The following is a 72,089-nucleotide window of genomic DNA, read 5'->3' on the forward strand; positions in this document are numbered from 1 at the left end:
TTTTAATAGGCATTGTTTTAATCATTCTTGAATCAATTTACAGTTTTTTTTCGTTTTTTTATCATTCTTGTCAAAGGTAAACACATTTCTTGTGGTCGTCTTCGACACCAGTAAATGCTTTTCGCCCCGCTTCCCAAACCCCCGGAACGTAAACCAACATTACAGAAGAGCACGTTCTCTCATACACACTTGCATATTCAGATCCTACAAACGACTCCTTAACGGGTACGGAATTTCTAAATGCAACATACTCGAGAAGCGCGGACGAACACATTCTACATCCACACGCGCACACACAGATGTGCACACGTTTGTTTTTTTTCCTCTTGCCCACTCCCACACACACACACACACACACACTCATACATACACGCTTGTGCACACGCACGCACATTCAATAACCGGCATGTATTATAAATATACATTACAATGCAGACAAGTGAGGAATGCTGCCCTTCATCAACTCCGTCTGTGCATTCACAGTTGGTTTATGACGAGCGCTTCAGCAACATAATCTGGTTATCAGTGTCTGTTACATTGGAGTAGGGTTACTGAGTGTGTGTCCCTACTGATCAGTCACAACCAATAACCCCCTCCTCTTGTCAGGCTGAATTACATCTGCCTATCTATCTATACAAGCAAAATGCTGCAGTAAAAATCCCACTGTTTTAAAAAAAAGAATAAAAAAATGGCACAATAGCTTATTGAGCAAAGGCCTACAAATGCACATTAATAAATTAGATAAATAATATACTTTAATGTTAAAATAAATACATTTGAAAAGTAAATCAATTCAAAAAGCACAACATTGTAATCTGATTAATGCCATCCTACGTTGTCCTGTATTACAATATAAAAAAAGTCAACTTCTCTTTATTTGCACATTCACACGTGTGTTTTTTTGTTTTTTTTCTCCTTTTAAACAAAATGGCGGCAGCGTTACTTTGCGACTCAAAGCACAATTTCTCCTCAGGCACCTGCCGCACTCTGGCGGCTGTTTAGGGTCGTTTCCATGGTGACCGTGTCTGCTGTAATGGCCATCAGCACTGATTGGCTGGGAACCTCTGGAGTGGAAAAGGAACTGATGGCGTTCTCTGGGATTAAATGGGAACTTGGTGCGAGGAGAGCTTTTTAAGAATTGTAAATTAGTGGCGTTCTGAATGACTGCTGATTGCTGCGAGGAGAAAGGTTTGACATCCGGAAAATCTACGCAGAGTGCTGAAGGTAAACGCATCGGAACAAAACACACATCTAGCACGCCTAAGTGCCGTCAAATTACTAGTCCGGGGTCTGTATTTTTCTCGGGTTGTTACAGTGTGAAGGCAGGAAGCAGACAAAGGACTAGTTCTAAGAGGGCACTCGCTGTCCACTAAGAAACGCAGGCTTTGCATCTGTATCTCACAAAAGCCGGGGGGATTTTTGATGTCTGCTGAAAATGGATTCGTGAAAAGGCCCGCGGATATCCTCACAAAGTCTTTCCCTTTTCTTGAGAAACACATTGGGGCTCTTATAAGCAGCAGCTCCAACGCACCAGTGTGAAAACATTCTTCAATGTCCAGGATGACGGCAGCAGTTCTCCTCGCTGACTGATTACATAAATATCCTGTACAGCCCAGGTGAGATCCGTACAGTTCCAGAGTCCAGCTTGCTCTTTACTACATCTAAATTGAGTTCTATCCATCGGCATACTTGATCCGTGGTCCAAGGCCTAAAAAAAAAAAAAAAATCCACCGCAAAGTCCACATTTCTTCAAAGCGTATAGTCAAAAGACAGTGCGGCTTAAATTCCTCAGGTGTTTTTCTTTTTTTTTTACATCCATGCTACAATATCCAACTCATTAGAAGTCCACTTTCTCACTCGCCTGTTGGCTGACAGGCATGACAGCGGCACGGAAGTCTGACTCTGAATATTGGTTGCGGTCTCCATGTTGCGGCAAACGCACCTGCATGAAATGACGACGACGATCCGACAACACATGGAGTGTCAAAATGCACTGGTGTAAATATGACAGCAAAAAGGCCTCTCCTTTTTTTTAAAAGTCTAGCTAAGTGAAGTTCAAGTTTTTTTTTTTAATTTCCGTCTCCTTTTGATTGTGGTTCTGTTGCACCCCTATTTTACCTCCGTCTGTGTTTCTGCCAACTCTCACAACAACAACAACAACTTGGTGGACACAAAGCCCTTCGGACAAGGCGGTCCCAGCTTTGCATGAAGTGTCACCTGCGGTGACAAGTCGCTAGGAGAAAAGGACGGCGGACACGCGCAGCATCGCCACGGTGAGGAGAAGGCGGTCCCGTGAGGGGCTGCTGCCGCTGACGCTTTTCTCCAGCTTGGGAACTTCGGGGTTAAATTCATCTGGAGAAAAAAAAGTCACAGAAAGAGAAAATGAGAAAGTGAGAAGAAGAGAGGAACGCGAGTGTGAAAGAGCGAGAGAGATGGTGTGCGGCAGACAGGGGGAAACGAACCATTACTACATTATTAATTCATCAATCTAAAGGCAACGTGTGATGCATGCTAATTGTGCTTTAACATATGCAGAGAAAAAGACATGATGCAATTATCAAACCACCAATTATCATCAGCACGGCTACATATGGCCATTTCTCCCGCGGGATGAAACATTAAAAACACTTTTATTTCTGATCTGGCTTCTTTTTTTTTTTTGTCACATACTCTTCTTTTCACACTAATGATGTTTTTATCCGAGCGGGATTTCAATCAAACCAAATTACTATGGCCATGCCATTGATTAGACACAACAGAACATTAGCCGGAGGGGAAAAACGGAGAACACATTTTCTAATAATGTAAAAAGTGGATTAAACTGAGCCATTATGCCCTGTCTCGAATGTGTTTCCCATTATATCTAGAGGGTTATTACATGATAAAATAAAGCAAAAGGAACCGAACAGAGCTCTGTTGCTTACACAACTATAGGAACAACCAGCGCTGGCTGCATTGAGATGCGTTTTCCAATAAAGTAATCCAACTAAGTGCAGAAGAAAGCTGCACTTTGACAAATTGTGCCCAAACACCGACAACAATCTTGTGTTTGTCTATCAAAACCCCATTACTTTCACTTTATTATGTTGTCATCATAATGTCCCGGTGTGTTTTCCAACCAATCAAAGTGGCTTTCAACAGGAAATACATCAAATTGAGGAGGCAAGGTGTCTTCAAAAAGCTGTTTCACCGTGATGTTGAAGCCTTGCCCGGGGTTTGCTAAATATAATGGAGACAGTAATTGGCTACAAGTGAGAAACACGGGGTGTGATGAGAGATAACAGATAGAGACAACAATCACATGACAGCTTGATGTTTGATGAATGTACGGAATTTAGTTTTGAACCATCCGACTGCTCCGGTTTGTCCTGGTCGTGTGCGACTCTTGCAAACACGAGGCATCCGTCTGTGCCGATGACACACAACACTGACATTCACACCGCGGCGCACCGGGGTGAACTCAAACGGAACACAGTCGGTTAAGAGGGAGAGTAGAAAGCAGCGTTGCCTCAGGTGGAGCCAGAGGTCACTTACCACTCGGTCTGTCTCTCCGAAAAAAAAGATTTCACCAGAGATAATGAAATGTAAACTCAGTGACCAGAAGAGGAGGCGCCCCGTCCCGGCAGGAGAGGTGAGCTCTCCTATTATTTTTTCACGTAAGCGAGTACATGCAGCCACGACTCCCTTTCCACGGTGGCTTCTTGTTCGTTGCGAGCCGATTCATTTCGTGTGATGGTGCAGACTATATTTGTGGGCGCCAAGAGCTTCGACAATCAGAAAGCTGCCCAGGATGCACCTCTTCAGAAACCCCTCGCTATTCAAGGAGGCCGCCCTTGGAAGATGAATGTGGGGGACGTCGGGCGCCTCGGGCCATAACAAGTTATCCACAGTATGACACCGAACATCACAGCACAATTGTGGGATACAGCAATCAATTTTTTCGAGCGCGCAATCTTGTGCAGTCTCGTCTGTATGGGGTATAACAACACGCGGGGCCAGCTCTCCTGTCCACGGTGAACCGCCCACGGCTTTTACAGTGAGATAAGAAGCGTCGGCTCTCAGACGGTCGATGAGTGGAGGGAGGCTGTCTGGTCTGATAAGTCCTCGCGCCAGCTACGGCGCGACGATGGCAGACTCGCAGCGACGCGTGAAACTGCACGAGGCGACGGACCCATCGAGCACGGTTACAGCTCTCGGGGTCGGTGGGGGAGGTGTGATAGTGCGGAGGCCATTCCACTGGCTAACACGTGCCTTAATGCCATCTTGCCTCACAGCTGCCTGGAGCTACTCCCAGAAAAATACAGGAAGAATAACGCTTTACTATGAAAATGTATTTGAGGAAAACACTAAACTTAATCGCACCTGCCAACCGCTAAGGTGGCTTTCTTGTCAATTTAAAATACCATTAAGGATACATCGCTCCTTACTGACACAAACACAACAAAATAACCCCCCCCCACCCCAATACTGAAAACGGCTAAGAGGCTGCTGCACCAAAAGGTGGTCAAACATGTTTTTGAAGCAGTGATTTTGAGCGGCCTTTATAGCTGCTAACTTTGCACAAATGAGACCAAAAAGAAACCGCTTCTAGAGCACCAATAAGCGCGCTAATAAGCCAATAGCGTCTCGGTGCTCCTGTGCTATTTGCGCGTATCTAAATTAGGTCATATGCATACATTTGGCTTCCTGTTTGAAAAAAAAACAGTCCAATTAGCAAAAGATCAGCTCTAACGCACACGCCGTTAAAGCGAAATTATTAGCCTCTTCAGAGAGTTGGTGGTAACAAAGTGAAGCACATTTATAAACTGTGTTCTATTAATAAGTCATTTACTTCGTGCAATTGTCCCTACTTATGGTTTTGAATTCCCTCACCTTGGAAAGCACATTGAAATTACGGCCTGAAAGGAGCTCATTACAATTAGTATTATTCTGAAGTTATGCATTTGAAAACAGCACTGACTAATTGAAAAATAATTTCTCTCAGTCACGTTTAAATTGTTTGCCTGAAGGTTTGAGGGACGCCTCATCAGTCAGCTCCTTTGTCTTTTTGTCTCATTCTTCTGCCAACTGTGTTCTTGGCTCAAAGGCAGTTGCTATAAAATGCAGAAAAAGGGCAAATTGCACTCTGGCTTTGCACTTGCAAAACTTGGTTTGCTCTGTAATATTGTATGTACTGTATGTACCCATTATTTACCCATATTGTATGTAATAGATCTTAAGACAGCGGCGGAAAGCGATCGCAAATGACGTGCAATTTACGGCGCTACCAGCGGCTGCAATCCATTCTTTGTGGATTCACCGAAGTGTACCGACTGCATATGTTGGATGAAGTGTTTTGGTTTGCACAGTGCATCACAAGTATATCTTACGACTGATTTTGAGAAAATCTGCACATCACAAGCCACTCGGAACAGATGAGTCTCGGGTGCCGGTGCCTATTGGTGCATCTTAAAATGATCTATTTATTGTTGCATTTTCCGGTCCACTACCTTCTTTATGTGGCAGGCTTTAGCCGCGCTACTGCTGCAGACACTCTATATAGGAGGACAGTGTTTAAGGGCAAGTCACAGTTGGAAGAATGCACAGAGTGTACTACGCTTTGCTGCAGGAAACTATAAGTTTATGATTAATTCAAGCAGCAAGGCTGACGCTGAACTCTTGTGGCAACAAGCCGTTCGTTGTGAGATACCTTCGCAAATCTCTGCTATTCTGCTCTGTAGAACAGATGTGTGTTTCAAAGGGTTTAGAGAACTAAAATCACAACAAAGGTAAATCAACTCAATCCACATTTAAAGGATGATTCTGGTTTATTACAACCTGGGTCTTGCTTTTGTAGCTTATGTTACATAGCGGGCTCACCAACGTAATTGCTGAGATATGGAAACACTTTCTAATGGGACAACAAAGACGAGCGATCCGGCAGGTTGTAAACAAGCCAACAGCGTCTCATTTCACAAAAAGTGATTCACAAGCACTGCTGGCACACAGATTGCCAATGGTGGCAGCGTCTCGTTTCACAAATGATAAACTGTGATGATTACAGCAGACAGCTTGAGAAATATTTTTGGCCTCTACTTCCAAGTAAGTTTGGCTGATCCGAGGATTTGTTTAAATCATCTTACCGCTCATGTTTCTTGTCGGACTTTAGCAACGTCACCATGTTTCCAGATCTCAGAAACTAACTGAAAGCTATTGAGAGGAACTTATTGTGTTGATTGTGGCGGCCCCTGTGGACAATAGCCCTCCAGAGGGCCCAGCTGGGTCTTTAGCAGTGTGGGTTGGCTCCCAGCGGGGACCGGAGGGGCAGCGAGGCAAAGCTCTGCTCCTGGTCGGAGGAGAAGGGACGCTGATGCCAGGCAGGTAAGCTATCCACCTCCCGCCGGAGCTCCGACTTCTGGGAAGCCGGGTCTGGGTCTGGGTCTGGGTCTGGGTCTGGGTCTGGGTCTGGGTCTGCCGGAGGCCCCGCTGGAGTCAAGAGCTGAGGGAGTTTCTGGTGAACCTGCATGATTTCATTTGCGTTTGCGCGGCATCAGGCCCGGTGGCATCAATTACAAGCATTTAGAATAACTATATAGAAATAGCAAATCCTCTCTCTGGCGGTCTTGTTTACTTATGTAGGTCAAATAGAGGCATTTGTATTAAACGGAGACTGTTTCATTACCAGTTGCAAGTTACCCACAGTAGCTTTAACAGCCTTGCTAGAACCCATTGGTACAATGGCCGTACCTACAAAAAACAAGACCTCAGGGATTATCCTCCAAACACCCTGTTAAATAAGGAACGTGTGACGTAGAAGCAAAGCTAATAATAATGTAAAGAGGCTGACTGCAAGTCCAAACATATGTGGAGCGAGAGGGAGAGATTTGTTGATGCTAAGCCAGTCTGTGGGCTGGTCTGGTCCTGAGGGTGAGTCAGAGAGTGGGTGTCCAGCGGTCAGCAGGGCCATCAGGGCTACGAGTTCTCCCTGAGTGTGTGTGTGTGTGTGCATAAATCTGTGTGTCCTGATTTTTGTTATTCCTCCAAATGTATTCAGCAAAATGCATCATCAACGCTAGAGGCGATGGTTTCCTGCCAGTGTGTGTGTGTGTGTGTGTTTCTTCTATATTAAATTCTAACGTAAGCTCGAGCCTGAGTTACTGCTGAGCAATTCGCCCACCACTGAGCTTTTCTTTCTTCCTCTGCCCCTTCTCTCTGCACCCCCCCGTTCTCTGCCCCCACTCTGGTTTTATCTCTTTTTCTGCCTGTTTCTCTCTCTCTCTGGCTTATCTGTCCCTCTTTCTGTCAGGCTTTCTCCTGCCGCATTTCTCTCTCACTGCCTCCTTCCTGTCTTTCATCCCACTGACTTTCTCTGGCTCACCGTGTCTCTCCCTCACCCCCCCCCCTGTCTGTCTCTCTCTCTCTCTCTCTCTCTCCCTGAAGGTACTCGTTGCCGATGAGCTCGAGAGCTCTCTACGCTCCGTCTCTGCTGGTCTCAGTTTCCATCTCAGGCAGGTCACACTCTCTCAGCCCTCGTCACAGACTGCCCACAGCTCCCAGAAACAAGCACACTAAATGATTCCCGGCAAGAGGCTTTTGTGAGAAAGAAAAATAGAGGGTTTATGTAACCACTCAGCTGCACAATCGACTTGCTCGCTGACATGCTTTCTCTTTAGGTAAACATGGACCTTTCGTTCCTTACAAGACATCTTCTGACCTTCTGGAGGTTTTCCTGTGTGTGTGCGTGTGTGTGTGTGCGTGTGTGTGTGTGTGTGTGTGTGTGTGAGATGCATTGTAAGGGATAAAGCTTTTGTTTTTTGTTGGTATTTCTGGTTCAATTAAAACTTATCTTTGTGTATCTGCTATGCTGAGTATCGAATCAATCCGATACTCATTCTAGTCTTTTCTAGTTCTCCCCAAATGAGTGATCTGTTTACCTCACTCAGTGCAACTCATGAGAATATGTTTCATGTAAGGCAACACGAGGCCATTGATTGTTTTGGGACTAAAAACTAAGCGTCCCATCATGTCTGAATTTATGGAAATGCTGAATTTTGAATGAACGACACTGACAAATTAACTGTATAATGAGGTCAGTACCATTTCAACATACGGGCCGTGTTACTTTGGTGATTATTATCTTATTATAACCAATAGACTACGAAAATAAGACCCAAATTGTAACAAACCAGAGTTACCCTTTAATGTTGCGTAATAGTTCATGGGTCTGCTGTTGGGTTAAGTGTCGTCATTTGTTCACATATTTGTGTTCTTACACAGGAAACAAAGGGTTTACTCATCAACCAGCTATGGCCTGTGGATATTATTTTGGTAAACATGAAATAAGAGACGAACAAATGGTCGGTGCCTTTCCACAAGGATTGGGACACAAATCAAGCTGTGCAGCCACAGCCAAATATTGACCAGCATCTGGCAATTTGGCTGCTCTCGCATTTGTCAGCGACTCAGAGTCACTCACCGATGTTGTGTATTTTGATGTTTGGCCTGACTGTGTAGTCGGGAGAGGTCTGACTGGAGTCATCATCTGCCTGGGAAACTGAGAAACACACCACATGGAGACAGAAGAGACAGAAGAGGGAGGAATACAAAGCAGAGGATGGAGAGAGGGAGGACAGACGGGGAGAGAAAACACGTCATTAAAATGACAAGACTGGGTGAAATGTGCATTTTTAGGCACCACTTAATTGTACACGGATGTAGCAGAACATGGAGCAGTTGTGCCCCTGCCACGGAGAAAGCACGAAGTAAATCCTGGACTGAGGATCCAGACCTCTAAAGATGAAAAGCATTCTGAACCGGTGGACAGAAATCATTTTCACATTTGCCGTTCGTCTAGACACAGAATTACATTCAGACCGCATTGCCAAATTACCCATGAATGAAAGATGTGTGGGTTTGTCGATGTGTATGTTTATGTGAAGCTGTGATTCTGATGCACAGTTAGGAGGATGAAATAGCATTTACGGAGAATTTACATAGAAAGCTGGTAGCAATCAAGTTGCAGCTCTTTGCAGATGTAAAGCATATGTCATGAATATTCACACATCTCTTTCTTATCTTAAAGTCTGGTACGGTTTAAGGTGGGAGACACGCAGAGACAAATGAAAAACGGTCTGGAGGCGGCTGAAATCAACAGCTTCTTGATAGCAAGCTGTTAAAATGACCTTGCTGAGTAAAGGTTGTGGATTGTAAACTAGACTAAATGCACCAATGCACACATAGCCATTCATGCACACACACACAATAATACGATTTACGGCCGGCAAACTACCATGTGCAGACACACACACACACACACACGCGATCGAACTCATACACCTCGAACACAAGCGGCGATGCACACACAAACGCGCACAGAAGCAAACGGAGGCGTGGCGGACACATCAATAGATTAGCCGTGACACGGGGATGGGGAGGGTGGGTGTTAAGGTGATGTGTACACAGGGGCTGACACAGGCCTGAGTGTGGGATGTATTAGTGCTGACAAGGTTAGAGGAGAGGGGGAGGCTTTGGGCACCGGGCTCCCTGATCAAAGGCCTGCAGGGGAGAGCGCAGGCTACCAGGGTAAAAATAACACTCACACTATACAGGGCAGCAGGCATCAGAGTCAGAAAGAGAACAGAAGAGATAGACAGTGGGGGAGAGGAAGGAGGAGGGGGGGGGTCAAGAGAGCTAGAGGAGAGAGGGGGGGGAGTGAGAGAGAGAGAGAGAGCAGGAGAGTAGAGAGCTGAATCTCGCAGCTGAATCAGTTTCCCTCCTTCACATCTTTTGTACGGTTTTATGATAGCATGTCGTTCAGAGGGAGAGATAGAGCATTATTGTAATAGCACTGAGACGGAGAATAACATTAAGCCGTCACTCTCGAAGCGCCGCTCCGAGGGAAAAGACGCCATCATCAAAACCGCGCGGCAGTAAAAGCCTCTCTCTGAGACCAGACTGTCAGATCTTACTTCTTCTGTGTCTCTGTCTGTGTCTCGGTGTGTTCGGGGCGATACAAAGACATACGAGGGGAGAAGAGAGTGGAGATTGAAGTGAGGAAATGGTTTGAAACGAGGTAAGGCGGCGCTGTTTCGTCTCACCGGTGGAGCAGCAGACGTAGACCCTCAGTCTCAGGCAGCTGTGGCCGTGGTGGTGGGTGGGCGTGGCTAAAACAGAGAGCAAACACACACACACACACGTCAACCTTGTGCCCTCTGCAGGCCACACCGCCCTCGACAATCAGCTGTGCAAACTGCAGCTCTGCAGCTGAGCAGCCGCCTGTCCTCGGCCGAACTTCCAGAATCTATTAACAACACCCACATGCCATCAATACAGGTGGGTGACAGCGGCTGAGGAGCCGATATTAAAATACTGGCAGCTCAGCACTCTCAGGTTTTTTTCCCCCCCATCCATCACAATGAACCAGCATCTGCTGGCCTGACTCACAGATGTAGTAGTACTCCTGGCCCACGGTGAACTCGTAGCCCAGCGAGAAGGCGCTGTAGCGCTGGAACTTCTCAGAGAACTTGATGGGGGCGTGGGGCGCGTGGGGCCGGTTGCACTCCCAGCGCTTGAAGCCCAGCTGGGGGTCGCAGGTGCGGTAGCCGCGGTAGCTGACCATGTAGAGGATGTACTGCTCGGCCACGGTGCGCTCCAACGTCCCCCGCTGGCTGGTGTTGTAGTGCGGGCAGTAGATGTCCAGGTAGTCATTGACGCTGACCTGCACCGTGTAGCCTTCCCTCCGTAGCCTGAATGAAGGAAAAGAAGGAAGAAATGTGGATAAGTAACTAGGGCCACAAATAATACATTGCTTTTTATTATCTGGTAAAAGGCTGCCAGGCAAGCAGACACCGGAAAATCACTTACATAGTCCCGCACATAACACCCCATAAAACTGCCACTTGTTGTGGACCCTCTGAGACCCGCGGGAGTGCAGGCTGTCGGTGCCTCAGAGGTGGAGTGAAGATACTGTTATTATATGAATCTAGACGAACTGATGAATCCATTGATACCAAATATGTCACGCTAGCTTGTCGAGAAGGGACTCAAAGCCTGGGCAAAATGTAGGTGATTTTCTGAGGGGTCCCCTTGGACCCACGAGTCTCCCCCTTTGCAGACTTCATGATAATACCATGCTGTTGTTTGCATGCGGTATAAATGTGTTTTTTGAATGCGTATTTGAATATTTCTGCATACTGGGGTCCCTAAACAGTCTTGGAATTGCATAAATGGGGTTTGACTGGAAAGCTGAGACTCGTGTGGATCCAATGGAGCCCATTTGTATTCATGTGTGATGATGTTAGTCACCATAGTAGCCGTTTCACACAGTGAGAGCATTCTTTTTAAACTTCACGTCACTGTATAAAGTGACCTGTTGTGACCTCTTAGGATAGTGACAGCCTCATGAAACTTTACCACCACAAACTAGAGACCTTGGCCATTCAGAGGCTTTCCTTGGTAACAGAAGTGCTCACCATGCAATCGCAGAAGAATCTCCAGAAGGTATTTTGGAGGGTTTTTTGATCATTTTGATCAATTTGAGAATATAAAATCCAAATCGCAGTAACAAACGGTATTATCCCCAAAAATTGCTGCAACGTTTACAATATAATAGCACATGGTCACCATAAACTATCATCATCACAATGAACAACTTGACACACACTGCTGAGCTGAGATGAATAATAAATTCAATTTCGCCCAATAAATCGCCCTAAATCCCCACACACGTCTTCAGTCCATAAAGTATCATAAAATAGTGAAAACCACAAGTCTCCAAAGCCCACGATGATGTCACTCCCTAACCCCAAAGATATTTCATTTACAAAAAAGAGAAAAGCAGCAAATTCTCGACGTAAAATCAAAACAAAGAGGCCAGAGAGGAACAGACTTTTCCCTCAGCGCACATTAACGCCCTCTTCCCACCCGCCCCTGCATACAACAACCCACATTTCCGCACTTAACGCCTTGTGGCGAGTGCTGAGAACGCTGCTGAGAATGATAATCTGCACTCCTGTCTCTCCCCCCCCCCCCCCCAGCCACAAGCCGGGTCACTGAGGCGGAAGGAGATCCTGTCAGGGGCAATGTATGCTCTGGCCGCGAGGGAACCGGCCTGCACGCGGTACGTATATGGCCCAAGCTCCTCTGGCAATCGTCGCTGATGGACGACTAGGCTGGTGAGGCAGGCCACTCTGAGGTTGTGTATGTGTGTTTGTATGTGTGTGTGTGATGTACACGACAGTACAGTAACCCTGAATCAAGGCTCCTCACGGAACAACTGAGATGATGATGTGATGTGATTTCGCACTCTGCTGCCACGCTGCGATCTTCACTGTTTGTAATACTAAGTATATACTTATTATGTAAATTACACAATCTGTAATTAGACAAAGTAGAAATCATTAGAAGGGCTCCTGCAGGTGAGCTGATGAGATGGGAATTGTCCTTGGCTGCAGTGATGTGTAACGCGCGTCAACAGCCGCTGTAATGACTCATTCGCACCACTAGGTGGAGGTATGGCGCCGTCTTGTGTTGGGAAAGCGAACCTCTGCACTTTCTTCCTCTCCTGGTTGTCTCCTTTCTTACACATTTTCTGTTACACAGAGGAGCACACAGAGGAGCACACACATACACACAACAATCCCGCCCTGTCTATACGTTGTTCCTACACACACGCACACACACACAAAGCGGCTCACACTTTAATGCGCACACGTGCATACCTTACTAGGTCAGGCCTCCAGAGAGATTTTTATTCAATTACAAAATGTGGATCAGAAATGTCACAGCCTCTCTCTCTCTCTCTCTCTCTCTCTTCTCCTCTCTCTCTCTCTCTCCATCTCCTTTCTTCTCTCTCTCTCTCTCTCTCTCTCTCTCTCATTCTCTCTCTCTCACTCTCTCCTCTCTCTCTCTCTCTCTCTCTCTCTCTCCTCTCATCTTCCCATCGCCCCTTCCCTTCATTTACACAGGCAGATGAAGATCAGTTCTCTTAACCACTGCTCTTTTTGAGGCCATCAATCTTATCTGTGCTTTCTATCCCCGCTGCTCAGATGTCAGATGACAGACTTTTGTCTTGCAGTGTTGCGGGAAGAGACAACACAGCTATGCTTCAAAGGGACTATATTTAGAGAGGGGGGGTTGGTGGTGGAGGAGGGGAGGAAGTTTGAGATTCGGGGTGGGGGGCAGAGATAGATAAAGCGGTACAATGGGTGTGGGATAGAGAGAATGGTAAGCAGATAGACCGAAGATGAAAGTGGGAGAAAGAGGCTGTGTTGAATATGAAAAGCACGCCGTGAGGAGAATCCCGGATGCGGGTGGCGTGTAAAAAGTCAGAGAGTGATGCAGTCATTGAGAAATAGGTGAGAGGACGTCGGCGAGCGAGAGGAGCTGAATGCAAGGAAGCAAGAGCAGGAGGAAGACTGTGTTTGAGCACTCAATATAGTATCTATGGATGAAGAGGACACTTTATTTGGCGCATCTCATGTGGCCTTGAGTGTCCTAGGTGGGGGTGAATCTAGGGCTGCCATGATCAGTCTCTTTATCAATAAATACATTTTTTTGATGAATCTATTTAACGTTTCGTCTTTAAAATGTCAGTGAAGTCAAAATGACAGTTACAATCTCACAGATCCAAAAGTGACCTCTTCAATTAGTTTGTGTTTAATCACAGTCCAAAACCCAAAGGTATTCAATTCATAGTGTAAAGACTGAAAAAAAAGAAGAAGATCCTCACATTTGAGCATCACACTTGGGATTTGTTTAATAATTGCTTGTTAAATAACTTCGGTAATAACTAGTAATCATTGAAATTGTTGTAACCAATGGTTTCAACCCTGGACAGACGACCCTGTTCCTTTTGTTCGTTATCACTGAGCCTCAGCAGACACAGCTACACGGCACGAGGATCATTCGTTCCAATTGTAAAGTCAGCCGTAAGAAGAAGCAGGGGAAGAAAGGAAGAGGAGGAGGAAAAAAACAACTCTGGAGGAAGAAGAGAAGCTACGGTGGTGCAGAAGAAAGAAAAAAAAAGCAGGAGACTAAAAGGTGGAGTGAGAAGAACAGGCTGGCTGGGTGAGAGGAGTCCCTCTAGTGTGACGCCGTTATATAAGCAGTCCACTTAGGCGGCACAAGACAGAAAGGTTGGCAGGGCAGAGAGGGACGGAGGGAGGAGGAGCAGAAACAGTGGAAAGGCGGGTGAGGGGAGACTTAATAACGTACAATGGTGGGGGGGGGAGTAGAGGAATAGGTGAGGAAGGAAAATGCGTTGAATGATGACAACAAAGAGAGAGGCGCAGAAAGGAAGGCGGAGGCCCAGACAGAGACATAGTGCTCCCCGGGGATGAACATATATGTGGTAAAAGTGCATAAAAAAAAAAAGAAAAGAAAAGAGCGATGGCTCTCATTCTCTCGGTTTTCCAACTCTCTCTCTCTCTCTCCGCTGTGCATTGTCTCTGCGCCGCTTTTGCTGTCTCATCATCATTTTCCTATGAGTGGGAGTGCACAGCTAGTTAGTAAAGGCTGCACAAGCTGGTGAAGACTGCCAGGGGAGGCAGATAGCTGTGAGAGAGGGAGGGAGGGAGGGAGGGAGGGGGGGAGAAGACAAAGATAGCAACACTGCACCTTTCACATCATGCGCTAAAAAGAGTCCTTTGGAGAATACCGGCGGTATCAATAAATAACAATGGTGAGGTAGAGCCACAGCTAAAGACACTTGTCCTACAGCTACAGGAAATCTATAATTCCTGTAGTAGAAAACACAACCATAAATAATCTTTTGTGAGCAAGAAAAGTGAGGAATTAAGAGGAAATATTTCCCTCACTTTCCCCGATATGAGTGGTGTCGATCATTCTTTTTTTGTTGTGCTTCACTGAGCTAAAAACAAATCCATGTCCTCTGTCATTTTCCTGAATAGTAATTTAGCTCGATAGCATCAAGGCAGAAGACTAAGCCCCACTGACTTTCAAGGAATATAATAGCAGTGGAATTGTACTTTTTTTGCTTTTTGTTCAGTGACGTGAATGGATATGAAAAGTGTAAACCCACCAAGGTATTCTTCACAGTCTGAAGGTAGTGCTGTTTGTTCTGCTGCAGCTTCGCCCTACATTACTGCCAGAGGCTCCAACTGTTTTCAAAAATCCATTAAAAACAGCTGGAAGAGACAAGTTGTTGCTTTTGACAAACATAGTCCAACCGTAGAGTAGAAAAGACAGTAATGGCTTCTGACTGGAGGAAAACAAAAGGAAACACTCGTGGGTTTCAACTCTTCAGGTATTAAAAGGAATACTTCGCCCCTAAAAAGGTGATTTGTATGTCTTTAACTCACCTCGAGTTACATTGAATCCTTGAAGAAAATGTTGTTTTTCTCCCATAACTCCACCGTGGACGGAGAATACAAGAACGGGGAAAAGGTTTTGATGAATGGAAGTAACTGGGGGACGCGTTTAACGACAGCAAACCTATGTCAAAACATCCGTTTACAATCTCTCACACAACTCGTGCGGTTCAATTGAGTCTTGTTGATCCAGTCGTCGGCTCACTCCTTCCCAAACGCATGCATTTAGTCAGGCGTGCTGACTCGTCCATGTGCGTTTGTGCCAAAGTGTTTTAAATATTAAGCTTTTAGCGATAGGCAGTGTACCTACTGTAAATAATAAAATGACTCCGGTAGTTTGCTTGCTTTTATGGAATAACATCATATGTGCCTTCTGGGAAATGAAAGCCAGATAACTGTTGAACAGCGTTTTTTATTACCTCCCACACTTTTATTGGGCCAGATTTTCCTTCCAGAGATACAAAAGATTTGTCCTCCAACTTCCTTTATGTGCTTTTCTGTGTCAAAGACAGCACCCGTGGAGCCACGATTCAATTTAAAGAATCGACTTTGGCATAAACGCTCTCCTCGCCTTCGCAGACAGTAAGTAATGTTTTTGGACGTCTGCATTGTCTCTCATTACTGCTTTTCAAGATGGCTGCCACGAAAAGTTAGTTCATTAAAACTTGTTATTAATGCAATTATGTTCAGATCTTGTACTTGCCGAGTACCTCCACAGCGTCACTGTCACAAAGCTGCTCTCAGTACAGATGAGGTCAGCGCGGCATCCTCATTGACGACCTTAAAGACACACTCTCTGGGGTAATCAACTCCGGCCTCGTCAGGGGGATAAACTACCGATGCGCTAAATGGCGTGACTTAAAAGCCGCCCACCAATCATCTGTTTACTACCGGCAGGACTCGTCCAATCGAGTCCCCTGGCAGGGACGAGCTGGGCTCTGCTGTTTTTTCTCTGTACCTCAGCACCAAAACTCATTAGTTGTGCACGCACACGTGCGCACAAAAGGGACACAGACAAACAATCAGACATGCATGCGGGCGTACACACACACACACACACACACACAATCACAACATCTCCTGTGAGTCGTCACTGATTGAGTTAACGCCGCAATTAACGGCCCGGTTTACAACGTTTCGATCCAAAATGGAGGGTTGAAGGGGAAACAAGTGCTGAGCCAGTCAGTGGGAAGAGGCAAACGCTGCAACTCTCCTCCATTACTATTAGACCACTGGGAGTCATCCACCATTCCCTCCGCAAACCTCTGTCCACTCTAACCTCAGAGAGATTGAGGAACATTACCTTTTTTTATATTTACCCGTTGCTGTATAAACCTCCCCGCGGCTCACCCCCCCCCCCCCCCCGGCCCTCGCACCTTTGCCTCCCTCGTTCCAGAAGCTCCGCCACATTCCTTTCCTGGCCTTTATCTAATTCAGGGTAGCTCTGCAATAACGCTTTTTGGAACATTTACAGACATCCGCACCTTGGGAGCTATCCCGCACATCTTACCTCAACCTGCAGCATATAGTTCTGCTATAAGAAATTACAAGTCTTGCCCAAGGACACCGTGACAGCAATTACCTTTTCAAGGCGGTCACCTTTGCAGCAGGCCGCGGCTCGCAAAAAAAACGCACAGTGTAAAAGTACGATTGTTAAAAAAATGAATCTCATTTGTCACCACAGCCACAGTGTGCCGTTTAAATGAAGGAATCACTTCAGTAACTCATACATCTGGGCTGATGCCGTGACATTCACACTGCGTGCCAACAACAGCGAGGTGAAAGAGCTTCGTGTGAGCAGCGTTTTAAGGCTCAACTGCTGCTGTAGTTTGAACATGCAGAAAGTTATGGATTTCAGCTTTAAAAGTGATATTTTATTGATCTCCTATAAGCGAATTCTCTTTGCTTTCCGCTCTCGGTGGGAGGTCACAGTGCAGCCTCAGCTAAAGAACAGCATCCAGCAGCGCGCCGACACAGAGGCTGAGAAATGGATCTTTCGGTTAAAGGACGGACTACCTGCTCACTATTCCGCGCTGCAGTTCAGTTGCGTGGTGTCTCCGTCTCCCCCAGCCTCGCTCCGGGCGTGCCTTTAGTGAAGTGGGTGGGAAGGAGCTGGAGGGGCCCGTTCAGAAATGTAAAGTATTAGCCAACCTATCTGAGGCGAACGCATGAGAGGGGCATGCTGTGTCACATATTAAGGAACACAGCATTTCTGGCAGGCAGCACCCCAGGATTTATAGTCCAAGCTGGTGGTGGGAGGGGGGGGGGGGGGGGGGTGATGCAGAGATGAGTCAGGACTCCAGCATTGACCGGAAAAACACACAACGATCCCAATCTGGGGGTTTACGGCCCTCCATAGGGGTCACAAGAGAGCAATTCAGAGAGAGAAAGCCTGACACAAGGGCTTCATCGTTCCGTTATTATATTTTTTTCTGTTAATCAATGCATATTTTTGTCTGTAAAATATCCCGAATCTCCTTCAAATTGCTTTGTCTGACCAGCAGTCAAAACCTTAAATACGTCAAAAAAAAACAAACAATGATACAAAACACAGCAGATACCAACAAACAGCAGATCCTCACAGTTGTTCCTCTACTATGTGATACATCTGTATGCTGAAATGCATTTTTCATTGTTTTTCTTGTGGAAATAGTGGAAAGTTTTACCTCCACAGGCCCTTGAAACAGAACAACACGAGAGGCGTTTGTTGGTCGCGGGTCGACGTAGTCTGGAGACATCGGCCCGACACACAGAGCACTTTGTGTTTGCTCATTGGCTCAATGGGCTCCCTTATTTGAATTGTTGCAGTGACGGAAACAGAACTGATCATGATCACCATAATCACACCGTCGCCACGGCGCCAACCTCTGATTAAATCACTTGCAAAGCATTATGGGTCGCTGCCAGCTCGTTCAGGGGAAATATGATCCGGCATAAATTCCATTGATTAATCTTTGTGGCTTAAACTGCTCTTTACTTTCTAGACATCCACAGAGGAAGTTTAAATATCAAACAGAAATATGGATGACAATGTGAATATTAAACCGTGGCTGTCCTCCAACTAGACTATATAATAAATGTAACAGTGGCCTTTTTTTTCTCCTTTTATTACACTGAATCGTATCCAAGGAGCACTTGGGAATGCTTTACTGGTGGTAGTTGGCGCCTGTTCTTTGGGCGGCAACTCGGACTGGCAGCGATGCGGCCTACACTTTACTGAGCACTCGTATCCGGCAATTAAACCCCATATTTTCATAGCTATGGCTCACTTTGATGCTACTGGGATTTTGAGTGGCCGAAACATATCTGCGCCATGGTCTCTGCAATGTCCAAAACTCTATGTAGAAATTGGATGGATGACACACACACACACGATAGAGGGAAAAGACGATGGGAACCCCTCTTCTCCGATTGACAGGAAGTCTTCAGAGGTGTGATGAGGCGATGTCAGACCGCGGTCACGACCAGTCTTGAGAAGCCAGCCGTCCCCGCTGAGCTCGTGGTGTGATTAGGCTGGATGCTGCGACGAGCCGCGGTAACAAGGGTCCACCTCTCTTCAAGGTGAGGCTCTAATTGTACCTCGCCATTAAAGGCTCCATCGCCCACATCTGCTCCATCTGCGAGCTCACTGCTCATTTGCTGCCTCACACACACAGTCCCCCTTCTGCCTCTTGTTCACTATTTATCCAGCTTCCTAAGATCGTGAAGCACAGCTCATTCTCCTCTCTCCTTCATCCGACACAGCCTAATAATGGACCGTACCGACCCGGTTTACTTCCAAACGAGATTGAGTTTGACGTGTTCCGATGACGGGGTTCCGGACATTAAAACAGGATAGAGAGGTTGCTCGTTTTTACGCAAAACATTTCAATGTTTTTCATCCCTTTTTGTCTTTTTTTGAAAAAGTATTTATGATTAAAATAAAACTGAAAATCAGTATCATTTCTGTCAAAGCAAAAGTAATTTAAAAACCATATATAACCATATTCAACGATTCAACACTTTCTTGGTTCTCTGTCACGATTCAATATACAGGGGTCAAGAGTGTATATGATTAATGAGTTATTACATTTGAAAAAAATTGTATCAACAACACATTTCTAAACCAGCCCGAGTATAAACTTTTTACTGAAATTAAACGAGGAATTTCTTAATTCTCAGTGGCTCCAAGAACAGCACGTTATATCAATAATAGACATGTTGCCTGTCACATAAATAAAATGGCTAGGCTTTGGCTAGCTGCCTTTTCTCTCACAAATGAGCCAATTTCACACAAAATAACACTGTGAAAGAGGGATTTTGTGGGATTTTTCACCAAATAGACCAATAACGCTTGACACAACTTTGACTTACTCTTTAGGATGGATTCAGAATCTTAAAAGATAAGAATCTTAATCCTTAGTTGAATTGATCTTTCCCCCTCCTACCCTAATTCTTTCTGTATATTTCTGTTTGCTATTCTGCTAAACATCTGATGAGTCCCTTCACCTAATGGACCTCTTGCCCATATGGTGCCTGCTGCAGTATGGAATTCATAAAGTGATGACTCATGTGCAAATCAGACAATAAAATAGTGTAAAATGGGCAAAAAGTGAATAATAAAATAAATCTTCACAACCTTAATCAAGGACGCAGCCTGCTCTGTCTCACACCTTATCTAATACATCCGCTATTAGACAATACATTCTTGGAGGAGCTGAAATGAGACTGAAGCTGGACAATCGACATAAGCAATCAATATCCTTTCCCTTGGAATGGATTCTGAGCGGAGGTGTGGACACATTGTGGCAATCAACGCCAAATGCAGCCCCTTTTTTGTCACAGACCGGACACATCACCTTTGAGAACACACCCGTTTGTATTTTGTCTGGGTGCTGGCCTCAGAGAGCGAGAGAGAGAGAGAGAGACGGCGTCAGACACACAGAGACAGAGAGCGAGATAGCAGAGGGGCTGTGACACACAAAAGAAGCTCTCGTCAAGATGAATTCTCCACAGCACACGTCCTCGGCGAGGGTGCCAGGCTCTCCCGCTGGCCCGCTGTGGCCATGTCCAAAAACAAAGTGCTCATCTCGCCCACCTCCAACTGTCTGGCCACTGACAGAGGAAAAAGGAGGGCTCACAGGTTCTCAAACAGCTCATGGACCTAAAGAAGAAATGGACAAATTCGGCCAATTCTAAACCAGCGCAACACTGAACAGGAAATAACCACAATAATAATAACCACCAATAAAATATGACACAAGCGTAAATCCGCAGAGATGCCTGTGCGCCATGAGAAAACTCAACCACTTCTATTATCTCTGCAGAGTATGTAAGCTTTGAAGTTCAGCGTGCGAGGGGTTCGGCTGCTCTCACAGGAAGTCAACCACAGTAGGGTGTTCACTTTAAAAAAAAACCTCAGTGTTTAAGCCCCTGGTCTGGGCTGGCACACATATCCCTCTCTCAGTCAGAACGAAGGGAGAGAGGAAAGAGAACAAAGACAGAAGGGAGGGAGGGAGAGGTGGAAAGCAAGAGAGAAAGATGAAGGAAAGTAGTTCTAGGTCAGATTTAGACTGGACGATATTCAGCCAGCGCCAACCCTAATGTGGAGCGCCAAGTAGAATAATCTGCTCTTTTATCTCCGAGCCATGGCAACTGCAGGGCTTCATGTAGGTACGCAGCCCCCCCTAAAGACCACCACACACACTCGCTCACGCACTTTGAGAAACGTCAAAGCAAAAAAAAAAAAGGGAACACACTCCCCTATGACCGAGGCCAAATACAATCAACGTGCGCACGGCGTTTAGCAAATAAACACTCTCGCGCTACGTCGTGTCCCAGCTCGCGATCTCCCCGAACACGGCGAACATACAGAAGCACAAATGCGCGAAACACTTCGACGCGGGCCCCCATGAATAATTCACCCACTTTCTTTAAATAACCCGTCGCCCCTTTTAAAACATATCCTCATTTCTTTGTGCAAACAACCCTCCAGCTCGCACAGCAGAGTGGTCATGGAGTAATTATTTACACGTTCCACCAGAGAGCACTGATAAGAGCCCGTACACGAGGAGAGAAAGAGCTGCTGCTGGGGGGGGGGGGGGGGTGTCTGCTCAGGTAGCATGTCAATCTGTGGACCATTAGCAGGTGATGCCGGGCAGGCATGTTCAAAGCAGCTCCTTGGGTACGACGAACCTTTCTATCTGAATAATTGACTGACCGCAGCCCACGTTTGCTCGCTCCTCTTGATAGCCTCCGCATCAACCGACGTAGTCCCCCCCCCCCCCCCCCCCCCCCCCCTCTCCTCTTAACTTCCATTCTCTCTCTCTCTGCCTTTTGTGTTTTCTTTTTTACTTCCTTTCCTCAACCTTCCATCACTCTCCGTCTCCCGAGGCCCTGAATTGTGAAGGTTGCCGGTGCATATAGGCACTCATGTAAGCGAGGAGATAAAGAGGGGAGCGTTGTGAAAGAGCTTCGACGTGAGATATCCCTGCAGAGGCGAGGCATCTTTGCAGCTTGTTTACTTCTTCAGGACAATTTTCCTAACACCAAAGCTGGGAGGTGCTTCGCGTTTGCACCGTTTTCTGTTCAAGCTCTTACGATAGATTGAGAGGAGATTTGAGTGGACAGTAGAGAGCATTGAGCACTGAGCAGGCTCCGATGAGAAAGGCCTGGAACAGAGAGAGAGAGAGAGAGAGAGGGATGTTTCACCACACGATGACACACGAGAAAGAGCCTCTCTCTGTAGCCACAATGCCTCCTCCTGAATATGGAAACCCCCTTTCTGGAACAACTTTTTGATGAGGCACAATACATTATCCCGAGGAGTCGAATCAAATTCACCCCCAACCCACCCAACCCCACCTGCCTCCGTTCGATATGCGGCGCAGCATCTGGCCGTGGGCCGTTAATGAATGCCGCCTCATGCCATCTCCTAATGGAATTGCCTTGTCTTGGAGTTCACTGCTGTGACACCGGCTCAGCAGTGGCGGAAAGATTACTAGAAAGATTAAAAGACAGAATAAACCAGATGCTGCGCATGACGGGCAGCGAGGCCCACAGATCACACATTAGATAATTGGTGTAAAAAAAAAAAAAAAGAAATCCCCCCGGCTCCGTCTCTCCTCTGCTTTCTGCCGCGGTTTGGAAATGGTGGGCAGCAGATCCCCGCCTGGCGTGCTGTCACACCTCTGCAGTGGAAACGGTTTGAAGGGGGCTGGAACAAAGCCTGTGTGGTGTATGTTATGTCTGTGTGAAGACGGTGCCTTTGTGGACCCAGTGATGAGCCTAAATCCAATGGCGTAGTTACGCAGCTGGTTGGATTTAGGAACAATGCCGCGTCAATCTTACTGACATACACAGACAAGGCAACGACTCACACAAAGACGAGCGCACGCACACACTTCTTTGCCTCACTCCAAAACAAACACCCTCTCACTCCACTACACATGCACACTTTATCTCCCTCTCTCGTGTGCCAGTGCGTCTTTCTCTCCCTCGTTTTTTTTTTTCCACTTTGCTTCACTCCACACTATCTTTTTCTTTCCATCTACAATGTGTAGTTATCTCTCCCTCCATCTCTTCCCCTCTCAGAGCGGCCCAGCGATGGGCTTGTGCCCTTTCATAATTCATGGAGTTGTTCTTATGGCTCAGGCAGCCGTGTCGGATGTGAATCTGTGTGCCTCAAAGGCTCACCTGGCCTACTCCACCTCAGCCGGGAGGGTTACAGCTCGAGCCGCTGTGCTCAGGTACCATACAGCACTAAATCAACTCGCCCAATCCTGCCTCGGTCGTATAGCACTAACAGCACATGCAAAATCTCTGCTTTGGTTTAACTCTCCACTAGCTAGGCCACCGTTTTTCAATTTGTTAAGCTTAAATGCAGCTGACAGTAGGGCTGGGCAAAAATGTAAATCCCTTCATGTATCATCTTATTGTTTCGTTGTGCAGGTTGTAATCAAAAATCACTAAAAATAGAAGTGCAGTTTGTATTTAACACATAAGAGCTTAATGCTTGAACCTCGCCATGAATACTTTATTTGTGATTTTATATGCATTCACCATATTGTGATACATAATTGATTTGATAAATATGTATTTAAAGGGTTTTTGGCCACTTGGGGCAGCATTACTATCTTTAAACACAATAATAACTTATTGTCACCTAATACATTTTTGTGGCGAACGTGTGAAAGTGGCTTTTATAGCAGATACAGAGCAACTTTGGCAATCTGGCTGATTCAATATTCACTCTTGTTTTATCTCTGTTTTGGTCTCCACCATCTCCTGAAAGAAGTATCCGTCTCTTTCTTCACTTGTTGCTAAATACTCAATGCTACCAACATATCACAAACTTTGTCTTTCATGTGGTGCGGGGATTGTAGTGTACAGTGTTTGTTTGTTTTTTTGCAGAAAACAGCTGCCACTGGAAATAATGCTAATTAGACTGAACGAGACATGAAAGTTGCGAGGCAAAAAAACAAAAAGAAAGATGCTAGAAATGCTCTGTAGCGCTGAGGGTAACTGCAGAGTCAGCTGAATTCTCTGTGGGTTCATAGGAGCCCTGTGACATTATATGTCTCCATTGTAATGTAAAATATTGATAAAAGCAGCTTTCAATCAATATCCCAATATTGATTCCAAAAATAACTTATCTAACAATGCCCGTCTTTATTTTGTACCGAATCGATGCCGTCTAAACCAAACGGTACCATAAAGTAAGCGAATAGATCCATGCAGATAAAAAAAACAACACACACATTTTCAAATAATGAAACACCATGACACACTCAATGTGCTCTCGGAGTAAAATGACAGATTTGATCGGTCACTTGATTGGAAGCTGAATCAAGCTGCAGGGCGTTTGCTTCCCGCTGTGCGGTTCTGTGGGTAAAATGGTCCATGTGGCAGGAAAACAAAGGATGAGAGTCTCTGCTAAACAGGCAGCTGAGTCGGTGAGTGTGTTTCATGTGCGCTGTATACCATACACACACACACACACACACGCACACATACACAAACACACACACACGTATTTGCTTGTGTACTATCCCATTAAACACACAGACACCTCCTCAACTGGTAAGCAGTCACAGCTGGGCTTCTCTTTCCTCACACACCCGGCCCAGATGAGTGACAGCTTTATGGACACGTTCTGAACACAAAAACACACACACACACACACAGAAACACAAACATTAAAGGCACACTCTCACACTCACACACACCCACACACACACATACAGCATCACACCGACAGAATGAGAAGGAGACTCGTTAGCCACTTTAATCAATGTTAATCACTGCAGACTCGCCTCACTGTCAAGACTGCGACAATGTCTGTCTGAGAAGGAAGGGACGGGAGAGAGAGAGAGAGAGACGGAGCGAGGCAGACGGAGCAAGAGAAACACAGACAGACTGGGTGGAGCAGGGCGGGGAGTTGAGTGCAAAAATGTGAAAACGGTATCCAAAAATATACACTGCCCATGGAGCGCTGAACCCATTGCAGTTTTGATGTGCTTTATCTTGTTTTTCAAGGTCTGTTTCTTGGGACCGTGTGGCTGGGCCTCGGTGGGAGACGTGGTCGAGCCAGGCTCGCGCCAACGGGGTTTAATTTCAGCTGGAGGGGGGGGGGGGCGGGAGGACGGAGAGGGAGGGGGGTAGAGGGCACAGGGAAGTGAGGATGCGAGCGGTAGCTGGGCAGAAAGATAGAGAAGAAGGATAGGAAAAGAAGAGATGAAGGAACATAGAGGTGAAGATAAGAATTGAGTCGAACGGGGTGGGTGGGGGGGGGGGAGTGTGCCCAGGCATAAAGATAGCGGAGAGGTGAAACGCTTTAAGCGAGGCAGAAGAAAGGGATGCAGAGACGGAGGGCGGCAAAGGAGGGAAAATTGAAAGATGAGAGGAGAGATTATTAAGAAAAGATGTGAAATGCATAAATAGCTCGTGACAAAGGGAACGGATCCGCTGAATGAGCCGTGAATGTTGGGGGGGGACGACAAAGACTTTGTTTGGAAGTTGGACCGGTGGAGGCCAAGGTGATGGGAGTCCGGCTGGGAGGGAGACGGCAGATTGGGGGCAGAAAGTAACACACAGATTGTGTTTATCAATATGTAATACAAATTTGGGTGTTATGAAATGGGCTTTGGCCTTCACGGTTTAACCAAAAACGTCTGTGCAAAGCTTAACCGCTGTGCAGGCATCCGGCGGGAGCACAGGCTGAATAGTAATGTCTGCGAGCGGTGATTAGAATTTCAGATAGCGACCGGCAGGCCGCTTTGCCATGATTCCTGCGCGTAACGCGGCCGGCCTGTGAAGCGAGGCATACAGGAGCTCTGAATGCGACCATATGTGTGGAAAGATAGAATACTCGCAACCGCCTAATGTACTGAGCTGTGTGTGTGTGTGTGTGTGTGTGTGTGTGTGTCAAATCAACCCCGTAAAAACCCGCTGCTCACCGAGAGTTGACCTGGTGCAAGGGTCCCACTAACTAGGCTTCACATCATATTAAGTGCAAACAGACAACTGGCACACACTTCCACATGGCGTTTCCCTGAAGTGTGTCCGTCTGTCGGAAATTGACGGCTGTCAGTAGGCGGGAGGAGGGGAGGGAGAGGTGAGCGTTGTCGGGGTAGAGATGACAGGACGAAGCAGATGGAGGGGGCAGAGATCAGGAGAGGTGGTGCAGAGAGGGGGAGAGGAAAACACAGATAAAAGAGAGACAGAGGGAAAGGGAGAGATAAGAGGATAACCCCTCCCTCCCTTCCTCCCTGTCAGTCTTTATGATCGTCTATTTGGCGTCTTCTCTCCATCAGCGACTCGGTAACCTTCAGCACAAAACCCAAGTAGAGATGATGAATTGAGACGGAGAGCAGAGAAAGGACGGAGATTAGCAAACACGGACAGATGATGAAAAATGACAAACAGAGAGAGAGAGAGAGAGAGAGAGAGAGAGAGAGAGAGAGAAAGAGAGGGAGGGAGAGGAGGAGGAGGAGGCGTTTGAGGAGGAGAAAGTAAAAATTGGAGGGAGGAAAGGTGACATTGGGGGAGGAGTGTGGAGGGGAGCAAGCCGCTGGCTTTTAGCTGGAGGACGGCCACGGGATGACATTAGAAGAACGCACTTTGGCTGCTCCTGCTGCGAGGTTCTGCGTGCACACACACACACACACACACACACTATAATACATGAGCACACACAAAAGAGGCAGGCGGATAAACAGACACATGGACAGACAGCTCTGTAAACACACACACACACACACACACACACACACACACACACACACACACACACACAGGTAAAAATAAGCAGCTAACTGGTGCTGCATACTTATGCCTCCTAACCTGTGGGGAGCCCGCCTCCCCTCTTCTCCCTTCCCTCCCTTCCCTCCCCTCTCCTCCACCTCTAGTCTAGTTTGTGCGCTGGTCTGATAACCTTCATGGCAACTGGGCTAAACACACACTCAGGGTGACGGGTCTGCCTACCTGCAAAAACAATGATAACTGTGTCTGGGGGGGCTTCAGAGGCTGCTGCCAGCTAGTTACAACACGGATACAATTATTAGCACCAGAAATGGAGCGTTTGACACGTTGTAATTTAAGCCAAATGAGCGTTATCACGTTGAAACAGAGCCATATTTTAGTGTTAATTTTACGACAGGGAGGATATTACTTATATCTTGCGTTAGACGGATAAATCGGCTGGCTAATATATTTCGACTGATACTGGCCTTTAATTAAAAATCAGATGTCAGCCAGTCTGTGTTGTAAAATTAAATAATGGGGTCTCGTCCCTCCATGGACACTAAAAAACAGACCGTAAAACCAGGAATGACATTTATTTTATTTTCACTTTATATTCATTCTTGTGGTTGTTAAATATATTTCTTTATTTAAAAGCAGTACGTATGCAGAGACCTGCCAGTTCTAAATCACCTTCATTAGCTGATTATTAAGTTTTAGGCAGCAGGGGGGGAAGTGACTAATTGCAATTACCATCATCACTGCTGCAAATTCCCTTTGTAAAAACCAAACAATGATTTTACTTTCACTTGAGTCAAATCTTTTTGTACTCCTCTTTCCACCTTTCATGGGGAGTTGAAGGGCAAATGGTTCAAGTCACTGAAATGGCACGGCATTGGAATAAAGGAATGAATGAATAAAACTCTCAGCAGCAAATATCAACAGATTCAATACTTTTAAATTGAACATGATAAAGGTGCAATGGCATTGACATCAGTAAGTGAGTTATCTGAGCCGTTTAGTTTTCTGTGCAGAATCCTCACACAGCAACCAAAGTGGTGCTGAGACAAATGTTGATTAATTGATTAGTTTACAGACAAATTAATTGAAAACAATTGTGATAATCAAAGTCATTTATCAAGCAAAAGGCTTGAAGCAGAAAGCTGGAAACAGTGAATGTTTTACTGGTTTCTAGCTTCTCAAATGTGGGGATTTGATACTTTCCTCTGTTTCATAGAACAGTCAATTGAATATTTTGTTTTAGATTGTTGTTTGGCCAAAACAGTTAATTCAAAGACTCTGGCTAACAGTTATGGGCATTTATAGAGATTAATTGAAATCAACAGATGAATAGATTATTAAAATAATGCAAAACAGTGGTCATCCAAACCTCAAAGCCTGTTTCCAGCAGAATATGAAAGTGTACTTTATGTTTAAGACAGTAAGCAACCACAGAAGCAGGAAGAACAGCACATTCTGTATTTGTAAGGGAAGAACAAGACAGGACAGAAGAGACGGCGAGGAGAGAAAACAGGGAAGAAAAACAACCTCATGAAAGGAGGGAGGACTCATTCAGTGATGAAAAGAGCATTACAGTCCCTTTTTTCCAAATTGCCCCCATTCTCACATGAGGCACCGACTAAGCGCCCTTTACCTCTCCCTCGGAGCGAGGCATAAACGAGTGGAGCGACAGACGTAGAGAGACGAAGGTCCTCCCCTCCCCAGAGAGAGGGGTGGCGCACTCATCCGTACTGATCTTAAAACAACAACCTCCCCCCCCTCTTGCTTGCTCTCCTTTTCACTCTCCCGCTCCATCCTTCCTTCCTTCCATCTCAACCTCCCTCGCGGCCTCTCGCCTAGTCTCCTCACACCTCACGACCCCCTCCTCCCGCTTCACTTCCTCATTTCACCATTCATTTGCAGCTCCTTATTCGTCGCCTTTCTCTGTTTGTCTGTTTGATTGCTCGGTGTTGGTTTGTTGTTTGCTCTTGTTCTCGCTGCAGTTCTCAGCCCCTCATCAGTAATCGTTGCTCTATCAAACCCTCATCTCTCACTCTGTCTCATCCGTTTGATCACATTTCCATGTCACTCTTTATGTCTTATAAATACCAAAGGAGGAACTCTGACCCTGCTCTAGTTTCTAGCACAGTCGGAATCTCTCTTCTTCTTCCTCGCTCCTCACTGGAGCCGAAGAAGGAATATCTAACTGCAATGCAAACAGGAGCAATATTACACCAAGCCTGTACTCACGTAGAACGTAGAATAAAGAAGATGCATCAGTATCATGCATAACCACTGAACATACTGCATCTTGTATGTAGTATCAAACATGAATCAAGTGTAATACTGAGGAAAAAAGTCACATGTGGTTGAAAACAACCTTTGACCTGTATTCTTTTGTCACACACGTTGGTCAAGCATTAACCATAAACAAGTTTTCTATTAAAAAAAAGAGCAATTTAGCCCACATTTATAAAGATATAGCATATGCATCATTTATATAAGTCTGCCAGTAATGTTTAGATACTGTCTCTGACTGACAGCCCATAATAGTAGGTTTGACAGCTCTGCTGTCGCTGCTTGACTTAATGTGAGCTTCAGATGTGACAGCATCAGCTGCTTCACAGTCCTGAATCCTGGAGGTCAGCTTAAAAAGTTGGTATGATATGCTTTTAATGAACCACTGACAATAACTGCTTTGATTATGAAAAAACCCTCTTATAATAAAACATAAATGATCTGGAGAGTTGCTACAGTACAATGGTACAGATTTAAATAACCTTTTGGATGAAGCACAAACCCTCTTATAGTTCACATCTCATAGACTAATTGAATTCAATATATTGCATGGAAGCCTCCTAAATTCCAGATATTAATAAAAACCGCCTCAGTGTGCCAAAAATGTAGAATCTCATTACGAATGCGAGACATATTTTCTTATTATCCTTGAACTGACTGTACGAGAAACATTTTGTCTTCCATTGTTACAGCACTGATATTGACTCGTCATAGCAGGAACAGCACAGGTGTTACTAATGACATTAACGAGGGCTCTGTTGCATTCAATGTCCAATTAAGCCACAACGGTAAACCAGCATGCACAAAACTGTGAAGCCGAAGCAGCTAAATGGAATCATTCATTTATTATTTACACCGGTGCTTTTTCTACAGCGACATGTCAACATGTCTTCAGTAAAAAAAAAGAAAAGAAAAAGAGGACCTATAAATAGATTTACAGCAAAACACAGTTTGAGTTCCCACAACTCTGTTCGCCAGCTGCCCGTCGTTTACACCCGATGACTAACGAGCTCACTGCTAGCTTCCTGTCTGAAACGGACACAGGGTGATCAGTGAAATTGTTTATCTCGAGGAAGTTGCCAACTCTATATACCCCCCCCCCCCCGATATCAAAATGAAACTGAGTGCCGTTACTTCCTTTGGACACGGGTGTGTACGGAGCATAATAACGAGACGACGGCCAAGAATAGTGCGTTTGGTTGGCCCATTGGCGTCAATTAGCTGCAGCTGAATAACTTCGCCATCAACAGTTGTCGTTATTGTTTGGGGAGTTAATGGCTGCCAAGTGAAACTTTGACCACCTACAGCTTGTTAAGGCGCTGTTATTTATGTGAGGTTTTATTTTGAATCCAAAAACGCTCCCTCAACTTGCACTTGAAGAACTATTAGTGGCTCGGCTGTGCTCCCTAACTACAGTATCTTGCAATCTTTTTCTCTCTTTACCTGCCTCCCACCTCTTCGCTCACGCTGCCCTATTCCACTTAAGAATCAATGTGGGACAGAGGCGCTCCGCCGGTGCCCTTAGTTTTCGCTGTTTTTCCAGTCCACATTTAAAAATGGTACACAGGCAATCTCCTCAAGCCTGATTCCCATCTACTGAGTGAGAGCACTTTTCTCCGCTCCATGACACCGCTGAGATGCCACTGACTCAGTCCAGCGTTTGACAAATGAGCCAACAAATTGACTTCTCCGAGCATTCCACCCAACAAAGGCAAAAACAAAACAAATCTCGCTTAACTAAATGCTGGATGAAATGGCGCAATAGAGCGCGCAGGCTATTACAAATGATTCCACTCGTGCGCTCCATCTCATCGCTCCCGCCCCCTCTGTTTTTCTCTTAATCTCCTCTCTTCTCTCCTCCATCCCTCGCTTTTTTCCCCTGTTTCTTGCCGTTTGTGCCCCAGACACACATTGACCCACACGCTCCTGCACCCAGTAGGGGGCCTTGTTCCTGTGCGTCGCACCACTGCACATGACTGACGTTCTCCTTACGGGAGGAGGGGGTGTACAGGAGGAAGGGTGGAAGGAGAGAGAGAGAGAGAAGGAGAGAGGAGTCAGTCAGTGGAAAACGGAGCAGCTCTTATAGTTCAGGGAGGAGGGAGACAGCGCTGAAAGTGATTCATGGTCAATGGTGCTTCTCCAATTACATTCCAATTAAAGAGCGCGGCTGTAGAGCAACGCGCCGCAGAATGGCTTTTGACAGGCTTTGCGCTGGGTGTGCTATCCCCATAGAAATAGCCAGTTATGCAGCTTTCTCCCTCACACACTTCAGATATCTACCCACAAATATGTATGTGTGTGGGAAAAAACTAACTTTGCCACTGAAATAAATGTGGCTTTATTACAGTCAAATTAAGGGCAGTTCAAAGGGGGTAATGCGCACTATCACGTCGATGCTGGTCTAACACCGCCTTACGCTCAACAGTCAATAACGAGCAAAGGAGATGGAGGGAGAGCAGTGGACCGGAACCACTGGGCAAGAGAGAGCGAGAGAGAGCTAGAGGGAAGGGAAAGAGAGAGAAGAAGAAGCACTGTTAAAGGGGAATGAAGCGTGGCTAACATGGATTGGAGCATAAAGCTTCAAATGATTCCAATTACACTTAAGTGATCAACTAGATTGTTACATTGGCTGGATTAGAGATGGCAGAATGCAAATCACAGTCAGACTCAGTCCATTTGTAATGTGCAGCCAATGTACCAGCAGATAGTGAAAGAGACAGGGTTTCACACTCGGCACAAGGAAACAACACTACCGAGCTGTGAAGTACAGAAGCATAAACAGCTGAGTCATTCTGTGTGCTGGGGAAAAGGCCTGCTGTGTGTAAAGGAGGTGGTGCTGTGCATCAAACCCAAATCTTTCCAAGAATCGACCGGAATGTGTCTGTAGAATCAAAACCTGTCAGGTAATGAAAGGTAGCGTCTAATGGTTGGCATTGTTAGTGTTATCTATTTATAGATTTAACAGACATCTCTGTATTTCATTCAGCTTAAGTTCCTGGACGGCTTTTTTTATTTAAACGTGTGTGTGTGTGTGTGTGTGTGTGTGTGTGTGTGTGTGTGTGTGTGTGTGTGTGTGTGTGTGTGTCTCACACTCTTCAGGTTTAGGAAAGACAGTAAGTCATTTGTTTTCTTATCAAACTAATATTTTCAAGGTCTGGAATAAACTTTCACACAGGACTGCAACTAATGCGCATTTGTATCATCTAATAATCTTTTGATCTTTGTTTCGATTCGTTAAAATAGTGACAAATTCAGCAATTCATATTATGCCACAAACCCACGGTAACATCTACACACTGCTTGTTTTGTCTAACCAACAGTTTCAAACCCAAACATATTCTGTTCACCATCACATGCAACCCGCAGTGGAGGAGCTGGGACCAGAGAATATCTCGATTTCTTGCGAAGAAAATTATTAATTAATAAATATAGAACAAATATTTGCCGATTACTTTTCTGACTAATGAACCAAATGTTTCAACAATTCTTTCATGTTCAAAAAAGAGCTGTAACAGCACACACACACACACACACATTGTAATTCTGCACTGAGACTGAACATTGTTTGATTAAAAAAATGTTTTAAAAGTTGTGTCTGGCTCAGAACTGAGCTGCTGATTAATATCCATCTAATTGTAGCACTTCTCATTGACATAGTGATGAAACAAAATGCAAACCCTCCCGAAAAAAAAAAAAAAAAGAATTGTAAAGCCTATAATCATTCACAACAAAGATGGACGGCTTAGTCATCATCACCCTGCGCTCTCTCTCTCTGGGCACACTGCATCCTGGAAGAATGGCACTTTGGACTGAGCTCGTAATTAGCAGCAGAGTTAATTATCCTGTGCTACATGCTATAATGCATTATTAATGTGTGCGAACAACATGAGTCAGTGTCTTTTGGCCCGCAGGGGGGGGGGGGGGGGGGGGGGGCCTCGATTCAAACTGCTCAGTCATTACTGATGAGAGACGTGGACAGATCTCGAAGTCGGGAAGAAACGGCAGCCAGTTTCAGCCGGTCGGCTGTAGTTTAAGACCCGTATCGATTTGTGAGGAAGTTAGGAGACCTCTGACAACCCCCGGTGTAAAAACCAATTCGATCAGTCTCCTCTCCTGCTGTCCCTGGGCACAACTACGTGCTGGGCAAAGGGCTTTGAACCACCCAAGTGCACAGCTGAGAGCGCGCTGGACATGTTCCAGTCGGTAGAGCGTCACACTTCAGAAAACACCTACCGAGCTCAGCTAAACCGGTCAAACAGCGGGGCCGTGAGCTCAACTGTGAAGACTGGATTGTTACTGGAAATTAAACTGGACTGTTTTATCGTGCGGCATCACGCACAGTAATAGCTCTAGTAGCAGTGGTGTCTTATCTATCATCACAAAGTCAGAGGCATTATATATTTTAGAAATACTGCCGTTGCAAATGCTATTTTGTTTCCCCCACTGTATAAGAAGTAATTAAATGATTTGGGCTGAAAAAAGAATGTATCTTCTTTTTTTTTTTCCAACTGGAAAATACTGCAACATGATCTTCGGCGTAGTAGCTGTAATGAAGTGGAGATCCTATCGAGGACGACTGGATCCTGGAGCTTGATCTCAATGGATAAGAGCGAAGCATCGACCTGAGATTATCAAACATTCTCTTGATGCGGAATCCTGGGCAGCCAGAAGTGATAGGGCCGCTTTGTTCTTACAGTATTGCATCTCCAGACGAATGGGCACCACATGTAGCAGCCCGACTCATGAGTTAAAAACCGACCCACCACTTAATGCCGCAATTGTGTCCTTTTAAAAACGAACAATCCCTCATTTGCTGCCAGGCATGGCGGTTAAAACAGTGTCCATGTATCCTGAAATAATTACAAAAAAACAATTTTTTTCACGTCCCATAATTTGCTTACATCTGCAGGTGCCTCTTCATTCCCCCATCCCATTCTCCTCTTCCTCTACTCTACTCTCCTCTTAAATTAAATCAAATTCAATTGCACGCGAACCGCTTGGTTGGCACGACAAAAGAACATTTGTGTTGCCAAAGTGTGAACACAAACAAACAAATTGAGCAAGGGAACAATAAGCGGGAACAATGAGCAGTGATTATAAAAAAAATAAAATAAAAAAAAAGCAGAATTAAACCAGCAATCCTGTGACAATTAGATAGGAGAGAGTTCTGACAGGCAGGTGGTTTTCTTCTGGCCTACCTGCTGTTTTGAGGGTTATGACAGGTGTGCGGCAAGCCTGTCGCACACCTCGGCGTTGCTCTCGAGAGGGGTTCAACATTATTGCTAAACTCATGTTCCCATTTACCGGCTGTTTGTGCACAGCTAGTGTTCTCCGGCGAGGGGCAAATCATCCTCTCTGACAGAGACAAACAAACACACCCACCCACGCTCCAAGAGGTACATGTGAATACAGTGCCCCCCCCCCCCCTCCCCCTCGCTACTCCATGCCGAGAACAATGAATGAGGTGTGCATAAAAATGGCGGCCCTCTACAATTGACATCTTTCGGTCCCGCAGAGCCGTCCCACAACGCAATTTGCCCCCCACGCACTTGCTCCATTCTTTGCAAATAATTACCTGTTGTACCGAGGTCGTCTGCGAGCGTGTACCTCCCCCTGCATGTTCAAAATAAATAAAAATAAACTGAACTCCCAGAGGCAGAGAAATGTGTGAGCACACTTACAGCATAATGCTGAAAGCAGCAAAAAAAAAAACAGAAAAGACACTGCACACATAATGGGGGCAGATGGGACATTTTGAGTCAAATGCAATACTGCAATCTGTTCCATTTGGTAGCAGTCTGCCCAGCGATCACTCTCTACAGGCAAAGCTGCCAAGTACATTATTGCATTGTAGTGACTTCCTACTAACAAGGAGCAGATCTTTTCTTGGTCTTAAGGAGGGTGAAGCTTCACAAACTGCAGTGAGCTGGGCAGAGTTAGGGATTTTATTCGAGTGACTGTTTCAGACTATCGATTCATTTTCTTTGTCCATGTGGTGTTTCCCTGTGTGTCTCCAACATGGCCGTGTGTAGATTAAGTGGAGGCACTGTTTTTGCGCTGGTCTGCAGCAGGAGAGTACCCAACCATCCGCACACATCCTACAGTTCCATCCACAGTCCTACACACACACACACACACACACACACACACACACACACACACACACACACACACACACACACACACACACACACACACACACACACACACACACACACACACACACACACACACACACACACACACACACACACACACACACACACCGCAATCCCTTTGATCACTCAAAAGACACTCGGTGAGGATATGTATGTCAAGGCTGGGGCCTCTCTCTCTCTCCGTTGTTGTTAATTCAAGTGTATTGCCTGACAGAACATTAATAATAAGACGACTCTGCAAAATGCTAGATTGCATTCACTGTCAAATAATTAAATTATTGATTTTTTTACACTCCATTTGGATGCTTTTATCAAAAGAGGGTTTTTTTTCGTTCTCCATACACACATTAGAGGCAATTTTGGAGTTCAGTGTCCTGCTCAACGACACTCCAACATAGAGACAGGAGGAGCATGGGGATCAAAATGGTAACAGGACTTGTACTTGTATCGCGCTTTTCTAGTCCTACGACCAGTCAAAGCGCATTCATACTCATTCACACACTGATGGCAGGGGCTACCATGCAACGTGCCACCTGCCCATTAGGACTAACTAACATTCATACACCACAGGCACAGCCTACGGGAGCAATTTGTGGTTAAGTGTTTTGTGCCCAACACATCGACATGGACTAGCGGAGCCGGGAATCGAACCGCCAAAACCTCTGGTTAAAGAATAATCCGCTCTAACACTGAGCCAAGGTCGCCCGAGCCGTCAACCCTTATGATTAATGGCCAGCCCCGTCCTCCACCTACATGTAATGAGGCGTGTGCTCAGCAACCGCACACGTACAATTTTACATGTGCAGCTCAGTTTAACCCACATGGTTGGAATCATGTTTTGTACAAGCGGCAGCCTCCAAGTCTGAAAAGTGGAAGTGCCTTAAACTTTCTAAGGGCCATCAGGAGGCGACTCCTCTGGTTGCAATAACACGTCTGATTGTACAGAAGTCTGTGAGGAAATGACTTCTCACTTGATTTATTACCTCAGTAATAAACATTGTGAACATGAGTTTATGTTTTTCAATCTCTAGTTTCAAGTCTTCTTCAATACAGCATGACGTTCATTCAGTAAATGATGGTCCAATAGACGATAAAGCATCTAGAACTTTAACTTTCAGTTCATGAAAAATAATTGTAACATATAGATTGCCTAAAAATGTCTTATTCAGCGTTCGGTTGTACTTAGCTCCACCCTCACGTGTCACTTCTGGTTCCAAAAGGAAAAACAAGGTGGCAACAGACAAAAAACAATATGGCGCCTTTGATTGGACAAAAGACACCGGAAACAAAATGTGGACGTTTATCAGGTTGGTCTAATGAAACACGTTACAAAGTGGCATTATGGGAAATGTACGCTCCAGTGTTTTTTTAAGACAGTAGTACATCAATACACTCATTGTAGTACTAAAATGTAACTCTAATGACTACATAGCTACAACTATGTAGTCATGGAGTAATGTGGCAGCACTTCTAAAGAAGTGCAGGAATAAAAAACTAGCAAGAACTACTTTGCTATATGAGAGCACCTTGTTCAATTTAAACTCTGTAGATTTATATAATTATTGTCGCATAGCTTAAAAGACAAGGGTGGGCCCCAGTGATTTTACCTCTGCAACTTTTATTTTGTATTCCCCACACATGCCCCTCCACCATTATATCACTGGAATACCCTTTCAAGGTCAGAGAACGAGTGTGGTCATCAATTGTTGGTCTGTGACAGGATGTAAAGTATGAAAGTTAGATGCACTACACACCCATCCACGCGTCCCACCCTCATGTCCGTCTCTTATCCATCCGCCCTGCGCTGGCACTGAACGTTGGCATCGGATATACGTTGCATGCGCCAGAGCCGTCCAATTTAAGCGCAACTCCCTGGGACGCTGGGCTGCTTCACTCTATTCCCCTCACTGTTTGCCTCGATGCCAACAGGCAGACTTGAACTCCTTCCACCATGAAAAAACTAACCAAATACCCAGACCGTTAATCATAAGTTTACACCAACGGACAGCTGCGGTGAATACAGATGTTGTGTTTGAACGTCTTCGTTTTGCTGGGATGAAGTCATGCTGATGGAGAGTAAATGAATCAATTAAGTCATTGTATGGTGACTAGACCACGCGCACGCGCTGCGGTTTAATGTATTCGGGTTTCGGTTGAGCGGTTCTTTCGGGAAATGCAGATCACGCAACCTGTCCGTCTGACAGGTTATGTACCGCACACAGCTTGTATTCATGTATGGTGCAGATTGGCCTATAAGCTGTCAACTTGTGGCAAGGCGCCGTGTGAGGCCGACAACATGTTCCGTTGCCTTATTTTCCCCCCCGACACCTTCAACTTCCTGAGGCACGGAACAGTTTTGAAGGCAGGGCTGAAAGAGGGCAGAGAAATGCAATTACTGGTAAATAGAGACTCCCTGCTACTGCAAATTTATCCAGGGTCCAAAAATCATTCCTCACAAGCCTGCTAGAGGTGTGAGCGTGAGCGCGTGTGTGTGTGTGTGTGTGTGTGTCTCCCATGGTGTGAATCATTGTGGCGGTGCCATTAAAGCTTATCAGACTCCAGTGGAGCTGCCAAGCTGCGGTCGGCTCTCTCCTCTCCCCCCCTCCAGGGCATCTCTGAGTGGCTGTGACTGGCGGTCGTAGCCCACTCAGGCGCCCCCGCTGACCCGCGCTGGCTCTCGGGTAAAAAGGCAGAAAGGCTTTGGCAGCTAGATTCTAGGAGCTTTTAAAGACAAGTCAGTCTAATTCAATTCTCCCAATTCCGCGCTAATAACAGGTGGACGGGGTGCCCAAGTTGGTGAGGCCACCATAATGGCGCAGGTGCATTTCGTGCCACGTTCGTCTGCCGCCTCTCCTTTAACCTCGACTCCTCTTTTACCAACTATTTTCCTTCGGGCTCCTGCAGGTCTCCTCCAGTCCAAGTCACCACTTTTCTTTCCAACTCTCACGAGAGAATGACTCGTAATGGCGTGTGGCAATTGTGACAACCTTCTCCGTCTGAAATGAACACTGTCGACTGTATTGTTCTCGGTGACAGTTCATTTGAGAACAGAACAATAGCGAGGGTAATGAAACAGCAGGGAGGCACAGAAGCATTTAACGGATTTAATAGTTACCAATGAAGTTTGCTGTTGCTGCATTGGGTTTTGAGGCATAGTTGAGGATTTCTTTTCTTCTGATGAATATGAATCAGCTGTGATTTGCTTTGTCTTGCGATTGATTATAGCGGCTTTTAATTCTATGTTAGAAATAGATCGGCTTCCCATAAAAATGAAAAGAATCACGTCTTCTACGTCGATGTCTTTCACTGCGAAGCTCCAGTGTTTGGTACGTAGCCTGTTAACTCATCCTGACACACTATTTTCTCTACTTTTCCCTCTCACACTCTCTCGGATTCACCTTGTCCACTAAGTACAATAAACACTCTAATTCGTCTCAGTGGCATTGGTGCAGAAACGTATCAACAGCTCTCATTACAAAGCAATACGTTCTGTCACACACGATACAAAGGCAGCCGGGCCCTCTGGAAAAAAAGTCCAAAAAGGGTGGAGCAGCGCGAAACACGACTAAGCAATCACATCTACGTTCAATATTTGCTCCAATTACCTGAATGCAAATCCGCTGCATATCTATTCCAGACCAGCAGCTGTTACAAAAAATGAACGGCCACCAGGACAAGGACTCGTATTTCCATCCACGAACGTTTCAGGAGCTTTTGTTCTGCAACTTTTGTTGGGTGTAAAAGCAAAACCCAATCTGCGTTTTCAGTCACACATAAAATAATCAAAAGGGTTTTCGTACATATAGAAAAAGCAGCGACTCAATGCAGTTTGTATTTAAATGGACATGTTTTTACACATACAGCTTGAAGGAGGGTGTCTGACATGACAACAAGCGACGACGAGGGATTTTACATCCTTTTTGCAATCAGAGTGATGTGAGGCGAGCTGAGCAGTGGGAGAGTGCGGTTGCCAGTTCTGCTAATGAAAAGCGAAACCTGCCCTGGCATTTTTCTCCGAGCGTTGAAAAATGATTTTCGTTCAGGTGCAAAAACAACCGCGATTCCATCTGTTGATAAATCTCACATTGATTTTCTTAGTAACAAAACAAAACAACTGCATGAATGTGCAAACCAATTTCTTTCAATAGATGTTCTGAATATTGTTTCATGATTGAGATAAAGTATTGCCACTATAATTACATTTTGTATTAGCAGCACTGGAGATAACAGATTGTCATACACAGAATGAAAGCTGTGCTTCATTCAATATACAATTTATTTCTGCGTCTGTTTTTGAAAAGGTAGCTTCTTCTTTTTCTCTTTACTTTTGACTTAAATGTGTTTATTCTAACCTTCAAGACAGAAGCAATAAACCGCATTCAAGCAATACATTAAGTCTGATAAAAAACCCTGATAAAATGTTTTCCAATCTAGTAATGTTTCTTAAGACCACTAGTCTAAGCCATAATAAGTTGATTTGTTGGAGTTTACTTCCCCTTTGAGCTGACATTACTGATTGTAAGTCTGGCTCTTTGTCACACTCATTCTTTTTAGCGCCGGCTCCTTCCAGGTCGGGTTCTGTACCACCTCCAAAGAACATAAGCCATTTTAAAGTCATTGAAACAACACCGCCAAATTCCCCCTTTCATTAGCAAACCTGGCACCCACACACTCTGCCACCATCACACTCTGACTGGAGAGTCAGAAATGATGTGTCCCCCTTGGCTCATCTCACAGAGACATCAGATGTCTGCCAAAACTCTGCATGTGTACACGATGTGCTCAATGCATTATTAATGGGTGAACATTGCTGTGTGAGTGTGAGTGTGTGTGCGTGTGTGTGTGTGCGTGTGTGTGTGCCTGCCTTTCTCTGTGTGCAAAATCTAATCATTTTTACACATTCATAGATGGTGATTTTCATCTGGCAGCTGCAACAATTTAGTAAAAAAAAAATCTGGTTTGCTTTTTATTTTTCTAAATTTGCACTGATGAAGAAGCGCACGCATAAACGTACTAATCTTGAGCTATGTGGACAAATCATAATAAATAATTAACAAGCGTTGCAGTAAAACTAAAGAGCACGAGGAGAAAAGAACACTAGCAATTTATACTGTAAGAACAGCCCAATAAAATGCCTTTATCACTTCATGGTTACATCATTAAGTCCAGACTGAAACAACCTGATTAAAAAGCTGGATGTTACAATGCGAGCCCTTTTGGCACTGGATAGATGGATGGATCAGAACATCCATTGATCCATCACATTCACTCATCTTTTCTTTTCACACTTTCTCATTCATTATTCTGAGCGTCCCTGGCTGCTTCGGCTACCCTTGCTTCAATTTAAATTGCAAAAAAAAACATACGGGGTGAACTGCAACCTTTCTTTATTGTATTGTTTTTGTAAACAAACACACTTAAAAAGGCAGAATTCTATCCATCTTATGCATCGTGTGACAGCCAGGATTTCCGGCTGTATTTAAAACAATGTTAGTGCTTGATCTGCAACACTATGACAAGGCCCTTTATGCAAAGTCCCTTTCCCAGCAGCCCGTGTGAAGCTGCTGATTTTTCATATTACCTTGACTGTCAGCATCAGGCCATACATGCCCCACGTCATTGATGGGGTCATGCATTTTTCATAAGGTTGTACATGTATTTTAATGAGCAGGGCTGATGAGGTGTGCTGCATCGGCACAGTGGACGGCCTTCACCATTCTCTCCCCCCCCCCCCCCATTCACCGTGCAAGCCGTCAGTCAGCCACTCCAAGGCCTCCTCGCGTCTGTCTCTCGTAGTATCCCCGGATATCAATCACATCCAAATCTCTGCATATTTTCCGTGAGATAATTAAGAGGAGATTGCAACGTGGCGCAAACGATCAGTCTGCAAATCAGCGGACCAGATTCAATCCAAAATTCAGACTCCTTATCGCAGATGGCAAACTAAACAGCCCAAACTGACAGAGATGCGTCTGGATGGCAAGTCGGATGCCCTCCTGCCGGGCGGAGGAGCCCGTGTCAGTGCCTGTGTGTAATTTGGAATTAATGGGACGGTAAAACTTTTAATTCAAAATCCCAGCCTTGGGGACAAACACATTTGCATACAAATGAACACAATTTCCTGTTTGTTCGGTATGCAAATAAAAAAAGGAAGGGAACTTACAGAGGGGCTGGCGGAGTTGAACAAGCAGCGCGACTCTCGCCGGTGCGGAAAGCGGAGGCACCCAACCAAGCACTTCAAACACGGCTCTGTTTGAGATATCAGACTACGCCAGAGGTGAGGAAGGACCACCCCGAAGGACTGCACGGTCCCGTGGGGGCCGAGAGTAACCTTTTCTCTGCTTAAATCATTTACACCTGCAAATGACAAGCGAGGCGGCTTCTCCTCCGAACACAAGAGGCAATTAAAGACTACTGATCTGAGGTGGCAGAGGAGAGCAAGAGATGCCCATCCCAGGGGCCGATTGTGGCTTAATGCTTACACTAAGAATTGCAATCATTTCACGGTGTAATTAACAAATACACCTCTTTAGACCTTTCATTGGGAAGCACTATGAGATCTCCTCAAGTCATTGCTGTATTAATTGCAGGGGGTTATTTCCCCCCCTCCACACAATAGACTGAGATAAGCCTTTCTGAATAATGCAAAAAAAAAAAAAAAAAGGTTGCAGGAGTGCTTTGAATGCCAATGGCAATCGGGTTGCGAGGCTGCGATCTGATAGCACATAATTCATCGCTGTAAACATTAAAGAGACGGAGGACGAGGGGAGCTTGTTTTCATTAACATAAATGACTGGCATGCTTGTTAGATTCGCCAGTCGCAGTGATCTACTTGCCAGGTTGGATTCGGTTCAGACGCTAAACAGTGCATTTAATGCCACGGTGTGTTATGCGTGCATTGAGTGGGACCAGCTTCACCGATTACTTATTTACAGCTGCACATTTGAGTGACAGCCAGAATCCCTCTTTTTCACAACAGTATCTAGTCACAGACTTTACACGTGCTACCACACACCAAACAGCAGGGTTTGTAATTACGTCTCGGGTCGTAACTGAAGCGACCCCGGACACCGGGCTATGTTAAAAAAGCAACCCCTTTCCCAATGACTTCTCATTAGTAGGCGCTGCAGCAGCTCCGCATGTACGATCCTCCCTTGGAACTCTGAAGGTGACACAGCAGTTACAGTGGACTTTGATGGGGCACTGGGGAGCTGTACTTCATATCACAGGACTGCTTCCTCTGCAGAGTAAAAGGTTTCAACAATCAGCAGCTGCAGCCATTTGGGAGGAAGGAGGGGAGAATCTTCCTTCTCTGGCGAGGCGGGCGGGGGAGGTGTTTTCTCCCCCGCAGCCCGGGCACCGCTTCTCTGCCAGCAAGCCAAAGATTAACCTCCTCCAGGTCGCTCCCACCTGCCACAGATACAATCCAGTCCCTAAATCATTAATTAATTGTGTGTTTACATCAACGGTAAATCTTGCAGATCTCACGACTCTAAATCAGCGGGTTGAGGGGTCGGGGAAGCAAAGGTTTGTGGACACTGCGGAGAAGTCAGGACCAGCCTTCCAACATGCCTTGTGTGCAGACATGCGGACGTGCTTAATTGACAGGGCGGATAGGATCGAGGCCTCTCCTCACCCGCTAAGCCAGTCCTCCAGCCCCGCGGATGGAAACCAGCTCCCGCGCCGCTGGGCCCCCAGTTACCACCGGCCTGATCACATTGCGTATGCACTCGCCGACTGCGGGGCTGATTAAATCTGTATTTAATTGGATCAGATCTCGTCGTGATGGAGCGCTCCCCCCGGCGTTTAACCCACGGTCCTCTGTCAAGTGAGGGGGGGGGGGGAGAAATACTGTGGGGGAATTAGGAGCGGGAAATGAATACCAATGATAGGCTGTGCTAATAGCCAGCGCAGGAGGAGTGGACCACACCTGCAGGGCTTTGCTGCGAGGAATCAGAGTTACCGGCTTTCGCTGGCTGCGCATGTGTGCGTGCGTGTGCGTAAGCCCCTTCTCCCTTGATTAGTGAGACGTTATGTTATTCAGCTCGTACAATTACTTTTTTCAGTTGATTAGCTGTTTTATAAAAGCACATCCCTAATAACTCAAGAGCAGTCACAAACTCTTCCCCAATCAAAACTTGAATCAGTTAGTCATGATTGCTCTACGTGCATCTTGAGGAAAGAATGGAACAAGCACATTTGCATAATTTCTCAATACTCAATAACATTTTTACAATTACTCCTCGATTAAGAGTCTTTTGCAGAGTCGCACAGAGGATGTAAAGACTCTTCTGGTGGATTTACAGCGCATCTTGGCGTATATCGAAGGCTTAGAAGAGGAAAGCACAAGATCTGGCATTTGAGTTTGTGAGTTGAGGCGACTGTACTGAGATTTAGCGTCAAGTCTTTGTGCAAACTGCTTAGCGGCTAAAACCGACACTGATTCCAAAATCATATAACATATGTGAATCATATCGTAGCTTGCGGGCTGCTACCGAGTACCGATCTGATACCAGTGTGTCATAAATATATACACACACACACACACACACACACACACACACACACACACACACACACACACACACACACACACACACACACACACACCCTCTACTTTTGTTTACGCAGACCGCAACTCATTTTTTACAGTCACAGGGGCGGAGGGTTACACACACAGTAAAACCAGTCCTGTACCACCGGCCATTAAACAGCGTTACTTGATGAATTAAAAGTTTATTGCCTTGCTCAGGGGCACCTTGGCAGTAAAAGATGAAAGAGGGTGGAGTGTCAATCTTTCAGGCCCTAAAATCAGATATTTTAAGCCCATCACTTCAATATCTGCGAATGGCAAGCACATGACAGACGAGGTAAAGAGTGTGGTCACGGCAAATAAACTATGGTTCAGATATTGTTGAAATTATACGACAATACACCTACCATTAGTAAAATCATTAATAAAATAAAGTTCTGCCACCCACCACCTCCACATAGAGGGCACGCTACTTCCTGCATTGGCACTGAGAGCTGGGATTGGAAATGCAACAGCTTTGGTCCACATTTACTTCCTGTCAGCTACTGCATTGACAAACTTTGCAGCAGGAAATACAAACGGGCCCGTTTAGAATGTTTATGTTGTCAAAAAAAAAAAATCCAGGTAAAAACAGCTACAGTCAGTAGTTTAAATAATTCAAGTTTAGTTTAGCTTATAGTTCTTTTTATATTTTAAAAAGCAAAATAAGCAGCTCATGTGTTTATTGTGCATCAGGAAGCTTCAGTGCTTCTTCTGAATGAGAGGATGTTCACTTTAGTGGCTCATTCCTCATCATCAGAGACTTAACGGAGCGAAGGTTTGAGAGAGAGTCGTGTCACATGGCAGTCGTGAAAGATTCACAAACAAAAAAAAGGCCGTATATCAAAATAGTTATAACAATGTAAGAGTCAGGACAATATTAAAGTTATGTTGACAATAAAAACTTTCAGTTCTGTTCACTTCTAATTGCCTCATTAGAGCTGCTGCCAATCTGGGCAGTATGTTGTTACAAATATTACAACGTGTGCTCTATGACACCTGGGTGAGTTACTACCGCCTCTGGAGAGAAGCTACCCGGTGAGTCAATCAACTTTAGGTCAGGGCTTATGTTATTACGATGCAGGGTAACCTATTCGATAAGCCCCGAACTCTGGCACCTAATGTTTCCTTATTACCCAGCATTCAGCGGGGCGAACACCCAGTCAGCGCCACCCCCATCATGTCCCTTCTCTGAATCCAACCGCACGGCCAGTTTACTTTCGGTGACCTCGGCCGTCTCTGCGGAGGCCGTGAACACTGACTGGAGGTTAGTGATTAAAGGGTGTCATTCCACCGGGCGACCTCGGAGGTCAAAGGAATTCTGGGTAAATTACCTCGCGGAAGGCCGGACCGATATCGAACGCCTCACAATGAAACCACAAGGTTGATTGAAAAATGGGTATTTGCATACAAGGCAGTGAGTGGCAGAGCAGCAAACCCCCGGCTCTCCACTCGGGGGTGTGTGTGTGTGTGTGTGGAGGGGGGGGGGGGGAGGTGGCAACGCTGGCAGGGGCCGAGGCCTCATTAAGCAGAAAAGCATCATTTTCTGAAGCTTAAGAGTGCTCGCTCCCTCTCCTCATATATCCACACAATAGGGCTGACGCTGGTTTGAAAATAGAACTAAATAACTAAAGAAACCCGTGCTGCGTGTTTAGAATGAACCGCTCATAAATAATACATATGATGATAGATTGCTGATGAACTGTCTAATGAAGAGGAGGCAAGGGGGGGGGGAGTCGGGTTTTTGCTGACGAACAGCAATTTTTATATTTTTCTTATAGATTTAAAAAGTGAGACCTCGCGCAAACACACACACACACACACACACACACACACACACACACACACACACACACACACACACACACACACACACACACACACACACACACACACACACACACACACACACACACACACACACACACACACACACACACACACACACACACACCACAATGCAGGAATGCTAATGTCGCTGGCATTTTTGAAACTGCTGTTATCTTCCTGGCAATGCACATTAGCTGGAGATATGGTTTCCCTGCACTAATTTAGCGCTGCAAGGCAGGCGCTGGAGGTTAGCATCAAAACTTAATGGAAGCTCTAATTTGACCAAAAGTTCATTCCCGTTAGGGAAATTAAAGCCTGCTAATTAGGGATTACAACCTGGTTTATGAATTGCAAATGCCAAGTCAGACGCTGTTAGAGATATTACGGAATCGTGACAATGCTGCGAGTAAACTTTCAGCCCACGGGATTTATGTTGACGGAGACGAGAACGAGAGGGCTTTGATGTTCTAATTTACATTACTCGGGATCAAATGAAAAAGTAACCGCCAGAGATGTGAATTTGATTATCTGCAGTCTCTTGTTTTTTTTTTTGTTTTTTTCAAATCCCGACCAACAATGTTTTTTACATCAGTGCGGGGCTCGCAGAGCATAAACCTCCTGGTATTAAACCAATTTCCACGAGAGGAATCCATCTTTTGCCGTCGCCGTTGTGTCACACTTGCTTTGCACATCATAAACAACGACCTCCGGCTGTATATGTTATTCTCCCCACTACATCATTTAAGTCTTAACAATGTGCTCAGCTGTTATTCACCCTGCCACCAGACTGTGTGTATGCCTTTTGCATCCACGTCGCTTCGCTTTAAAAAGGAATGCCGTATTGCTTCCTGCCTCCTCCTGGCCCTGCCACAGACTGTCACCTGTGACACAGGCTTCCACTCAGGTCTGTCATGTTTCTTCCTTGAATCGTGTGGCAAATGAGCTTCACTTCTTCTTCCCTCTCTCTCTCCTTACTATTGATTCCTTTCCTCTCATTCCTCATTCCTTTCCTCTCATGCATGTGCATACACTCACACACACCTGCGGTTCTTTCTCGCAGTAGATCCTGGGAGGGATTTCAAAGTCCTGACACAGCTGCAATGGTGAAAATTGACGAGTGTGTTTGAGTATGTGCGTATAATACAGAAAGAAAGAGATGCAGAGTGAACGAGAAAGACAGAGAAGAGAATGGATGGATGGATGGATACAGTAGATAGATGGATTAGAGTAAATGTTTGCTAAATCAGCAAGCGGAGAAAAACAAACAAGTCACCTCAAACAGACAGGTTTTATTATGCCAAACACATGCTCCTGATGCCGGACTAAAGGGGTGGGAAAAAAAATAATAATCCACCAAATGTGATATTGTCGGTTTAATGAATGCCGGAGGGTGAAATTCTGCCATTGATGCAGTTCCGTATTCTGCGCTCCTTCCTGGTTTTACAGCAGTGCCTCCAAGCTGCTTGTTCCGACACAATACGCTTGAGCACCAGAAGAAAAGGTTGAGGTCTTTAAAGACACTCCACTACCTGACACGCCATTAATATTCTCCATACAGGCTCTTCCTCTCCTCTATATACGAAGATGCCCCTTCCTGCTCTGCCTCCCTTATCCCCACTTCCACTCCACTCTCTGCCTTTACATCTCTGCACTGCCTTATATCTCCCTCCTCCATCTTCTGTTTTGTTTTTTGTTTTTTTTCCACACTTCCCTCCCCCAACCATACGTTCATCTTCTTCCTTTTGGTTGTTTTTTTTGTCGTAACTTTTTCTATCACTCTCTCTTCCTCCTGGGAAGTGGCACAGAATCCTTTTAAGTGCTGCAAAAGCAAATCTATTTATCATAACCATCTATCTCCTACTGTACGTATACTTTATGCGAGGTGAAAGACACACTTACACACAAAACACACACACACACACACACACAGCAGGGTGCAGAGGAAAAGGAAAATGCAGCCTCTCTCTTGCGTGCACCTCCACTGTACTAGAAGGGCAAAAAAGGGATTTCTAAATCATGATGCAATGTGTGTGATTCACTCTCTCAATGGCGGCGGCGCAATAAATTAAAGGGAGGTAAATGGGCGGTTGTGCCCACTCTCCTCCCACGCACGGCAATGCGGTGGAGCAGGGCGGCCTTTGGGGACTTCCCATCGACTCCACACAAGGTGCGAGCGGAGCGGGAGCAGAAGGCGGAGCGGGAACACCAGACACAAAGACGGAGAGGGCTGCTGCTGCTCTGCGAGGCCGACGGTACGAAAGGAGAGGAAGCGCAGGCGGGGAGGGACTAACCATAAGAGGAACACCACCAACAATCAATCAGACAAACATGTACAGTGTGCGTGCACACGCAGATAACCCAGACAGACCTTAAGGGCCACTTAATAGCAGCCAAACACACACACACACACACACACACACACACACAAAGAGTGAGAGAGCTCAGCAGGACATTAATATTCTATACACCCACACACAGCATGGTGAGGATCTGGACTGGCCTCTGTGTGTCTGCTAGTTTTACAAACTCTACGTCTAGACACGGTCCCCACGCAGCACTACACAGGTTGCTACCATCAGAGGAAAAACTAAAAAAAATATCATGATGTAAGCAGATTTCCGACACTGTAAGCCCACACACACAGAGGAGTTGTGTTCGAAATGTGGCTACTAAATCCATGGGAGCGTCTCACACAGATGTACGTAGCCCACAGCAAGCGAAGAGCAGCTGAACCAACCGACTGAACAAATACCGGAACAAACAAAGCAGATCGGCACACCAACAGGACAACTGGCCCCGCTCTAAACATCATCTGCTCATTAATAGTGAAGTATTCAAAATGTAGTGATAACAAGCAGGGCACCACCCCTCCTCAAATACCACCCCCCCCCCCCTCTCTGCTGTAACAAATGCAAATAACAGACTGCCTGGTGGGCTGTTTCTCTTTCCAACACGACACACTGCTCCAGAGAGAGAGGAGGAAGGGGAGAGGAAACCTCCCCGTTGATGGAGAATGCCAGTAGTGCGAGATGAGTCACGTATTGTCCATATAAATCAATGGGTGAGAACACCAGGAAGTGGGGGAAAAAAAATAAAAAATGCACGCGTGCGAGGAGAGAGACATGATTATGCATGTGCCGTAGCTCATGTATTAACCATAACTGAATTTACACATCAAGGCGGCAAATGAATTCCAAATAGATTTTTGATGCAGACCAACACGAGACCTGATTAAATGATGAGGTGAAGATATGGAAACGGGGACGGAAGGAAAGGAGTCTGGCGCCACTGACGGAGCTGTACTCTGATCCGCTGACTTTGTATTAAATATTCAGAGTTGGAGCGTGCCGTCGCCACAATGGCCCCCCTTCAAAACACAAAATGTCCCGACGCTACGACTCTCCAGCACCCGATTGTCCCCCATAAAATCAAGGGCAGAGTCAAAGCAGGCTTCTCAATTTTAGATTTCAGAAGCTGTATCAACATTTAGTTTGTGAGTTAGGCAAACTATAAAATGAACCTGTTCCCTGCATGCTTCCCTGCCAGTGTTGGTGTACTGTATTGTTTTCATATTCAAAAAGTCAGCTAGACAGCTAGCGGATGGATAAAAGGCGCTAGAAACCCAAAAATGTAACTTTAAATACAGCAAATTAACATTTTATCACCAATAAGGATGAACCGATACCGAAAAAAGGCCGATACTGACTCCAATAGCCGGATCAGGTATCTGTGACAAAAGGAGCAATTCAATGTTTATATGCTATTTTAATTTTAATTCCAGGAATGAAGCTATAATCAATGAATGAGCGCTACAGTAAATTGGTCTGATTTCCTTGATGATTAGTTTCCATCCATATGATTTTATAAATTTCTTCATTTCTTCAGCGTAATCAAAATCAAAATGAGTCATATGTCTGATATAATATGTGTAATATCATTTCAATATAATTTTTGAAGCACTCACCGGGTGTTCTGCTTTCACATTATTGTTTATTGTCGCCCTTGGATGGAGCAGTGACCCCCCTAGTAATGGGCCCATTTGACCCCCTCCACAGGTGATCCCGGCTCAAACACTGCATCATGGCTTGTGTGGACAGTTCATACTGTATAGTTTACAACAACCGGTACGCGCTCTCCCCATGCTCTGTGTAGCTGCAGCACCAGGAAGGAGCATTAAAATATCTGCAAATGTATAAATTTGAGCAGCCCTCCAGCTTCAGCACAAAAATACAACTCTCATTTGGCTGCCAGTAGGTACAGCTTCCAGTCCAATCCACTCACATCACACTTTCAGGCTCCACAGACTTTGCTCTCATATTTGTAATAGAACAGTTTCGCTTGAAGATGTACTGATTTAAATGTTCCCTCTAACAATATAAGAGGGATATATTAAGCCACCAGAGGTGGCGGCTGCCGCTGCCGCCGCTGAAGGGGTCAAATTACCTGTAGTCATTCTAGATGCACCGAGCACTAGAGAGCGATATTCATTTTCTTCAAATATTCTCATTACAGGGACGACGCCTGCCAAAGGGTCTCAGACCTTCATATAATTACGTCGTCAAAACGAAAAATCTCAATTATAACAGAATACCTAATTATTACGCTGCCCGTATTCCAAATTGCCCTCGCATGAAAGGAAAAAACCCGGAGCCGTATCATCCGCTAAGCTGTGAGGACAGATTCCACTTCTCGTAACACCGCTGTTGTTAAGCACCCGGGAGCATTAGAGGGAGGACCTGTCACGGCTCAAGACCTGAAGGGAATGAACAGAGAACAAGATATGACAGGGCACAAACCTGTGTCCTCACTCGCTGCCTGTTTTATGAAGGCACACTGATAACTTCGGAGGGCGCCGGTAGGTGCAAAATATCACCCCAATTGCCATACCTCAGAAGAGGCCTTCTGCTTCAATAACAAAACAAATTATTTTGACCCACTGCTGTGGCTGCCGTATCATTTTCCAGGCCGTGCAGCGTAACAAGGCCAATTTCCCAAATAATCAAACTTCCAGCCAGTGACCATCCACCCATCAACAGCTTTGATCTTTTTCCTACATGGCAGCCATTTCCATCATAGCGGCAATGTAATTTCCCAGTGGGTAACGGGCACTGCAGTGAAGACTCCCAGTGTAATGTACTGTGGAGCTCCCATTCTAAGTTGGAAAGCCCTTTTTGTAGAAAGCATTTGCATTCAAATCATTGAGTCTGAAATTGGTTCTACCTGGCTGGGATCAGGACTATCTCCTGTGGCTTCCCACTGCCAGTTAAGTGCAGTTTTCATAACCTTGGAGCACAAGGAATGCTAATCGCCTTTGATTGGCATATGAAGGGCCTAACGATGGTTTTCTTTGGACTCCTCAGAAGAAAGTAGCGCCTTCCTCACCTGGGGTATAGCTCTAGATAGACACTTTTCTACTATCGGGCCATTGCGAGCTATGGGGCTACCTTCGAGCCAGCCGGTGTTGGTAACCATTTGCGTTTCTACTATAACACCGATAGCCTCGCAGCATTGCCCTAAAATCGGCCATAACATGTCAACGCGGTGCAAACGTCGCCCATCCCATAACGCAGATAACATAAACAAACCTGTCAAGACTCCTGGAACTTAGAATTGCCAGACTGGATTGAAAAATCACAAGTAAGATGTGTATGTAGTGGATGTAGTATAATCACTACCATTGTTGAGCTAGAATTAATGAACCCGACAGTCCCGACCATGGTGTCCCGGGTGGTCACTGACTGCAGGGCGATGTTCCAGGAACTGCAAGCCGGCCTTACTACTATCCAGACTTTGTTAACATATCGCTGAATTGAACAGATCTGGGTTCTCCGTTACACATGTGATACTCCGAAAGCTTATTCCAAAGCATGACTGAAATAAAGGCTTCTCATTTCGACTGATATCCAACTTTAACAGCTCTCCTGAGAACTAAGTTCAATAAACTAAAGTAAGTTGTGCGACGTCACTGTTCCTGAAACACCGGCCAGTCGGCACACCCGCGCTATTTTTATAACATGTGATCTCATCAAATCAGAGATCTGCTTTGTGAAACATGACACATTCATTAGAAGAACTGAGTGAACTGTGAAGTCTGTTTGATAAGTTACTTTACATTTCTAATGAGGAAAATGAAGTCTTCAACTGTTTCCTTCAGTCAACATGTTACGTTTAACTGAGCCACGCTCACCGGTAAACATCCTTCTAAAAGAGGATCTATAATTCTCATAAACAGATGCTAACTCATTCGTCGAACATGATTTAACATAATTCTGTATTAAGGCCACGTTTAATCAGAGCACTGGCTGTAACGGCCCACAAAACCTGTCAATTCCTTCCCAACCTGTTTCCTGTCAAGAACCCTTAAAGTGGTTCAACATTAGGTCACAGACCGCCAATTAATAAGATTTCCCTTCAGGGACTTCCATCTGATTCTGAAGATTTCAGTTGTTAGATATAATTAAGACAATAATTATATATTGGTCAACTGTTGAGCATGATAACGTGGACATAAGTAAAACCTGTGATCAGATTGGTCACTCTTATGATTCTTACTCACACTGGATTCGCTCCTATAGTGAAAATAAACGATTCCACATTTGTCTGGGGACCTCCTCAAACACCCTGAAGGACCCCTGTGGGTCCCCGGACCCCTGGTTGAGATCCACTGGGACCAGAGAAGATAAAGAAAACCCAGAGATGGGTGATTTTATTATATGACAGAGGTTTTCATCATTTCCCTTCAGGTTCACATCTATTAAACTCCAGGTTGATTAAGTGTTTCCTCCTGAGGTTCTATCTGTATCCTCACCCATATTTTAATTCAACCCGCGTTCAAAGCAGAGTCAAATTAGTGTTTTCCAAGAGCAACAGCCCTTTGAATGAACATCAATACCTCTGTGCTCTTTCCTTTTGTCTTTGCAATTATTCAAATTATTAAGTCTGACTGTAAGTGTAGAGAATCCTTAACAACACACCTACAGTGATGGGATGTATACTCTGACTTGGTATTGTGCACCGATGTTCTCACCTAACCGTTGAATCTGTGAAGCAGGCAAATTCTAAATCTATGCCGGGATGAAAGCCGTTCATTCGTATCTTGTGGAGGAATAACTTACAGGTTGTTTAAGTCCAACAGACGCATTCAAAAACATCTTTCTTTAACCCGTGCTCAGCCTCGCGCTTACACTGTACCGAGACCTCGCTTAGCGTAGACGCAGTTAGGGCCTCCGCGGAGCGTGAACCCCGGAGCACTGACTGACAAGCCCGTGGTAATCAATTCTCCAGCACGCTGGTCCAAGGCTGTACTTCATCGAAGCGTCCTGAGCTCCATGAGAATACTTCATGGAAATTTACTGTCACACCGTGAAATCCAATTAAAAATACATTTGGACATTGATCACCTGATGCACTCTTATTGATTGCTGCTCAAAAAGCCACTGTGTAGTGTTTTCTGTTTGGCCAGGGTCCACTCACCTCTCCATACCATATAAATGTATTGATCCGCTCAGCCACTCTTGGATCCATATGAACCATTAAACCTCCTTTCAGTGTTTCTCCATCCATTTATGTGACTCATAGCAGCCTCCTATGAGCTAAAAATGGCCAGCACGCCGCTTAGCAGACCAATCAGGTCTGAGAGACCACTACGGCATAATGAAGCCAGGTGATGATGTCAAGTTAACTAACCATTTAAAAGCGCTGTTCATCAAAATAATCTCCTGGATGTCTGAGGCCGATCAAGACTATGAAGCATTCAAACGTTCACAAACAACTTGAATAATTCGAGAGGGGAATACTTCATCACGGTTGGCGAGACATGGCTAATTCAAAAACGTATAAAAAAGATCAATTTGCGCTTTTCAATCAGTGGTGTTCACACATTCTCATTTAACACAACTGCAACCACAGAAAATTAAAATAAAAATGCACGCTATCTAATGCAGTACAATGAATGTGAAGGAATAAATTGAATGGCGGTGAATAAAACACATTTGTATGCAAAAATTGCCGAGACGGCCCAGAGACGGAGCTGCGGGCCGACGCCTCGTCTCGTTTAAGCCGACGCTCCGTCTGCGTGGTGTTGGGTGTGGGTGGGTGGAGATGGGGTGTGTGTGGGGGGGGGATGGGGGGAGGTAGGGGGTGCTATTGTCTCATCCACATGGATGACCCCGGCCTTGTGCCCGCATTAGCACGGATCATCTCCCGTGGGTATTATCTCGTCAGAAAACAGCGGCTGCAACACACTCGAACAAATAACCTCAACTTCCACATCCGGTAAAACCGGCGCTCTCCTTCACCCCCTCCTGCCATCAGGCCAACTCAATCAATCTTTCCCCTCGCTTTCTTCCTCTGAAAGACCGCTCCGCTTTCCACCTCTCCAGCATGTTCTCCTTCCAATCTCTCCATTACGCCCACCTCTTCCCCTGCAGTAATGTTCTTCACACTTCGCATCCTTCTCTTTCCCTCCATCTATTTCCTGACTTCTCTCCCTCTCCATCACTCATCTTTCTCTCTCGTCTTCATTTCTCAGTAACAATTCCCTTAAGTGCAACTAAATATCTACAAACCTTTCATGCAGGGTGTCAGGGTTCTGCCCTGCAGGGAACCACCTCCAACTCTATAGCTGGGTCTGAACACGCCCACACCGACCGACCTGGCGGTTAATAAGCCTGTTGAGTAAGACGGCACCTCGACTCAACATTGATCACCGGGTCCCAGCACCTCGAACTCTCAGGGAGGCTATTTGTCAAGGTGATAATTTATTTCGTAGCACCCGATATGGTGTGCCGAGGATTGGGTTGTTTCTTTCCCGTCTTGTGGTCCAGGGGCCGACAGACACCGTGTCAGCTCTAAATCAGTGTTGGTGATGTGTAGCATGAAGCGCGCAGATCTGTAACTCAGCCACAAACAGTGGAAGAAGACTTTCATCTCGCTCAGCAGGCAAGAGAATGGCAATTTAGCAAAGAGATGTGCGACACGTGTTCAAACTCACTCCCCTGTTCCCTTCCCCACGCAAAGGCTTTTTACTCTGGTGTCCCGCGAAGTTGTGAGCATCGGTGGACACACTGGGCGACTTATGGAAGACGTGGGAGAGCGGGGCTGTTGTTTTGATCATGCTGACATGGGGTTCCCAATTATGGAGATGCGGCCCCGTCTAACCGGCGAGGCCAAACACCTGATGGGAGGAGGTGGCGGGAGCGCGGGACGCTGCATGTGGATAGGCGAGGTCTACCGCAGTGCACCGCTGCTCCCGCGTGCTCTCAAGATGTTCCACATCTCCCCCCTCTAATTGGCAGATGGCCTCAGATGCGAGATGATTTAATGGGCTGCGTGTGTGTGTTGTTTTTTTTTTTCCTGCCTCAGTCAGCCATTAGCGGGGACATCTGTAACGAGTTGGCCAGGCACACTGCTGAGAGCGGAAGCTGAGAGCAACACTTTCTAATGGGGGGGGGGGGGCGATTGTGACGGACCCGGGGAGGTAATCAAAGCACTCTGAGCTATTACTTTGGGTTATGATAATCGAGACATCATGCCTTAAATTGTCCGTGGCAGAGGAAAAAGAGCTTTAATAAGCCTCGGATGTTGTTTACTTCAGACAAGCTGCAAAGAATCAAACAGCACAGCGTTGCTGGCTATCGGCGACGTGACAATCCCCTTTTGACTTTCAATACACCAGAGAAAGACATTTCTAACATGCGCATTATCATAAAAAGCCATTTTCATGGCTTTTGGCAGAAACAGCTTGGCTTCCAAGCGATGCCCCTTCTTGCAGCTGGGCCGTAACCATCAGCGGTGAATTCTGCGCTCAAGGGGAAAACATTAAGGCCCCCAACCAGAGTTTGGCCCTAAAGGCCTCTGGGTGTCATTTCTTACAGCTCCCTCCTGAGTTTGTCTCTAGAACCCGAGCCGGGGGAGGGAAGGAGCTACGAGTCCGTCCGCCGGTTCTCCACGCGTGTGCACGGGGTCGTTGGAGAAGTGGGCCCGAGCCTGCGGCCTTTTAAATCGTGATGGCCCGTCGGTATTCTTGCCACAGCTTCTGAGGATTCGTCTGCTACCTGCAAACTGGGTCAATTTTTGCATTATTATTTTAGAGTTGTGTATCTCGCTGTGGAGAAAGGAGAGGTTCTGCACACGCAGGCATGGCAACCCACACCTGCACTTTGTCTCCCTCTACGTTCCCCATCCCCCTCCGTTTCCCATCCCCCCCCGCCTCTCTCCCACACCCACACACACACACACACACACACACACACACACTTCTGAATTCATTAATATGAGCACATATTTGTCACTTTAACACATAAATGTCAACTCAAAGCCACAAAATGTGCTAACACTGTGAACCTTATCCGCGTGAAAATAATTTTAGACTGAGCACACAGCGAAGGCCTAATTAAAATTGATGGATAGGACTAATGCTGATTGTGACACTCAAAAACCCGGGCACTTTAACAGAGCTTAAACATAAGTATCAGTTAATGTGCAACTCCTCTATTTTGGTGTCACACTAACGGGATTAGCTGCAGTTATAAATCTGGAATAGTTGAGAATGTGACTCTGCCATCCACACGCTGACATTAATGAGGAGGAGGCAGTGCTGCACCGTTCCCATTGGGTTTTATGGCAGTTTTCTAACTGTTTGACTTGAGGGAAACCCCCACGTCCGTGTGCATTCAAATGACTTTCATGCAATTTCTAATCATCTACTGTATGTGTGCACTTTCAGCTGAGAGCCTGGGAGGTGAATGGGGGACAAGGAGCAGATGGGGGGGGGGGGGGGGTTAATGAGATGCAGGGTGGGAAAAAGGGAATTGAAGGGGACAAGCCGGCTGGTGAGACGCGGCACAAAAATAGGAGAGGGAAGAAAATAACCAAGTATGAGATACAGAGAGGCGATAGGAGAGACCTGTGTATGAGGTGCATACAAATGGACAGGGGAGGGAACACGGATAGAGGGTGGGGGGGAAGGGGGAGGTTGTGTGAGGAGAGGAGATACAAAAAAAAATGTGAGAAAGATGGATTCAGTGTTGGCTAATGAGAAGACAAAGGCAGTAGAATCCACATCGATCTCTGCCCCACACAGCACGCCGGCTTTACAGCTCGCAGGTAGAGAGGGAGATGGGAGAGAGCCCGGGGAAGCTTACCTGAGGTAACAAGCCTCACCGCTGTGGGTGTGAACACGAGTGTCCGTGTGGCGGGCACACAAATTTACAGTTACACAGATTTATGGAAGTTTGAGCTGCCGGGTGATTTGTGTATTTGTGCTGCAGGTATAAGGTGACGGACAACGCTAAAGTGAAAGCGGGACACATGAAGAGGTGACTGCTGCTTCAATGAGGCATACACTAATTGTGAGGTTTTGTAAAAAAAAAAAAAAAGATATTTATACAGTAGCCACTCTGCATGCAGGGCGCAGAGATGGAACACTTCCCCTCTGGAGATGCATTACTGTACTCTGACTCAACGGAGAGGAGAAATTATTTGACAGATAAAAAATGTTGAATGATGACAATCAGGTTGATATTCTAGTCTTATCTTAAAGCTGTGGAAATAAATTACTGTTCTACTCATCGTCTTTCTGTAAGAAGGTACGACCACCGTCTTTTGTAAACAAGTTATCAGCGCAGGTGCGCATGAACAAAGAGGCACTCGAGTTAATGCGCTGCGGAGAGCCACTTACAGTAGGTTCGAGCTGTTCCAGTACACCGCATGCCGGTCGTTGGCTCTCGTCAGGTGCAAGTTTGTAAGCGCCAGCGTGACGAGGCTGAGAGAAAACGTTGCGAGAGCCATAATCCCCTCCGGTGCTCGTCCGCCGCCCCTGGTTCCCCTCTCGTCCCTCTGCGTCCCCGCTCCTTCTGTCCCAAGCGACGCGTCGGTCACAACATCCCAGCGGTCGAAAAAAAAAAAGAAAAACCTTTTCAAGTTGAAGCGGGGTGACTTCTGGAGTGGTTACGTGTTCTTCAACTCAAATCCCATTGCGACGTGAGCCATTTGGGCATCTTTACCTAAAAACCTGTCTGGAGTTCTTTTCTCGTGCCCGCTGCGCACTTTCGAGTCTCTCCTGGTTTTGTTTGGCGCTTCTTTGCTTTCATCTGAGAGGAACAACGCAGGCGACGCTACCGCATTCACAGCTGACGGCTGAGCTCGGCGTTTATCGGTCTTTGCGCAGCTTTGAAGCCGCTGGATCTCCGTTGGAAGGACTGTGTACCATGCGCTCCTCTCATCAGCATCATCATCACCATCACCAGCAGCACCACCAGCAGCAGCCTTACGCTGCGCCCACAACGCTACAAACCCGCCCTCTGATGGCCGAGATGCGCTCACATGTCAGTCTGTGCTGCGGCCCCGCCCCCCTCAAAACATGCGGCCCGCGTGAGAACGTGCGTGTGGCGCCTTTGCGTGTATTTCAGCAACTGTGTGGAGAATCTGTGTTTTAATCTTCATTCAAAAATACGTGACTCATCAGGTAAGGGTTTAGGTTGAAGATTAAGATAATAACAAACAGTAGTTTAAGGTTTCGTTTGAAGGGAGATTTATTAGTATGTTATTATTTTAATGAAACTAAACTAGAAAGTTTTTTTCTTTATCTATAAAGTTCAGGGTTTACTTTGGGATTAAACTGGGAAGAAACTAAAAAGACTCAAATCCTCACCAGCTGTGAAATGACTCACTATCACAAGTTGAATCATTACTGTTGTTAATTACAAGCACGCTGTTCACATTTTTGTCAACAACTAGAAGAAAGAGGAAGCTGTTTGATGTAGAAAGGTTTAACAAATTAAAGGGGAAAAAACAAACTCCATGGTGGTGGAGAGCGCTGGGATCAGATTACATGATAACCCGATAATGGCCCAATTTGAGATTGTGAAAGACGGCAAGCTATGATTGGTCAGGGCCCATCGCGTGGTCTAGCAGGCCTCATCACAGGGACGAGACTCAGCGATCGCTAATCTGCGTCGTTCAGCTATCTCAGGCATTTTAATTAAAGTCGTTCCGATTATTGATACATGTGGAAATGCCTCTGCTGCAGCCTAAAATGCTGGATCGGGTATCGCCGTCTACGTGAGCCTATATGCACCGATCCGATATCACATTATCATACACTACACAAGAACAACAACAACACGTGTCACTCGTTTACATCATCAGCTCCCGAAAAATAATGATTACAGCGTCCTAAATCGATGATGGAAGTAGCTAAAGAGTGAGCCATCCCGCGTCTTCCTCTGTTGAGAGTTGCACATGCTCAGAACCGATCGGGCAGATGCTAGCACAGCATCAGCAATTTGGCATCATTTTACACTGGAAAATAGATTTTGTTGTTTTTAATGCACTGGTATGGGATGTTTTTCTTTAAGGAAGCGTTTCTTATTTAGGCTGTTGGAGTAAAAGATTTTGGAGAAATTATTATTTCCAATTCCCTATTCAGCAGGGGGTCAAGGGTTAAAGCCAGGATTCACATTAATATTAGAAAATGAATACAGTCAGTGGAAAGTCATTACGAGTATAGTCACAACACACGTGTGTGAGTGATTGTGTGTGTGTGTGTGTGTGTGTGTGTGTGTGTGTGTGTGTGTGTGTGTGTGTGTGTGTGTGTGTGTGTGTGTGTGTGTGTGTGTGTGTGTGTGTGTGTGTGTGTGTGTGTGTGTGTGTGTGTGTGTGTCTCACAGTGAAATACAGACTGAGGGAGAGGGCATGGAAATTTGGAGACTTTAATTAACCTGTTTAATTTCGCCTGTGGTGGTTTAACCACTCTATCTAGCCTAACGGCAGCCGGCAGTATTAATGGCTCAGTTAATTCCAAATATTAGGCATTAGCCTCGGTTTGATTAACTCTGCCAATTTCATATCTCATAATAGTGTCCTTTTCAGAGGGGATATCAGTGATATTCACACCCGTAAACGTGGCCGTATAGGCGCTGTTGGTGAAACTTTAGCCGAGCGATCCAAACATTAATCCGAATGACCTCCAGTGATGAATGAGTGTTCATTACACTTCAGTCCCTGAAGGTCATGCGCACACTCCCGTGAGTGAGGAGAGGTAGCCGGAGTCAGCTGTGGATCTGCTGCCGTCCTCTCTCAGCTCACACACAGACACACTCAGTGTCTGTTTGCTCTCACTCACTCCCTGCCTCTCTGTTGTTTTTGTCAGTGATGACGCCTCTCTTGAGTGCCCTCCAGGCATGTTGCCGTGGCGACTGGAGTAAAGGCGCGGATGAAAGAGCAAGTACCATCACTTTTTTTTTGTTCTTTCTCCCAACTCTCCCTCTCTCCGTCCCACCACCTATCTGTGCGGCTCCAGCGGATCACTCGTCTCCATCCGCTCCAACATTTGTCATCCTCTTTGTCACCTGGCGCTCACGGGGGAAGTGCTGCATATAAGGAGCATATTCTCCCATTTCTTTCGTGATCGGATGATCCTCCGCTTCCTGTTGCGCGCACCGACCCGCACAGTGGCAATGAAAGTGCGCCGAAAATATATAGAGAGTGACAGTTAATATGTTTTCTGCACCTCGTCTCAACCGGCAAGAGGCACACATGCATATTTATGCTTGGTGTGTACTGAGTGTTCGTTTTGAACGTGCGACTGAATGAGGCTTCCCAGTGTCAGAAGTCATTGAGCGCAGTTGTTCTTTGCACCATGTGATGCACTGTTTGTGCTCCTTGCAGCAGCACGGCTTGGATTTTGTTTTGCAACAGGCACCGGTGCACACTATTCTAACGGTAACATGGCTCGTTACCTCGACTCTGGCTCCGTTTTCTGATTAATTCATGAACAGCAGCTTTGGGCATATTGATTATTCAGATAATTTGTTATCATCAATCAGCCTCGACTCTTTCATATGTCCTTGTTGACTTCATATTGATTTCCTAACCGACTTCATTCCTGGCGTAAGCAATATTCCAGGAGCAAATGTGCTGCTTTTCTTCCTCAGTGGGATTCCTTTATTCTTCCTCCTGGCTTCTATCTGTGCGATCTCTAATTTCCTAAACCCATCTGTTCCCCTTCTCCCCACGTCTCACTTCAGACTAATCTCAGCTTTAATGTTAATGGATTAAAATGAGGTTGTCTTGACTGACTTTTATGTCCAGTGGCGGTGTCTGTAAACAACAAATTTATTTGATTAATCAGTTAATCTAGTGAAATGTCAAAACGTGAATATAAAGTGGCTGTGACAAAAATAACAGCGGCCCTCTGAACTTGGAGAAGCAGACGAATAAACGTCTCCCTGTGAAAGTGAGAGCGCGTGAAAGACGCATCCTCTGGCCTGCCGCCCGAGCTCAGCATCGCGTTAGCAAACTGTCAACTTCCCATCATCCTCCTCTTTTCTTTGCTTCTTCCATTTCGTGTGAATCTGCATTTTGCAGTCCCGCAACTCCTCTACACCCATACAGGTGACAAAGTGAGGGATGGATAAAAAAGTTTCAGAGTGTAAGAGAAAGAGAGGAAGAAAGAGAGCGAGCCTGGGGCCACGGATAGATGGAGGCTGGAGGAAGGAAGAAATCACGGCAGACGTGGAGAAGGTTAGAGAAGATGAAAGTGTGTGAGAAACTGAGGAGTTTAGGGAGGGGAGCTGGAGAGGGACACATGGAGGCATTAGCTTAACGGAAGAAAGGCCAACAGTGTTTTTGGTAATGGCACGGTGCTGAGGAGAGTCCTGGCCCAGGCTCCAGGTGGGCCTCCATCGTTTCGTCCCCTCGAGTGTCGCGCTTAACCTGCCGCGCTTCAGTAAGTACCCAGCTGTGCAAATGGCTAACGTGATTGTGAAGATATAAGCCCAGGATAATGGCCTCTGCCAAGCAATCATGAACAATGTTCCTCAGCATCGGTCAGTGATGAAAAAAGGGAGCGCCCGGAAATGGATGCTGTAGGATGAAGAGCTGAGCCTCCGGGGAAGAGGAGTGATGTGTTGGTAAACGGTCGTAAAGGACCGAGGGGCTGGAAGAGCGGGGACATGAACTTTGAGGACAATCTGTTTAAGGGAACAGATAGAAATGAAATAGCAAAATGATGTTTGCAGTAAATTGTCATGGATTAAGGGCACATTACCTCTTCAGAAAACAAATATGGTCACCATATGAGGGCTTGGAAAACCAGCAGAATAATAACCACGATGCAGCAGGATTTTGTTGGGTTGGGCCTTTTAAAACCATTGTATGCGTTATATTAGGCTACACCAAAACCTCACCGGTCTGAAAGACTGGATTTGTAACAAAAACATACTTGTTCATGTGGTAAGTTGTCCGACCACATGGAGCTGGAAGACGAGATGAACAGCCTGCCGTCCTACATACGTTGTACATACGAGAGGTGATGGAAGTACCTTCAAACCTTTCTTTCTTACCTCTGCACGCCTGGCCGATAGCGGTGTTGAACTGCTTGTCAGATTTGGAAAGTTACAGAAGTTCAGAAGTTGCCGCAGTCCAACTGTATGTCTTCAAGGAGCCCATGTATGGATGGGATACGTCTTAACTGGAATAATTTCTGCAAGGTAACAAATACATTTTCCAAGATTGTGAAAACTGGATAAAACGACATAACAAAGGGCCAAACCTGGTCTCAGACTCATTGGCTCACAGCAACTTAGTTTGCGTCTGTTATTAAGTGCACTGTACAATATTTGATGCAGACTGATCAAAAATGTAATTAAAAACCTTTGGGAAACAGATAAGAGTTTTGGCAGTAAGTTTAGAAATATCACTATAGACCCTTTTACAGTTTGTAGTTAGGACGGAAGCACAGCGGAGTGCAATAACTGGCTCAGCTATGAAAGAGCATTAACCACCAAAGATCACAAATGCAACCTAAACTAATTGACTCTCCAGGTCCATTTGCTGTTCGTGAGTGAGTGGAATACATTAGCAAGTGGCCCAATATTTAGTGGTCAGGTACATACAACGTGTAACGTTACACCACCTGTGCTCATGTACACAACATCAAATACCATGACAGACACTCAGAGCGTTGTGTTTATGGAGTTATGAAATGGGCCGTTGTGGTGGAAAATTATTTTACCCGCTGTAGAGTCTTTTTAAGCTTAAATGAAGAATATTGTCAAACAGAACTTGTCTTTTATTTTATTTATTCTCTGGCCAGAGAAGAGGCACCGTTATACAGAGTCACTCGGAGTCTGCAGAAGTGTGCACTCCAGATCAGAATTCGTACAGCGTTATAAAGAGAACAATCAAGGGTGGGGGCCTGTGTACTGGAGCATCCTGTTTTATCCCATGCAGGCCGTGCTGTTAAAGAAGTATAAGAAGTGCTTTATCTGTGCAACAACAGACACACAGATGCATACATTTTATCCTTAAGGCATAGAACATGTGAACATACAATAGGTGCTTGTTATCCAACACGAAGAAGAAGAGGATATGGGTGCAGGCAGTCAGCTGCATGGATCACAAGTTACATGATGCAAGCTTATGATAGTCTGATTCACAACAAGTTATAAAACAGTTCTATTTTATAAGAATATAAAATACACATAAGAATATAATATTTCCATTTCCCAAACAGTAAGATACATTTGAGCACGTATGTTAACACAAAGGCCGACGATCTACCCAGTTCAGAGCAAAAGTACTTCAGCATTTACACAATATACTAAGTAGAACAATATACTAAGTAGAAATGTTCCATTACACCGTACAAACACCAGCATTTTTCACAGTCCAGTGTTAGTCAACACGTTTAATAGCTTGCAGTCATAGACGCCGCCGGTGTTTTGGTTTGACGAGTGACTATGTTAACTGGTGACTCTCAGCCGACTGAGTCCGCGGTTGCTCGTAGAGACGGCAGCAGTTGAAAACACCAACAGAACACGTGGGTGTCCTCGTAAAAGCCTTCAATCAGTTATGACATAGTCATTTGTGTTTATTATCTACACCAACCGTTTATGCAAGTTACTACGAGCAACCACAAACGCATTTGGCTGAACGTCACCAGTTAACACGGTCGCTTGTTTAACCGAAGCACCTCTTGCTGTTGTGCCCCCTTCAGAACTCTGTAGAGCTGGAGTCCGCTGTTGATTGAACAGCGGACTATTGATTGTGAAATGTTTCCTTCGGACAACAGTTATGATATTTCAGCAGAAGCTGAATTCACAACCCGTTATTTTAGGGCCGCACACGCAGGGTGGAGAACGGTGGAGCTGACATGAAAGACAAATGGTCAAAAAAGAGAATTAAACTGTTGCGCTTTCATTCACAGAAGAAATCAGAAAGTTCAAGTAAATACTTAGCTGGCATTTCATCATAATGTTGCATTATTAATAGAAACAGGTGCAATTCAGTACTCATCTGATTGATCTGTAGTAAAAAAAAAAAGTCCCTGTAATCTGTTCATTACACAGAACCGACTGCCTAATTAATATGTTCTCATGAGTTAATAACTATTAAATGTATGAACTGTATATCGATATGACTCATATTGTAGCTGTATAGGTACACGAGACACGGACAGAAACATCTCTCTGCTTCTTCAAGACTGACAACAAATCAATACGAGTAATGGCAAATCCTGTTGGCAAGCGTTTTGTTCACTCTGGACAAAATTGGAAATGAGTTGACGCCCTTTGTAACAGAACACAAAGCATTAAACATGCCCACATAAGCCTTATGCAATAACACCACCACCATATGCTCTATTTCTGGCTAAAAGTGGTTGTTTTTCTCTCACTTGGGTCTGTTCTTAGTGAAAAGCCCGGGTATTGGTTTTGTACGACAAAGCAACCAACAGCTGAGTCAATAGCCAGGCTCAAATCAGCAGCCTGGCCTGACCGCAGGACGAGCATCGATTGAGGAAGCAATTAAGTATGCGTCTCAATGTATTCATAAAGAACGGTTTCTCTCCCCACCCCGCTCTGCTGTGTGGAAGTAAAAGCTGGAGTCTCTGAAATCCTGTAATGGCCAGTAATTGGCTGGAAGGAGGGCGTCGTCAGTAGACACTTAATGTCACACCCTGTATGGTGGAAAAAAAAGAAAGTAGTCACTGCCGTCGCAGCCTCAGGGGTTGGCTGCATCCTGCATGTACAGGCCCCATAATGCTCAAGGAGGACAGATATTATTAGCATAGAAGCAACTCGCACTATGCCATAATAGCTTGTAGAGTAGGCGCGGCCGGGACCAAAAGATCAATGTGTGACCACTCAGCCTCGTTGTCCCTCGTCTCTGCATAGACACTTAGCTCCGTGTTGTCAAACGATGACAATCCATACGCGCCGCCTCCTCTCACCTGTGCATCCGGCCTTCAAAAACATACATGCAGACTGAACCCCGCCTCGTCTTCCCATCGACGGCTATTTTTTTTCCCTCTCCTTCGTAAATGTTAGGTCGAAAGTTCACTTTGAAATAATGGAGCATGTGACCTTTTTCTCCGCGAGCAGGAGATATTGCTCCGGAGGAATTGGAGCATTTTGGATGAGAGAGGTGTGCAGAGGATTTTGAAGGGGGGGGGGGGGGGGGGGGGGGGGGTCAGCAAAGCCCTGAGGGAGAAGGAGAAATGTCACAATCACTACCGGAGCAAGGCCTGGCTTGGACAGCAACCCGTGCTGGATTATGGCTTCATATCAGGGAACACAGACGAGGAGGAAGACAAGCTCATTATGGAGGATGACGACACAGAGGGTTCAATATTCATCAAGCTGAGAACTAATGCTTTGATTATTTATATATTGTGTCATTTACAGTATACAAGCCTGTTATAGGCTCTTACTCATTACCATGTTCATGCCGTATTCACCCTGCATGCAACAAGTAACTGTAGCTTATTTCACACTATTATTATAACAGCATCCTGTCCTAATGCACCGCCCTACTTTTTCATTTCACCAGCAATCTGAGGCGTAAATTAGCTTCCTGCATTAGCTTCTGTAGCTAACCGCAGATAGGGATCCACTTCCTCTGCAACCCGCCGGCTCACAGACGAGTTTTACAGGACAGGAAACAGAGCAACTGGGTTTGAAATAAGTACCACGCTACTGAACGAAACAATAAGCGGACCTCCAAGGTCAATAATTAAATGACAAACAAAATTGAATTGAAACATTTTGATAAATGACATTAAAAAAATTATTGTAATGTTAGAAACCCTCTTTGGTTGTAATTGAATGTTAGAGAATACAATTCCAGATTCTTAATTTTTTTTTAAATTGCTCATCATCATATTGCGTTTGCAGGTTGCAAACTCCATCCGGCCCTTCATGCAGGTTTAAGTAAATGCTTGTAATTGTTTGCAAATAGAATTTAACCGTAGTCGAAGTAAATTCCTCCACGTAGGAAGGTGTTTATCTCCCGAAATCAAGTGTTTGTCTACTGTGTGAAAAAAGAAAAAACCCGTCCAACTGTTCAAAGGGACTTCACTCCTGGTCGTCTTGCATCCATACAGCATCACAGCGACACATGGCAGCATGCCCAGAAGGCCTGTATTTGATGCTCGGGATTTCAATCACGAGTCCAACTCATCCCTTTGGACGTGGACCAATCCCAGCTTGCGATGCCCAGGCAAGCCGTCACGAGGTCACTGTGTCAGGCCGCACCATCTTGCACAACCCTCCGCCTGCAGGGCCGAAAGGAGTTGACTGACCTAATTAGCCGTTTGAATGATTGCCGTACTGCCCGGCATGTGGCTGATTTGGATGTATGTGTGGTTTTCGTGCTTTCATTCATTGCTTTAGACAAATCAGGGTTGAGGGCAACAGTAGACAATCCATCGTTACCACCGTCGCTCACTTGCGAACACACGTGTAACACTGCAAAGTATGTGCCTGTAAAGGATTTCACCTTTAAAGCGGGTGGAACCTGTTACAGTTTTATGAGGTGGCTAGACGTCTTTTCTCTTCTGTATTGTAATTAAAAGTTCCAACAACACACTTTAACTTCAGAAAAAAAAATAAAAACCACAAGCCTCTGCTCCACTTTTATACTTCTCTTTATCAAGCGCTCGCGTTTTGCTCACATTCTGAGCCAATCAGGGGCCGCTAAAGACCAAGCAAACTGCATACTCGGGGCCGCCCTGCAGACCATCTTTTGCTGGCTTGCTACTATGTTGTTTCCTGCCCGGAATTCCACTTTTAGGGTATCATGTGTTATCTGAAATTATGCATCTTCCTCGGATTACAATGCACAAAATCATGGAGTTTGATGATTTAAATCATTAGCTAGCGAGCGATCCCTGCTGGGTTTAATTAGCCAGCTGTTCCACACAGCACTTCCACATAAACACACTGAGGATGTTGGATAGAAGTGGTATGTTAATGTTATAGTTTTTCCCAAAGCCTGTATCAAAACCAATTCACTGATTAAGTAGTGCTTTGAGACCAACACAGACTACCTTCATAGGGGGCGAACAACCCAAACACCTCTGCTTTTACTGTCAGTGTGAATGCATTCCGTTGAACTACGCCTCGGCTCTTCACACACGAATCAGCCACCGGACTCATCTGGACAGAGGGGTCAACCAATCACACATCGTCCCCGTGAAGAGGTCTCGCGCCTTTTGTTCTGCTCCCGATCGCACGTCAAGATAGTTCTTCTTGAATGACCTTATTGGCACCGTTTCCCCAACTGGGAGTCACGAAGCAAAAAAAAAAGATCTGCCTCCATTTAAATCCCCTTGTTCTGGCTTCTCCCCGAACACCCCGTTTGGTTTTTTTTCTGTTCTTGTGAACGTCAGTACGAGCCATAGGGGGATCAGCTGATGCTCGGAGAGCTATTTCAGCAAGCCGCACAGTCCGCTCTGCTGTAAGCACTTGTACAAAGGCCAAGTGCAACGCCTCAGAGGAGTATTGTTAGTCAGCAGTCCAGTGAGGGGGAGTAATGAACCGAGCAATCGGTGGGACTTGCTCGTAGCCCGGTGACACGCGGCTGACGTGGTCACATACAGTATGTGGTTACACAAGCCTCACGGGGGGGATTTTGTGCAGAGTTTTTATATTTTTTTAAGCCCAATGTCGATGCATGTAGGCCATATTTGTCTGCGCTCTTACGATGAGCTGATAGTCGACGAGGAGAGACGGTCATCAGATTCTATTGTTCAGAGTTTCTCACGACGGCATGATTTTCCCAAATGTCGATTTTTTCGAAAAATGCCACTCAAACTACAAAAGACGGAACGAGATGGAGAGAAGATAAATGTGGGATTTAAAGCCCCGGAGAGGTTCGAAGAGAACCTTGTTTAGCTACATTAACGTTGAACTCTGCTGAGCGAGAGAGAGAGAGAGCGCGAGATGGAAAAGGTAATAGCGCTCTCTGGATTGAGGATGCCTCATTATTTGTGGTGATGTGAATCGCATCAAAGCAGCTTATTATGATCATCAGCGCTCGATAGTGGAGATGGAGGTGATCCACTCCTGGGCTGAGGGCACAGCCGTAGTGTGCTATTGATTTGGCTGTTAAGAGGTGCTTGTGTTACAAAGGGCATGCATCTCAGTCTTCCATTAAGATAATTATGCTTTCCATTGCCTTTTGCACACCTCTGTGGCCCGTTGAATGAATAAAATCGCAAATAATTAAGTTGCTCTTTATGGGTTTTCGACAAACTCGGCAGCTACGTGCCATGTGCAAGGTTGCTCAGGTGCTACAAGGAGAGGAGAAAATGCTCAGTGGAGATACAAGGCTTATGGTGCGCTGGAACGTTTCCAAATTGGCCCATCAGATGTTGAAATTTTGGGAGAGAGCGATTAAGTTCTGTTTGGATTGAGGGTTTGAAGCCATTTAGATGCAGACGTTCTTCTGCAATAAAAAACACAACCACTTTATAATGAATGCAGCCAGTAACCCCGGATCTTGACACAGTGCCCTCTGAACACACATTGCTTGTGGTCGTCTCCCACCCTTTCATTCGACGCGCCGAGGGCCTTCTCGGAGGACTTGTAGAGAACCATTTGGTATTAGCATTTTCAAAAGGGCAATCGAGTCAGCCCGTCAGAAAACAGGGAAAGGTCACCAGGTTTCCTGCCGCTTAAAACCTCCACACTCTATCAAGTTCTTGCCTCGCTGCCACGGACCGGCTCATGCCAAATTGAGAGATTGCCTATTTTTCTCCCCAGTGACATTAAGAGGGTCATTTAGCACTACAGCTAGGAAGACCCTGATTGGGCTGAACAATCCCCCTCCCAGAACTGCAGCAAACAGGAATCAGCAGAATGGGGTAGCAAGATCTAAGACCCCCAGACGGTGTAGGGCTTGGCTGTGAACATGACTGGCACTGAACCTCTGGGGATAAAAACCGGCATGCTGGGTTGGGAAAGGGCTGAGAGCACGGGGAGGGTGGCTGTGGGGGAATTCTCCGAGAACGTCAGTCTGGCTTCCAGTGAAACTGGCGGCGGCGGCGCGCGCCCGGTGCGTTGCTGTGTGGCAAAGCAAGCGTGGGGGCCCACGGAGGCTGGTTCCAGCGGTGGTGTTGGTGGGGGGGGGGGGGGGGGGGGGGGGGGGTGCTTACACGGTTGAGTTGGCTAAGCCTGCAGATCCAGAGGGGACAGAGGCAGAGCTCCGGGGAGCAGCGCGAGCCTTGGCTGTGGATGAAAGTGCTGCCTCACAGGCGCCGGTATCTCAGAGTACCCCGGGGTTGACCTTGGCATGCCTGTGCTCACTGCCAGCCCATCTGCTTGTTATAGAGATGTAACGGTTAGGGCGGTTATACCTTTTGCATGTTTATTATTTGGAAAAATCTGTTTAAAATGGTGCATGCACCAAACTGACACGTGCAAAACATCAAAAACATATTGTCACGGCAAACAGGGCATTAAATCAACTTAAGATGACTCGTTTCCAACATTTTGACATTTGCATCCTCCCGCTTCTCCATTGACTGCGCTCACTAATTGTGTGAAGGCTCAAAAGGGGCTTTATATAAGATATGATTCAATTAGATTCAACTTTCATTGCACATAGCAACAGCTACAGATAAAGAGATAACGATAAGTACAATAAATGTACTAACTGTAATATATGAAACAATTTCACATGACGGATTGCTTTTTGTTTTAGACAGTGGAATCAGAATACGATGACAGCTGGTGGCTTGTTTGGTCGTTGCCAATCAAATGTGATCAAACTACCTACACCAGCTGTTGAACACTAAAAAGGTGTTTTTCTCTGAACTTAAACTTCCAATTGTTGCTTTTTTTTAAGTCATGAATATTTCATGTCAGAGAGAAATACTGAAGATTGAAGAGTGTCAGTTCATCAAATGGTGATTTGAGGTTTCCTCCAAAAAGAGAGCCTATCCGCATAGACCCCCCCCCCCCCCCCTCCCCCAAATAATAAACAAACTGCTCATCATTGAAAATACTGGCAATTTTACAAAAACATCATATATGAACAAGCCTTTAACAGAAACTATGAATAATTCAGATACCTGAATTGAAATACCTGTCAATCAATTTGAAACTGACAGAGCTTTGGATTTCGCTGGTGGGAGGATGTTTACATTTAGGTTTTTGTTTACATTTAGACCACAGATTGCATCTTTCTGCGTCTTTAGAAATATCCATTTATACTGGAAATTGTCTCTGGAATGTAATCATGTGTATGGGTATGTTTACATATTCAAACACACAAATTATTATTGCTTCCCGACACCAACCAGTCACTTTCCATTGACTAATACCTTTTGTCTGCCACCACCTGGTGTCTCAGCTGTTGACGGTGTCTTCTTGTGGATGACGGGGGTACACACACACACACACACACACTAATATGAAGTGGCATCCTCGGGGGTTTGCGTGGATTTTTATTTTCTTCAAACCAAATCTCCTGAATACAATTAAGAGTCGGAATCTCCGTCCTGTTGTTTTCATTTTCTCCTCCCTCCTCTCTCCCCGGCCCGTCATTGGCTCCGTCAGGCCGTAAACGACGTGTGAATGTGCCTCTCCACCTGCTCCCCTCATCATCAGCGTGTTATCGTCGCCCCAACACTCGCTCTCGCTCATTGCCTCCTTTCTCTCCTTTCTCTCCTCTGTCTCCCATCACCTGTCCTCAACCAGGCTTCCCCCCCACCCCCACCCCCACCCCCACCTCCCTCTCTCTCTCCCTCTATTTTCTCCCTTTATGCCCCTCGTCCTTTTTTTGCCTGAGCGGCATGTGGCGAGCAGGTAAATAAATCACTAAGCAGCTCTGGAGGAGATAACGAGGCAACGGGGGATACTCTGCACGCTGCAGATGTGTGCAGATGCTGCGCCTGGAGCCACATGGAAGAGGACCATGCCACTTGATTTATATACAGCAGATATCTGCTACGCCCCTAGAAAAACACATGGACTCTAATCAGGTGCTCCGGATAAACACTCATTTGAATGCATGAGGTGTATGTTGCCGGCCTGCCCGTATTCGATTGAGAAACATTTGGAGGAGCAGCCGAGGGGCCAGAGAATGGGAGTGATGGAAATTTGCCCATAGTGAACCTTTTTTTTTTCTTTCATGCTCTCCGACTTTAACGGCTCTCCCAGAAATTATTCATCGTCTCCCAACAGGAGTCCAAGGAAGCCAATAGGGAGGTTAAGAGACGGTGAAAATATGCCCCGGGTGAAATTTCACTCTCGGTGATTTTACATGCAGCGGATACAGAGACAAGCACCAACACGCAAAGGCCCAATTACACTTTCTGAAAAGACGAAGAAAGACAAAATTGTGACATTAGGGTAATGAAGGGAAAACTTTGTTAATGAGAAGGAGAGACACAGAATCAGAGCGAGAGAGAGAGAGAGAGAGAGTTTACTTCCAGTCTGGTTTGGTGTCAGTCAAAGGAACATAGTTCAAGAACAGTGAAAGACTCTGACGAGGACTTTTAACATGCAATTAAATCCCCGCTTTGGAAAAAATGATTATTCTAGCCTTGAGAAAAAGAAAGCCATATAGCTTTTAATCACCAAGGGGAAAGTGGGGAGAGATGATGAGTGGGGAGCAAAGGCTGCCGTCGGGGAGACGTCCTCTTACCAAACGACACTAACAAGTACCACAGAGAGCCGAGGAACACGGGGACAAACAGATGGATTGTCCGACCACACACACCCAATGTGGGGCGAGGAAGAAGATAAATGAGTGAGGAAATATTATCACAGCACATTATACAACACACAGTTTGCTAAGATTGCATTATACCGTTATAATTAATGTTGGGGTGGGTCTTCAATATGAAAAGGATGTAATTATTGCAGAAAAATTGCCAGGGCGTGCGTGCGCGCGCATACGTGTAGCTCAGGCACGCACACGCGTGTGTGTCATGAAGTTCTTCTGACATTGAGGAGTTTTCTTCCTGCTTATTAAGCAGGTGAAGTGCTACAGTGTATTAGGATTTGCTCGGCTAAATGCTTCATGGCATCGAGACAATGGCTTATTTATTAACACTTCTGCCAACCGCTGGCAAAGCAAATGGAAGCTCAATTAAGGCGAATAAATTAGGATTAACGCAGAAATGCAGCGCATTTTCATTTTAATTAAATGTGTTTATTAATTATTTCCAGAGTCGTTGCAGGGGGGGGGGATCAGACGCCTCGCTGCTTCCTTACAGGACGACACAGGCTGAGGGAGGGTTACCCAGGTAGAGGTCTTTTTAATCAAAGTGGCGTGTGGATGACACACGTTGGCCGCTTCCACGTTTTATGACTAAATGATATGGCCGTCATTAGCTCCGATAGAAACTCACAGAAAGCCGTCGTCCCACAGCCCGATTCTGAACGCATTTATGATCCCTGCAATGCGACA

General features: G+C 45.7%; 1 protein-coding gene across 1 annotated transcript; it reads right to left on the reverse strand.

The window, feature by feature from the left end:
- Positions 1 to 2,233: 2,233 nt before the first annotated feature.
- On the reverse strand, positions 2,234 to 57,176 carry efna3a (ephrin-A3a; the record flags this gene model as incomplete). The annotated part of the gene is made up of 5 exons (XM_079175754.1): positions 2,234 to 2,352; positions 8,456 to 8,533; positions 10,077 to 10,142; positions 10,423 to 10,724; positions 57,067 to 57,176. The coding sequence occupies 5 exons, from the start codon at positions 57,174 to 57,176 to the stop codon at positions 2,234 to 2,236; spliced, it is 675 nt and encodes a 224-aa protein (XP_079031880.1).
- Between the last annotated feature and the right edge of the window lie 14,913 nt (positions 57,177 to 72,089).

The sequence above is a fragment of the Pholis gunnellus genome (genome assembly GCF_910591455.1).
Source record: "Pholis gunnellus genome assembly, chromosome: 16".
NCBI classification, from domain to species: domain Eukaryota; kingdom Metazoa; phylum Chordata; class Actinopteri; order Perciformes; family Pholidae; genus Pholis; species Pholis gunnellus.